At 49.2% G+C, this 71,224-nt stretch overlaps 2 protein-coding genes across 2 annotated transcripts; both read right to left on the minus strand.

Moving 5' to 3' along the window:
* Positions 1–34,695: 34,695 nt before the first annotated feature.
* LOC142363674 (olfactory receptor 14A16-like) lies at positions 34,696–36,988 on the minus strand. Its single transcript, XM_075439823.1, has 2 exons — positions 36,593–36,988; positions 34,696–34,728 (listed from the first exon to the last, which is right to left on the minus strand). Exons 1-2 carry the CDS (start codon positions 36,986–36,988, stop codon positions 34,696–34,698), a joined length of 429 nt encoding a protein of 142 aa, XP_075295938.1.
* A 32,709-nt stretch (positions 36,989–69,697) lies between these two features.
* LOC142363675 (olfactory receptor 14J1-like) lies at positions 69,698–70,884 on the minus strand. Its single transcript, XM_075439825.1, has 2 exons — positions 70,871–70,884; positions 69,698–70,517 (listed from the first exon to the last, which is right to left on the minus strand). Exons 1-2 carry the CDS (start codon positions 70,882–70,884, stop codon positions 69,698–69,700), a joined length of 834 nt encoding a protein of 277 aa, XP_075295940.1.
* Positions 70,885–71,224: the final 340 nt, after the last annotated feature.

Consider the following 71,224-nt stretch of genomic DNA (forward strand, 5'->3'; position numbering starts at 1 on the left):
ACCTGGTGTGAGAAAAGCCAATCAACATACAGAGTCAAGATATTTATTTACTTCACGTCTGCGCAGAGATGGGTGCTAGGTGGCAACTCCACAAAGCTACCACATTTTGCCTAACACATGGTTAACGTTTATAGATTTTGAGCGTCAGTTATCAGAACTTTTGTAATTGTGCTTAATCACCCTCTTTCCCATTGGTGCTTACATGTCTTGTGTTTGTTTAAAGTCACAGTATCCATTCTTTTTTGCTGTGCATGTTCCATGAGGAAGGGGCTTTTTTTTGGTAGAGAGCTTTTGCTACTTGAGGGTGAGTTTTCTAACATGCTAATTAGGATTGTTCAATCATACTTGAAGTAGTCTTCTCTTTATCGGCAGTTTTGTTGCACTTAGTACCTTGTTTTAATTACAGCTGTGACTCTTTAAGGCTGTCATGCTAGTCCTTATCAGTTTCTTGTATGCTTTTGCTATCCTCCTCTTAGTTTTTTGTCATCAATCCCTTAGCCTGGAAATTTGCAGGAACCTGGACTGAGGTTCCATAACTGCTGGGGAAGGAGGAAGGACTTGTGATACACACGGAAATGCAGGGAGACACTGGGGTGTGTGTAGAATTCATTCTGTTAAAGGCAGGAAGAAGACTTGAATTAGTGTGGAATAGGCTGAGTCTGGAATTTGAGGCAGCAGAAGGAGGACGAGCACTTCAGTGCCGGGATGCGGGGAGCAATAGCAGATCCAAGCAAGTCTGTGGCTGTGACAACTTGCGTGCTAGAGAAGCATTAACAGAACATTGGAAAAAAGCAGGTGTTGGGAAACTGAGAGACGTTGGCAAGCCCTCAGGTAAACACAGCTTTTTGTTTGAAGCAACAGTGAATGAGGACAGAGGGACATCAGGAAAGCTTGGGAGATCCGAGGGTCGGAGTGAGGTGGGGAAATGGGGCAGTAGCTAAAGTCTGCAAGGAAACAAGCACAGGCATAGGACAGTGTAGGACAGCCTGTGGTGGGGATGATCAAGGGTCTTGGGCCAGCCAGGACCACACCCTGACAACACAAATGAGGTCTTCTTCCTTTTGGCTATGGCTACTCTCCCTTCCACTGAGGCCCATGAGAAGAGACCAGTGCCTTGCAACCCCAGGGCATTGTTGGCTCCTCACTCACCCCTACAGAGCCTGGGAGGTTTCCCATTGCTCTCCTGCACTGAACATTCCACACCCCACATCACACTGCTCCACAGAAGAGCCACGAACAGGCTGTGAGGAAACAGACCCCCATTCCCAGGGCATGGGGGTCAGGGCTTGGCTGTCCTGCTTTGCAAAAGACATCAAGGCCTTCCACAGCCACACTCCACATCTGATTTTCCACCTGTAACCAGTGCCTCTGACTTCTTGCTTCACCCTGGGGGATGCATCAGGGATGGTCACCTCTTCTTGTAATTCCCTCCACGATCCCTTTGCAATGATGGTCCTCAGTGGGGCATGCCGACATCCTTAGAAGCTTGAACGTCTGCTGATGAATTTTACTTCTGTAGAGACTTGTTCTCTGGGAAGAACTTCGCTTAAAGTTCTCAATTTTTCTGTAGTTAACTAAAGAGCTTTCAGGAGCGAAAGTCAAAGTGAAAAAACAACAATAAGAAAAGATTTTTCCCCCTTTTTTTGGATTCTTTACACGTTACTTGGTGTCAGCAATCTCCATCTCATAATAATCCTGAGCTTCTCCTAAAGCAGTCTGAATATATATGAAAATAAAGGCCCTTTGTTTACGACAATCAAGTAGTGTCCCTTCCCCCAACCCCACCATTTCCCTCATCAAACACCTGGGACTTCAAGAAGCCTTGTTCCAATCTCAGCTTCCTCCCCTTAAGGCTGTAGATACACGTCTCAGCCTGTTGGCACAAACTTCCACCTGTTTTACTTGGAGAACGGGCTGCGTGTAGACACAGAAGGCTTTTTCTTAATGGTCAACAAATAAAAAGAAAAAGGCATGATTTAAAGAAAAAAAAAATCATTCCTCTGCTTTATATTAAATCCGCTTTACCCCTACTGAAGTGCACTTTCCACAACAGATAACCTTACCAACAGAAAACACCTTCTGTGTCAAGCACAGACCCCAAGATCCCCCCGAACACTGTCCCCTCTCCCAGACTCTGTCGATATTTCTTCTTTGCACACAACAAGCTGCCCACTAAAGTCACTAGCTCCCTCAATTCATAGGGCGAAGAAAGGAGAAGTGCTCTCTTTTGCACAGTCAAATCTGCACTAATCCCAATATTTTGAGGTTACAGGGACTTTACCAAGTGTACCCTGCAGCATCTACCACCACTCATTTCTTTATTTTCTGCAGGGTAAACTACATGTGTCTCCAAAGTAGGGGAAGGCAGAGAACAGAGTTATCTCATCTGGTGTTGGACACCTTGCACTCAATTGCCCAGGCTTCCCTTTCTAGTCAAGAGAAAAAAATCAGCTCTCTTAACGGAGATGCCTTGGGCTTCCCTGCCTGGCCACCAGCTCCTCCTCCATGTATGCTCCTATAGGACCTGGGTCACATTTCCCAGTCCCACGTGGGGCCTTCAGCTACCTCAGGGTGTCCTGGAGGCAGTGCCCACCTCTGTGTGGGCAACTGAATCAACCCCCAAATGAAGACGTTAGGTGCACAATGGCATATCACTATGGGCCTCCAAGTGCCAGACCCCAAGTGAGGCCCGGAGCACAGGGGTGTCAAGAGGCCCAAGTCACACCCAAGTAAAACAAAATGACTCCTATTTTCAAGAAGGAATTAAAGGAGGACTCAGGGAACAACACGTTGGTCAGCCTCACCTCAGCCTCCACTGAGGTGAAGGAGCAGCTAATCCTGTCAACCATTTCGAGGTACAGGAAGGACAAGAGAGTCATCAGGAGCAGTCAGCCTGGCTTCACGAAGGGGAAGTCCTTTTTAGCTGACCTTATAACCTTCTCCAATGACATGACTGGCTTGGTAGATGAAGAGAGAGGAGTGGTGATTTGCCTGTATTTCAGAAAGTCTTTCAGCACTGTCCCCCTATGATATCGTCATATAGAAGCTGTTAAAATCTGGACTGGATGAGAAGAAAGAGAGGTGGACTGAAAATTTGCAGGCCCAGAGAGTGGTGATCAGTGGCATGAAGTCTAACCATCCACTGCAGGTTTTTCTCCTCCAGGGTCCTGCCTCCAGTCACAAAGGCCTGGGAGAACACAGAGTCAAAGAAGCCATTGAGTACCTCAGCCCTACCTGCTCCTGTCTAATGAAGCTCAGCAGCAGGCTCACATTATATCTCTAAATTCTTTTAATGAAGCAGTATCAGCTCATCTTGCAGCCCTTACCATCCTCTGCAAGTATCAAGACTACGGGAGCTTTGGCTTTGTCATCATTCCCGCATCCACGGACGAGGTTTCTAAATTCCTCCTTTGCATCTTCCCCTGTTTCCAGCTCCTGTGTTCTGCCTTTCTGCCCTGGAACTCAAACAGCTCACATCCTCAGCCTCCTGAGAAGAATGCTTCTCTTCATGGGTGTTCAGATAGAGCATTCTTGTCCTCCGAGGAGGCTGTAAGCCTTATCAGATTTCCTGAGATCCTTCCCCCTGCAGAGCTGCTTCCCACGACACCACCGGTATCAGTCTCCCAGGTACGTCAAAGTCTTCTTCTCTGGACTTCACCCATCTGTACTCCACTGCTGGCCTTCCTCACTCCTGGCACCTGGGACCCCACCATTCTCTGGTCACTACAGCCAAGGCACACACTGATGATCACATCCCCAGTCAGCTCTTCCTTGTTGGCCGGGGCCAGGTCCTGGTGAGCATCTCCCTTCTCAGCCCACTTGGCAGCTGTGTTAACAAGTTGTCCCAAGATCCTCCAGACTGCTGGCACCCTGTTTCCTTGCCTGGCTGGGGAATGCCAGGGCAGTTACTGTCCCCCGTGGGAACCTGCTCATTGACCTGAGACTTCCTCGGGTTGCAGACAGAAGACTTCTTCTGCTTTCTCACCCTGATCAAGTAGTTTGTAACTTCCAACACAATGTCACTCTTGCTGACTTCTCCTCTCAACCTCACACACAAAAGCTAACCAAACGTGTTACTCAGTTTCTAGAGGAGCTCCATATATCCGAGCTGATCCCTCACACACAGAGCCTCCCCCTGGTAGTCATCCTCTCTGTTACTTCCTGCGGCTGAGCCTGTATCTTTCTGTTGCATCACCCGAGCTCAGATAATTGTCCCACCACATCTCAAGTAATCCAAAAACTTCGTAGTGCTGTGAAAAGTCATTGGGCTTCAGCTCCTCCTGCCCGTGCTCCAGCTCCTCCTGGCCACGCACATTCGGGTTGCAACATCTCAGCTGTCGCACCAAGGTAGAGCGCAGGCTGCTCACAGGGAAAGCTGAGCTCTGCTCCTGACCAGAAGACCACTGTAGATTGAGCAGTTCGTGCTGTGCTGCATAGATCGCTCAGCAGCAGGACAACCTCAGCAGCTCATTGTCACAGTGGAGCCTGCAGGCAGCTCCCACTCGGTACTGACCATTCCACCACCTGAGTGGCCTTGTCTCTATCTAACAGTGTAGCAAGAAGTTCTCATGAGAACATCCTTTCTGTTGGGTTTAGAGATGATGAATAGAGCTGTTACCTTGCAAAGAAATACAAGAAGAGGTTGAATGACTGAAATGAGACAATCTTTTCTATGGAGGGGGTCTGCAAGGCATGCTGCGTGTGGGTGGGATTACCTGTTGATGCCACACCACCCAGGCGTACAACCATCTAAAAGGAAGAAAGACTGCCTATACTATTCTCTCCTTACAATCTTCATCCTAACAGCATATTACCTCACAGAATCAGAGTACCTTTCTTAATTGGCATCCTAACTGACAAGCACCTCCCGGTAAAAAACTCTCGAGGCATACATAGATGCACTGCCTCTGCTCCCACGGACTGGTAAGGCTGTGGTCTGCAAAAGTAACCACTGGCCTGATCCCCATCCACCGCTGTCTGTTCTCCAGACTCCTGCCTCAAAGCTTAAAGTCCTGGGAGACCTTGCTGGCAGCAACTGAGGCAAAGAGATCATAGACTATGTGAGATCTATCTAGACCTCCTCTTATTAAATTCAGCAGTGGTCCCACCCTCTCTCTCTCTTTCTTCTTTAACTGTTCCTAATGTAGCACAGCTCATTTTGGTGCCCGTTGCATTACCTTTTCAGTTTCAATTCAGTTAAGGATTAATGCTTAAATAATAAGGATTTTAGCTGGGCCTGGAGGAGGTTGTCCTTGAGGACAAGCTGTATCCAGGCACACTGTGAAAAGGATTGTTCTGTTCCTTGACTGTGTCATCATGGCTGTGCGCAATGCCTGCAGCTACTGGATAGGGGAGGGACAGACCTTGCCTCTCTGATGACATCTGATGACCGATGCCTCTGACTGAAGGCATCAGTCAATGTCACTGAGGCACCAAATCACACTCCTTGCGATGGTATCTGGGGTGACCTTTCACACATACCCCGCCCAATATGAGAATTGGTTTTCAGCAGGTCCTCTGCTGTCCCTGCAAGCCCTGGCATCTCAGGTAGCTCTGTGGGCCTGGATTTGAACATGAAATTGAGGAGCTGCCCTGAATTCTCTAAAGCAACCAGGGGAAGAACATGAAACTGCCAATGTAGTCAATGGAGACCTGGTAAATAGAGACAAAGGTGAAGAGAGAGACTGAGCTCTTCCTATGGCCCACGACCTGAATCATTCAGGTGAATGCCTGTGTCGGTCACCCTGAACAGAATGAGTAGGGACAGGTTCGGTTGCCCTTATTTTGGGCATCAGCTGTCATTTCTGTTGGCCAAAGGAAATAGCCAGCAGCCTCTAAGAGGATGCCCCCAGATGTTGCCCTGTCTCGACAAACTGCTCCATTTGTACCTGCACATATCTTAGACCACCTCTGGTATCTCACATGCCACCAGACATTTGCACCTGAACCCCTCCGTCCTGACCTCCATCTCCATTAATTAGCATGGGAGTTGTGCATTTAATGCCCACCTGAAAAGAAGCAAGAGGAATCCCACCTCCTGTGGGGTTGTGGCAGGCACTGGGGGAGCTGAATCCCCTTTGAGTCCCAGGGCTACAGACCCAGGATGAGATGTCTCATTTGACTCATCTGATTCCCTTCCCTCAGCAGGGGTGAAGGACATCCCTGCCTGTCCTGCACTGGCTGTCCTGCCTAAAGATGGGACAAAGAAAGATGATCCTTGGAGCTAGCTCTTTTGGTGACAGGAGAAACGCCACTTTGGAAATTAAAAGATTTCCTCTCTCTCCGTAGTTGAGGGAGGAAACATCAGTAATTGCTTTGACTTGTTTCAAAGCAAGTTGTCCTGGAGACCAAAAGACATCTCAAGGGAGCCCAGAGTAGGGAGAAGTGGTGCCTTGGGCTGGTCCTGTGCTGCTGAGCTGGGCTGGGCTCCTGGGATGGAGGGAGATCACAGCAGGTGAGGAGGGTTGCAGACAGTGAGATCTTGCCCAGGAGCAGCTCCTCTATAAAGCACAGCAGGGCTGAGGGCACTGCCTGCAGGCAGCGAGGGGAGAGGAGCGAGGCAGAGAGAGGTTAAAAGCACTGTGAAGTGGAAGGATGCTGAGAGCTCACTGCAGGCAGGAATCTTTTCAGCCTTTCACACAGTAAGTCTCTGCATGCAGGACAATGTGTCTGCACTTTGTGGAAAGATCTCCTCAAGCTGGAACACCCCAAAGCGTACGGCATGATGTACCATGAGGAACATCACAGTTTGTGTCTTATTGAAGATGAGGACGTGCTGCAAAGGAGTGATTGCCTGCTGCACCCTCAGAGGGACAGGCCATGACAGCTGCCTTCTCCCGAGGACGGCTGCAGCGTTGTGAAGGTGGATGTGCAGCCTGGGCTTCCCCAAGCTGTCCTTCAGAGCAGGGTCTGTGCACCCCAGGGGCTGTGTGCTGGGGCAGGGACTCTGCTACCTGCCAGGGTCAGCACTAAGCCTGCCTGGGGAGCGCACGGCATCGCGAGGAGAAGCTGTGGGTGGAAGTAGTGACCCTTGGCAGGACAGGGCAGGGTCCTTCTGCTGTTGAGAAAGAACTGAAAGGTTCAGGGCTGCTCACAGATTCAGATCACCTCAGGATATTTTCCTAAGGGAGTATGTGAAGGGGAAGGTCAAAGGAGGGATGACTATCAAGCTCTCCAGCCACATGCCCATTTGCCTCTGAGAAGGACAGGGACAGAGAGCAACTGCCTGGCAATGCTGGAGTCTGGGATGTGTGCAGCTGGAGAAGTGTAGCAGTGTCCTGAGTGCCTGGCTGACTCTCCCTCTTTCACGTAGAACCTCACTGTGTTTCTCCTTATTGCTCCACTCGTCTGTGTTACTGAAGTAGTACCCATGTTCTCTCAGTCAGGCTTTCTGGGGAGAGAAGTTTCAGCTGCAGAGTCAGACACTGATCTTGTGGGTCCTCCCGTGCAGTGTGTCCATGGGAATGAGGTGTTCCAGTTTTGTCTAAGCTGTAGGGCTGTGGGCAGTGAAGACTGTGAGCCCAGAGAACAAGCTGGTTTTCCCTTAATCAGATGCCATCATTAGGACACTTGGATATCTTTATGAGGTGTCCTTCCAAGCTGTGAGCTGCCCTCAACAATGCAAACCTTTCGCATAACTGAATTATGTAATCTGCATGCCTCAAAGGAGAAGTGCAGAGATGCTGTGCCCGACCGAGGAAATGCTCTTGGGTCAGTGAAATGAACCACATGTGTCCTTGACTAGAAGTGGGATGCTGAGGCCTCAGCAAAGGGTGGGATATTTAGTGGACTCCTGTGGATCCCTCTCCTCTCAGCAGTGTCTGACGGCTTTTCAGAATAACATGGGAGTGCGATCAATCTCCATCTCAGAATGGTGCAAGCCCAGGGCAGCTGGGTAGCTCTGTTCTCCCTGAGCACAGCAGAAATGCTGAGGGTTTCTGACATCCCAGAACACTCCCCAGGTGAGATGAGGAGAGCTCAAAAAACACAAGACCTTTAAAACTGTCTGCTGCTCTCCCGGTTCCTTAGCGCTGGGAGTGCAGGTGCTGCCGAGTTCTTTTCAGTAAAGAGCAGTTTCAGCTGACAAAGTCGAACACCAGGACTGACCTCTGCCCACACCTTGCCTGTTAACCTGTAAACTCCTCAGCAGCCAGTGGGCAGAGGTCCTGCTCCTCACAGCATGTTCAGCCAGCACCAACAGGGAGTCCAGCCACAGAGATAAATGAAGGTATCCTAGAAAAAGAAAAACTGTGTGTCTCAGGGAGGGGGTATTGGGAATGGCTTTGACTGTTCCCAGAAACTTCTCCCCTTACTTGACACTGCTGTTTCCTCTTTGGACAATGCTCCATGCCCAGAGGCAGCAGATGTCCAACAGCAGCTCCATCACACAGTTCCTCCTCCTGGAATTTGCAGACACATGGGAGATGCAGCTCTTGCACTTCTGCCTCCTCCTGGCCATCTACCTGGCTGCCCTCCTCAGCAACGGGCTCATCATCACAGCCATAGCCTGCGACCACCACCTCCACACCCCCATGTACTTCTTCCTCCTCAACCTCTCCCTCATTGATGTGGGCTCCATCTCCACCACTCTCCCCAAAGCCATGGCCAACTTCCTATGGGACACCTGGACTATCTCTTACGCAGGATGTGCTGCCCAGGTCTTTCTGTTTGTATTTCTCATTTCAGCAGAATATTTTCTACTCATCGTGATGGCCTATGACCGCTATGTTGCCATCTGCAAACCCCTTCACTATGGGACCCTCCTGGGCAGCAGAGCTGGTGTCCACATGGCAGCAGCTGCCTGGGGCAGTGGTTTCCTCTACGCTGTCCTGCACACTGCCAATACATTTGCACTACCGCTCTGTCAAGGCAATGCTGTCGACCAGTTCTTCTGTGAAGTTCCCCAGATTCTCAGGCTCTCCTGCTCAGATGCCTACCTCAGGGAATTTCGGCTGCTTCTGATTAGTACATTTGTCTTTTTGGGGTGTTTTGTTTTCATTGTGCTGTCCTATGTGCAGATCTTCAGGGCCGTACTGCAGATCCCCTCTCAGCAGGGACGGCACAAAGCCTTTTCCACGTGCCTCCCTCACCTGGCAGTGGTCTCTCTGTTTTTGATCACCGCCATATTTGCTTGCCTGAAGCCCCCCTCCATCTCCTTGCCATCCCTGAATCTAGTGGTGGCTGGGCTGTACTCGGTGTTGCCTCCAGCAGTGAACCCCCTCATTTACAGCGTGAGGAACCAGGAGCTCAGGAATGCGGTGTGGAAACTGGTGACTGAATGCTTTCCAAAAGGTATAGAGTGCCTATCATCTTCAACGTATGACTCATAATGTAACTCGTTACAGGCCCAGTCTGTCTTTATTTGGCTGTTTTTGTTGTCCTTGCTGTTGTCTGGGATTTTTCTTCTTATTTCTTTTTCTTCTTGTAATATCATTGCCACAAAGAAATGTAGACACCTCAGTTCTATTTTATTTTCTGCCTCAGTAGTGTGACCTCACAAGTGACTGTGTGAACAAGGAGCTATATACCATCTTTAAAGGAAATAAATGTGCTTGCAGTGATTTGTCTGTCTGAACCCCAAGCAGCTAAAAATGAACCAGTGTTCTTACTCGTAAGTTCCCTGCCATGTTAGAGGAGAAAAGCAGACCGTAGAGCCTTCCATGGAGAAAAGGCAATGGTGTGGTCATGAAGTTCCCCCTACTAGGGACTCAGAATGTTAGACAAATCTCTCCCTCCTCTCTCTCATGACCTGAATGGTGTTTGCGCTTGGGAAAATCCTCAACATTGTGCAGGTGGTGGCAAACCAGCATTTGCACATCCCCACGGGCTTCTTTTAGGATATTTATTCTCCCTGGAGACCTGCACACCCATCACCCTGACCCAGTCTATGGCCAGCTTTGTGGTTGGGAACAGCACCATCTCTGCTCATCATGGTGTTACCACTGTTTCCTGCACCTATTGCTTGTACAGAACATTTATTACTGGTGACCAGTAGCACGCTGTGTGCCACACCCTGCCATCTGCGAGACTCATGAACTGGGGCATCTGTCTCCAGAGGGCAGCTGCACTCTATCTAGGGGGATTTCTGTCATCTACAGAAATGATTTTGGTGGTGACTCAGATACAGTGCCGTGGCCCCAGTGGAGAGGACCGCTTCTTCTATGATTTCACCTCATTGCTGGAGCTCTCGCGCCATGACACCATGACACTCATACTCTTTCCTTTCCTAACTTGCATTTTAGAACCCATCCTCTTTTTCCTGTTTGTGTGGTTATATTCTGTGGGCATTATATCTGTGTGGGCAGGGAGAAGGCCTTCTCCATCTCCTCTTCTCACCTCACTGGTGGCACTGCTTTCTATGTCACCCTCTTTTCTGTCTGTGTGATGCCTAGAACAGCCTTCCTGAAATAGTATGACAAAACTCTTTTTCTACTCCATCCTCACTCTCCTGCACCATCCCCTCATCCACAACCCGAGGACCAGAAAGGTTGCAGAGAGGCAGGTGCTGAAAAAATGCCCAGGAAAGCTGTGAGCTGCACAGAGATACCACTGGAGTCTTGGCCCTGATGGAAGAAATTACTTCTGTTGTTCTTCTGAAAAGGCCTTGAGGACTTGAAGAGGTGTTTGCTGTGTCCCAGGCACTCCCCTGGAAGTGTGTAGTATGGAGAAGGCTTTTGGTGTGGGAAGGGGCAGAGAAGTGATGTCGGAGTTAGCTGGTGTCATTGTGAGACCTCTCTTGAACACCTTGGAGAATCCAGAGAGATCAGGGAAGTTCCAAGGTCCTCAGAAAAGGCAAATAGAAAACCCAGCTTCAAGAAGGGCAAGAAGGAGGACTGGGAGAGTTAGAGGCTGGTCAGCTTCACCTTAGTCCCTGGGAAGGTGATGAGGCAAATGCTCTTGCAAGCATCCCCAGGCACTTGGAGGACAAGAAAGGGATTTCTGAACCCATGTGGGAGGGGAAAGAAGGGCGTGTTGTGTTCCTGGACTTTTGCAAGTTCTGGGACATAGTGTCCTTAGAGCAAATTATTTATATCTGGGCTGAAAAAGTGGATGATGCGTTTGGGTGGGAAGATGGCTGGGTGATCAGGAACAAATGCCATCTGTGGTACAAAGTTCTCTGAGGGACCAGATACTTTCAGCACCCCTCAGTGATCAGCAAAATTTCATTAAAAAACATTAATAACCTAGCAATGCTGGATATCAAGACTTTTTTCAGCTGCTCTCTGAAGTTCTTTTTCTGCATAGGTTTCAAATTTTTTTAAAATTTAGATTCTGGGCTTGATTCAGTTGTTCGCACAGAGGTCACCTCTGCTGAGGGAACTGCGGTTGTTTACTCTGGAGAAGAGGAGGCTGAGGGGAGACCTTATCACAACTACCTGAAAGGAGGTTGTAGTGAGGCAGGTTTTGGTCTCTTCTCCCAAGCAACTAGCGATAGGACAAGAGGAAATGGCCTCAATCATAGAGCCATTCAGGTTGGAAAAGACCTCTAAGATCATTGTCCAACTGTCAACCCAAAGCCACCAGGCCTACTGAACCATATCCCGAAGTGCCACATCTACAGGTTTTTTGAACACCTCCAGGGATGATGACTCCACCACTGCACCGGGCAGCCTGTTCCAATGCCTGACCACTCTTTCAGTAAAGAAATTTTTCCTAACATCCAATCTGAATCTCCCCTGAAGCAACTTGAGGCCATTGCCTCTTGTCCTGTCACTAGATCTGTGGGAAGGAAGGGAGGCTTGGCCAACAAACACTAAAGAAAATGTGAAAGGTGTTATGGTGATGTTGCTGTGAAAACCCAGACAGTGAAAACATTCATGTTTAGCCCTTACGCTATCAGTAACCAGTAACCTCAATCCTTAACCCTACCCTAAATGCTACTCCTCATCCTGGCAGTAATCCACAGTTACTAACCTAGCTGAGCTTAGGCTATCACTGACCTCAGACCTTACATCAAAGACATATCCCAAACCTTCAACTCCTTACCCTTACTCTTACCTTATTGCTGACCCTAGCCCCTAGCCTCTATCCTTAGCTTTAATTGCGAGCATTAATTGTTGCCCTCACCCCAGCCCTAAACCAAACCCTAAACCACCAAGATAGCCCACAGCCTTAACACTAAGCAGGCACCCTCAGAAGAACACCAAACCCTCCCCTGATGCCTTTGCCTAACCCCCAACGCTGAAAGGTGAGCTCTGATCCCTGAGACCTCAGCTGAACACCCAACCCTCCAAAGCCCTCATTCCTCAGCTCTAACTCCCTCCCCTTCAACCCAGTTACGGTCCGGGAAGACCCGAGACATAAAGCTTCTTTGTTATTCCCAGAGTGAGATTAAGACACAAACAAGGTCAAATGCCACCAGTTAAAGAGGTTTATAGATCAACTATTAAAATGAGGGCACGAGGAACCAGTGACAGGAAAGAGAGGAAAAGACAAGAAAGAAAGAAACCTAGCAAGCAGTCGGGATGACAGAATTGCAAGAGACAGACACCACCATGGATCCAGTGGCTTCCCGTTGATCCATAATTTCCTTTTGCATCAGTGGTGAGGGTCCCCCTGTTGTTTGGTCACACGACCTTTTCCAATGTGTTTGGGGAAATTGTTCCCTAGGCGATGGCGCATACCCTACCTTCCCCCAGTCCTGTGCATGTGCTTTTTTCTCAGTCCTGGCTCCAGCAGGTCGGGGAGGGGGTCGGTGCCTAGACACATTTTCCACAACGAGGTACCTGTCCTCCAACTCCCTTCAAAGCTGGTTTCGGGTGGCTGATTTCTATTTGGCTGGCCCACCAGGAGGTTCAGCTGGGCTGCAAACAAAGATTTACTGACCTGCCAGGAGGTCCTGCAGCAAGCTTTGCAACAAAGCTTTGAGGCAACTGTCTTAATATATGGTGTCAGATGCCTTCTTAATCCTAACTTATGCTCTTTGGCCTCTCGGGCTAGGGCAGGGATCATGAGGCCCCAGAAGAGTCACATGGCGTTGGAAGAGGACTGTGAGGTGACCTGTGTCTGATCAGCTCAGAGGTCACAAGAGGAGATGGATAGGAATGTTATGGTGAGGTCAGCTGTATCTCACGGTCTCACAGGCCAGCAGGAGGCACATGGCTGTGAAGGTGGCTGTGAGGTCACTTCTATCTTGAGAGTTGAAAAGGCAGCAGCAGGAGCATGGCTGGGAAAGGGCTGGTGAGGTCACCTCTCTCTGCAGTAGCTGGTCGGTCAGCCCTTGACTCATGGCTGGGTTATGAGCTTTTCGGCTCACATCTGCCAGCACCCCAAACAGGCCAGCAGAAGGCCTGGGGTTGTCAAGGGAATTGTGTGAATCCCTTTCCTTGGGTACCTGGTAGGGCCATCCAGGAAGAAGGCTTGGATATGGGTTGTCACAGCCCTTCCACCTGGGTACCTCATGGGACAGCAGCAGGCCCATGGCTTGGTTGTGTCTGCCTGAGAAGCTGGCTTGGAAGATTATGGTGTTTGCTTTTCTCTGGTCAGTTTATAGGCCGCAAGAAGGCTGACGGGTTGCAATATCATTATGACATCAACTGTGTCTGAGAAGCTCATAGATGAGTAGGAAACACATGATCATGAAGGTGAGTGAGAGGTCACTTCAGTCTCCAATCTTCTTAGGTGACTGGCCACCAGCAGACACATGGCTGGGGTGCTGACTATGACATCACTTCCGCCTGAGAACCTGACAGCCAGCAGCAGGCACGTTACTGGGTTGTAGTTTTGTACCTAGAGGTTCTGGATTGTTATGTGCCCATGAAGAAAGGTGCATAGACTCTGTGAAGTATCATTTCAAAGGCCATTTGACAGAGCAAACACTACCAACCAAGAGTGAAGACGCCAGCTACGTACAGGGCTGCAGTAGGAGGAGCGTGGCCACCCAAACAAGGGGGTTACCATCCCCCTTGACTCAGCACTGGTGTGGCTGCATCTGGACAACTGTGTCTGAGTGTGGGACTTTGCGGTCTGCAGGAGCGGAAAGAACTGGAGAGGGTGCAGAGGAAATCTGCCAGGGTGAAGTTTGGGGTCTCTGTGGAGAGGCTGGGGGACCTGGGCTGCTTTAGCGTGATGAAGTGGAAGCTCAGGCAACTATAGTAGTAGCATGCCCCTGCTTGAAGGGTAGTTTAACTGATGATGAAGCATTTCTTGGTAGTCAGAAGAGAAGGAAAGCTCAATAAAATGCTGTTTGGAAGGTTCCAATGGCATGTGCAGAAAAAGAGATGTCACTGAAAGAGTAGCATTGTGGTACAAGAGTGACCTTGCTACTCTTTCAGTGACATCTCAGAGGGAACCTGGATCAACCCACGGCTTTGTGTTTCAAGGAACAGCCAGTGAGTGTACAGAGACGTCAATGGAAGGCATAGAAATGCCAGGGTGAGAGTTAGGTAGGAAATAAAGATGCGTGTCTACAGGCTGAAGGTAAAGAGATGCAGGCATGGGATGGTGTAGGACAGCCTGCAGTGGAGATGACTAAGCACTGCGGCAGGGCAGAAAGGCTCAACATGACCGAGGGCTTTGTCGCCTTGGCTATGGCAGTTGCCTCTGCCATGAAGGCCTACCAGAAGAAACATTATTTGAGGCTGTGGACTTTGTTTCATCCTCATCCCTTCTTTTGGAGGCTGGGAGGTTTCGTGGAATTTTCCTACACTGGGCATTGCTCACCCTCTGTACAGCCCCAGGCCAAAGTTAGCAATTCTCACAAACATCCATCATGAGACACCGACACCAAGATGCACAAATTAAGCAAACTCCTAAATCAGGCATTGTGCTTTGGGAACTTCGTCAGCTTGATAAGTGAGTGTGGAATACAAGGGAAACCCTGTGGAGGCAGGGTGCTGGCTGTGGGAAACCATACAACTTGAGACAGAACAGCACTGTCTCATGACCCTGAAGGAGCAGCGCATCCTGTGCCTCCCTTTGCTGTTCTCAGGAGATCAGCTGTTTTCACACATCCAGCTGCAAAAGATCCTGGAAAATAGCAACCGTGAACTTCGCAAAGCCACAAATCCAAAGATGATTGGCTCTAGTAACTATTGTATTAGTATATATGGTATTCACTTGAGCAATAAAACGACTCTGATTGAGCACAAGATTGGGGTCCATGAAGTCATTCACCACAGCTGGCTTGTGAAACCCATCTCCCTCTGAGACGTCAGGTAGGCAAAGTGTTAAGCACTTGTGCATGGCAACAACCAGTCTTGCAGGGGGGGGGCTGTGAAAACGCCAAGGCACCCCTCCCCAAGCACACAGATTTATTTTCGAGAACTTTCAGGAAGCTGTGAAACAGGTCAATGAAGGCTATAAAAGCAGAGGAAGCCAGGTCCTTGTGACACACACCCACTACCGGAGGACACTGACCACCAGTAGAGACTGCCACTGGGTCCAAAGGTGAAGAGACCTTTTCATTTATTTCTTCCTTTTGTTTTCCTCTCTTTCTCTACCTCTGACATTCTAGGCACATAAAGGTAATGTTGTTGTAGGTTTGTCAGTCTGCTGTGTTCTGTGGTTTCATAAAATCAGACATAGTGTTGTGGTAAGCCTTGCCAAGTCAATATCTGTTCTAATCCCACAGTGCTCAAATGAATGTTATGAAGTTACTAAGTAATCATACTTTGTAATCTTACTGAATTTCAAGTAAAGCATCGGTTTTAGTCAAGCCTCTTGATCGTTGTTATGACTTCTGAGTATCGCAAAGAGAAATAAAAAAACCCCTGTCCTTAACCCACTGAGTGGGACAGAGCACCCTAACACCCCACTACTCCCAAGAAGAGCCCTGAGCCATGTGTGAGGGACAGAGTCTAGCTTCCCAGGGACTGGGGCTCAGCCCTTGGCCTTGCTGCTACATAAAGCAGGCCAAGGGTTTTCTCAGCATTGCAGCCACCTGCACAGTGCCTCTGCCTACCTGCAATCATGGCCTCCAGTTCTCTGCTCTAAGGAGTCCCTGGGGAGGCTTTGTCAGTAATGGCCCTCAGTGGGGCCAATCAATGCTTCCAGGTACTTTCAGTTTTCCTGCTGACTTCTTGAACAGTTTTTTCTATCCCCTCTCAGTACCTGAGCTTCAGGGACTCAACACCAAATACCCCATGGGGCTCATTAAAATGCAGGAAGCGCTAACAAGCTAATGTGTAATTTTCTTTGAGTTTGCAACTTATGCAGCTAATTGGAGTTTTTTCATAGTGTAGTTAAGGAGGAAGATGTCCTACTGCACCTAATAAATTTTTTTTTTTTTTTTTATTTTAAGGGATATTTTTAATTGCTTTTCAGCTTACAGAAGAAGTGGTAGAAGCATTCTCCAAGTGCTAGTAGTCCAGTGTGTCTCCTCAGGATGTCTGGACAGGTAGGAAAAACAGTCCCTTCAGGTCCGACAACTTTGCTCCTCACCTCCCCAACCCCAATGTTTCTCTCGTCGGCCACCTGGGGCTTGTGTCACTGTTCCTTGCATCAGACTTCTCCAGTGATCTCTGCAGCTGGATGTTACAGCTCCATTGCACCATCTCCCAGCTACTGTCCTTAGAGAACTGCCTGCTCACAGACACAAAATGAGTTTTCCTATTTGTAAGGAAGGAAAATTAAAGCATGACCAATTTTCATAAGGAACAAAATACACTCTGTAACCATATGCTAACTAGAAGCTGCCTCTAGTGAGGTAGCTTCTCTGTAAGGGATAAAATTCTCAGAAATGTCGGAGATAATAGGTAAAAGAAGATAGAAGTGAACATAATTAAAGAGGTGGGAAAAGAGACAATTAGACTACTGAAATATAGATGAGCTTTCAACTACCTGAAGCTCAAAACAGCGGTATAAGTGAGAGGTATCTGAACGAAAAAGAAGTAGGAAGATGAAATTGGAGAGCAATGGAAATGGCCTTTGTCTAGGCAGTCTGTGTTTGACAAGACATTAGAAAAGGTCATTGTTTCAGGACAGGTGAGAATATATGAAAGAGTAGAGAAACTAAATACACTGCAGAAGAGGCAGAATAGTGGTACTCATCTTATAGGGGAAGATCGACGTTTCTTTGCAATATCCCTTTTCAAAGGTCATGGGATTGCAGAGGGCTCTTGTGAGTGAGGACAGACCAATGTTGTGCCCATTGTTGAAAGAGGTTGAAACGGCAACCCAGGGAACCCCAGGCTGTACAAGGTCGCATTGGTGAGGAGCGAGCCCTCAAGTAGGGTCCTCTGGGGTGACATTTCTGGGCAGCTGAAATAGAAGACTGTGTCCAAGAATCATCAGCATGTACTTACCAAGGGTCAATCATGCCTCAATGACCTGATTGCCTTCATGATGGAATAACAGCATTTGTGAATGAGGGGAGAGCAGTGTCTGTTGTTTCTCTCTGCTTCAGCGAGATATTTGAAGTGGTCTCCCTCCATATCCTTGTACCCAGGATAGTCCATTACAGTCTGGATGGGGAGACAGACGGGCAAAACACGAGTCGGAAGATGAGGCTGAGAGGACAGTGGTGAAGGGGTCATACCCTACCTGGAGGTGACTGGGACATACTGGGGCATTGTGGGGCAGTACTGGGAACTCTTCTGGGCCCAAAGCAATGTAAGACCTGTATTCTTTGTACAGAGGAAGCAACTCTCACATGTATTAGTAGCAACCAATTGGGTTATATTCCTTCAGGAGTGGACTGCTCCAGCATGGGTCCACCCCCACAGGCCACAGGTCCTGCCAGAAAACCTGCTCCTGCGTCGGCTTCTCTCCATGGGCAGCAGTTCCTTCCAGGAGCCTGCTCCACAATGGTCTTCCATGGGCTGCGGGTCTCACTGTCCTAAGGGAGAAAGGCCAGCCCTGCAGGGCTTCTCTTCTGGACTAGACCACCAGACGTCCTGCAGGGTGGGTGTTTCCTGTGCCTGTGGGAGTCAAGAAAACTCAATGCTTGTAACACACCAGTGTCTTGGCTACTGCTCATCCATGTCTGACCAGCGTCAAGGCCTGCTCTGTTTCCACTTACTCCTTTCCAGTGAGTAAGTGGGCAGTGGGAAAGAAGTTGTGAGAGAACACAGCCAAGACAGCTGATCCAAACTGACCACAGGAATATTCCGTACCATATGAACTCATGCTAAGAAATAAAAGCTTGGGACAGAGGAAAAGGATGTGGAGGTTTTTATCATTTAAGGAATTTGAAGGCTGGAAAGTGGCAGAGCATCAGTCTGCTTGTGGGAGGTGGTCAAGGATGGTCTTTGTTTCACTTGGTGAGGTCTTTTTTTAATCTCTTTTCTTCATCTATTAAACTCTTATTATTATCTAGAGCAGAAACTTTTCACACTTCATTTCTTCTTGTTCTCTTCCCTGTCCCACTGGGGAAGGGGAGGAAAGAGTGAGTAGCAGGTGGGCTACTGGCCAGAGTCAACACACAACAGCAAGGAAGCTCTTGATAACTGGGAGTGAGTTCAGTGCAGGCCTGCCTGCTCAGAGGCTGAAGCACTTTTCTGGCAGGAGAAACTGAGGGCAAGGGCCTCGTTTAGCCAGGAGAGTGGAAGGTCTCAAGAACCTTGTCATTCCCTACGGAGAAGTTTTCATGAAGATGGAGCCAGTCTTGTCAGCGTGGTGCCTGGCAGGAGGACAATAGACAATAGTGAGATGTTGAAATAAGGAAGGATCAGGACAGAGATAAGGAAAAAAATATTTTTCTCCATGAGGACATTCAAGCATTGCAGCAGGTCTTCTAGAGATGTTGTGCCATCTCTGTTCTTGGCAGCTCTCCAGCCACCACTGGATTACACCTTGAGCAATGTGGTCTGGCTCCATAGCTGGTCCTAACATGAGCACGAGGTAAGAGCAGAGACCTCCTCAAGTGCCATTAAGGAGATGGGAAACTTAAATGATGCTGGGGTTCCTTTCCCCTCTTGGTCTTCCCTTGAGGACAGTAGGGAAAGTTCTCAGGTTCCCCACAAGCATGGAACTAAGTCGGATGTTAGTATAGTCAGACCAGCTGCAGCTTTCTTGTCCTGCTCCAGGCAGCATTGCTCAGATGCCAGGCTGCTTGACAGGTATCCTCAAAACACTCATCTCAAACATTTCCTTTGCTTCCCCTTCTATTTGTGTTTTCACTCTTCCCACCTCTCCAGTCCTGTTCTTTAACCGTCCTTATCCACTGCTATGCAAAAAAAAAAAAAAAAGCCAAGTCTTCTTTTCCATTTCCCCACTGGACCGGCGTTTGCTCACTTTGTACCCACATTTCTTAGATGATTGCCACGGTGCTTACTACCTCGCTTAGCAACTTGATGAATACTGGCACTCTTTGCTTATCTGTAACTACCTAATTCATGGTCATATTAGCACCATGGCACAGGATGACGATAAGTACACATACTTTCAAAGCTGGATGGTTGGAGGTTCTGACCATGGGGACCTTGAGACACCTGGGGATTTGGCCAACAGGAACCTGAATGTTGAGAAGGAAAAGCTGCAGAATAAGTCCAAACAGCAGCATGGGAAGGGATCTGACTAGCAAAGGAGCGCCTTGATAAGAAGGACCAGGGCATCATGAGGGCAGATGCCATAGGAGCCAGTGGGCCTCATATTTCAATCGGAAAGTGACAGTGTCCAGAGGAGGTCTTCCAAAATAGAGGGAGCGGCCTAAAGCATGAAATGTGAGGAGATTCCGAGGAAACTGGGTCTATCTGGCCTCCTGAAGGAGAGGCATGGATTGCCCTAGTAAAAGCCTACTGCTACCTGGAGATATGACAGAGCCAAGCTCTCCTCTGCAGTGGCTAGTGATATGATAGAGGTAACAGCCACAAAGTGCCTCTTAGGAGCTTGCAGCTGAGCCTTATGAAAAATCAAATGGACTAGGAGGTGACTGCTGTCATAGCTACCTCTGGAGCTCTTCACATTTCAGCTCCAAAACATCACAGCCATTCTGGAGGCTGGATGAGACACCCCCAACAGTCTCTTCCCCACCAACACTTCTATGAGGCTGTGCTTCCCTATGTGTTCTACAAGAAGAGATTAAGCTGGAGGTGAGGTCCTCTACATCATAGAACAACTCAGAGTGGAACGGAGCTCAGAAGGTCTCAAGTCCAATGCCCAGCTCAAAGCAAGGCCAGCCCTGAGGTCAAACCTTGTTGCGCAGCAAATGTCAGCATCCACAGAGAGAGTTTACACATAAACCAGACATCTAAGCCCCGATTACACAAATGGAGACAGTGCATTTGGCCAGCTGCCTGACGACAGCTATTGGTATGCCAGGCCTCCTGAGATTCCTAGGAACATTCACCTTCTACAAGCTTCCTGGGATGTCTTCCCACCATGGGGTGCTTTAGGCTGTAAACAGAACTGAAAGCAAGGCTCTGACTTGGGTACTCTCAAATTAATTGCTAAATGAGACCAAGGTGGAAGGGGCTCTTGTAGGAGATTTCAGGCCTTTGAGGAAGGAGCTGAAGATAACAGTTTGGAACTAGGACAGCCTTCAGATCACTCCACATGTGACGACTCTGCTCCTGACATCCAATCCTTGGCCCCCACAAACGTCACCTGTTCCTCTCCTCCCAAAACCTCAACAAGTGGTGGAAAGAAAGGAAGCAGAAAGGCCTGTGGCCTCTGTGAGTCAGCTGGAGTCTGGCACTTGGAGGTCCACAGTGTCATTTCCTTGTATATCTGACAAAGATGAAGATGAGAAGTGAGTCTGAATGCCCAAGTCATCAAAGTCCATGAACAGGCAAAGCTGTGTCCACAGCTGTGTTTGGAGACCAGTACATGTACAGCAAAGATGAAGCTGGGGCTGCAGCTCAGGCCTGGGCTAAAACGGTCTCCTGGGCCCAAGGAATAGAGGTGTGGGTGGAGGCCCCAGGCATGGCTGGTCAGGGCCATGAAGGCCTATTGATGCCCTCCGGGTCCTGACACTGCACAGAAAAAGGAATTAAAAAAAAAGGCAAAATTAGAGATATAAAATGCGGAAGCATAAATACAGAGTTCCTCCAAAGAACATATCTCCACTCAAACTTCTGTTCCTTGAAACACAAAGAGATGGGATGGTCTCGTCCTCCTTCTGGATGACTTCTTGCACCACAGCACTACCCTTTGCATGACATTTCTTCGGCCTAAAGTTCATTCTCCGCCTGCCAAGCTGTTCTCCGTGGCGGTGTTGCTATATCCTGCTGTTTCCTACCTCCAGGGAAATCTCCCACCCACCAGCCTTCTTGAAGCCTTTCACCAGACCACTGAGAAGCAGCCTCCCCATCATCTCGCAAGTCTGCTAGCCTTTCAGCTTCTTGGATAAACATGCCCAAGCTGTGTGCCTGCTGCTGTCCCAACATGTACTCAGACAGAAGGGACACGACCCTATCCGCACATTCCCTTCAGCAGGCCACGAAGGCCCAGTTCCCTCACACTCTCCTCACAGTTCACACTTTAGGCCCCCTCACTCCATCTTAGAATCATAGAAAGTTTTGGGTTGGAAGGGACCCCTAGATGTCATCTAGTCCAACCCCCCTGCAGCGAGCAGGGACACCACTAACTAGATCAGGTTGCTCAGAGCCCTGTCCAACCTGGTCTTGAATGTTTCCAGGGGTGGGGCCTCCACTACCTCTCTGGGCAACCCATTCCAGTGTTTCACCACACTCACTGTAAAGAATTTCTTCCTTATATCTACCCTACACCTACCCTGTTTTAGTTTAAAACCATTACCCCTCGTCCTGTCACTGCTGTCTCTACTAAAAAGATTGTCCCCATCTTTCCTATAGGCTCCCTTTAAGTACTGAAAGGCTGCAATCAGGTCTCCCCGCAGCCTTCTCTTCTCCAGGCTGAACAAGCCCAACTCTCTCAGCCTGTCCTCATAGGAGAGGTGCTTCAGCCCTCGCATCATTTTTGCAGCCCTCCTTTGGACCCGCTCCAACAGTTCCATGTCCTTCTTGTGCTGAAGGCACTAGAGCTGAACGCAGTACTCCAGGTGAGGTCTCACCAGAGCAGAGGAGAGGGGCAGAATCACCTCTCTCGACCTGCTGGCCACGCTTCTGTTGATGCAGCCCAGGACATGGTTGGCCCTCTGGGCTGCCAGCGCACATTGCCGGCTCATGTCCAGCCTTTCATCTGTCAGTACCCCCAAGTCCCTCTCAGCAGAGCTGCTCTCGATCCTTTCATCCCCCAACCTGTATTGATAGTGGGGATTACCCCGACCCAGGTGTAGGACCTTGCACTTGGCCTTGTTGAACCTCATGAGGTTCACACAGGCCCACCTCTCCAGCTTGTCCAGGTCCCTCTGGATGGCATCCTGTCCTTCTGGTGTCTCGACCGTACCACTCAGTTTGCTGTCATCTGCAAACTTGCTGAGGGTACACTCAATGTCGCTGTCCATGTCATTTATAAATATATTGAACAACACCGGTCCCAGTACAGACCCCTGAGGGACTCCACTTGCCACTGGTCTCCATCCGGACATTGAGTCGTTGACCACTACCCTTTGGCTGTGACCATCCAACCAATTCCTTATCCACCAAACGGTCTACCCATCAAATCCATGGCTCTCCAATTTAGAGAGAAGGATGTTGTGGGGGACCGTGTCAAAGGCTTTACAAAAATCCAGATGGATGACATCCATTGGTTTTCCCTTGTCCACCCTTGTTGTTACACCATCATAAAAAGCCACTAGGTTGGTGAGGCAGGACTTGCCCTTGGTGAAGCCATGCTGGCTGTCTCGAATCACCTCCCTGGCCTCCATGTGCCTTAGCATATCTTCTAGGAGGATCTGTTCCCTGATCTTCCCAGGCACAGAGGTGAGGCTGACAGGTCAGTAGTTCCCAGGGTCTTGCTTTCTACTCTTTCTGAAAAGGGACACAATGTTTCCCTTTTTCCAGTCACTGGGGACTTCCCCTGACTGCCATGACTTTTCAAATATCATGGAGAGTGGCTTGGCAACTACATCAGCCAGTTCCCTTAGGACTGTGGGATGCATCTCATCAGGTCCCATGGACTTCTGTACGTTTAGGTTCTTCAGGAGGTCCCGAACCTGGTCTTCACTTACAGCTGCAAGGATTTTACCCTCCTGGTCTCCTTCATGCCATTCATCGACTCAGAAGGGGTGAGGAGAGAGGTTGCCAGTGAAGACTGAGGCAAAAAAGTTGTTGAGTACCTCAGTTTTCTCCTCATCTGCTGTTGCCAGTTTGCCGGTCTCGCTCATGAGCAGGGGTACGCTTTCTTTGACCATCTTTTTCCGGCTGACATAGCTGTAGAAGCCCTTCTTGTTATTTTTTGCATCCCTTGCCAAGTTCAGCTCCAGTTGTGCCTTGGCCTTCCTGACCCCATCCCTACACAACCGGGCAGCTTCCCTATACTCTTCCCAGGAAGCCAGTCCCTGCTTCCACTGCCTGTGCAGTTCCCTCTTGTTCCTTAGTTTGACCAGCATCTCTTGCCTCAGCCATGCTGGTCTCTTCCCTTCTCTGCCCGACTTCTTACACTTGGGGATCGAGAGCTCTTGCGCTCTCTGGAATACATCCTTAAAGACCTGCCAGCGCTGTTCTGTTCCCCTGTCCCTGAGGACCGTTTCCCAGGCAGTCCTTCTGACTATCTCCTTGAAGAGCTGGAAATTTGCCCTCCTAAAATTTAGGGTCCTGACTATGCTCTTCATTATTCCCATTTCCCTCAGTAGCGTTAGTTCCACCAGCGCGTGGTCACTGCAGCCCAGGCTACCTCCGATCTTGACATCCCCAACTAGCTCACTCGCATTGGTGACCACCAGGTCTAGTATCGCATCCCCTCGGGTAGGGGTGCTTATTACCTGGCTTAAGAAGTTGTCCTCAACGCATTCTATGAACCTGCTGGATTGCCTACAGCTTGCCATGTTGCTTTTCCAGCAGATGTCAGGGTAGTTGAAGTCCCCGAGTAGGATGAGAGCCTGCGAGCGCGAAGCCTCCTGGAGTTGGAGGAAGAACACTTCGTCTATCAGCTCCTCTTGATCTGGCGGCCTGTAGTAGACACCAACCACTAGGTTCCCTTTGTTGCCTCTGTCTCTGATTCTTACCCATAAGCTTTCGACCTGCTCGTGGTTATTCTTAAGGGACAGCTCTTCACTCTGTAGTGTTTTCTTGATGTAAAGGGCAACGCCCCCGGCCCTCCTTCCTCGCCTGTCCCTTCTGAACAGCCTGTAGCCATCAAGAGCTACATTCCAGTCGTGGGATTCATCCCACCAAGTTTCCGTGATGGCAATCAGGTCGTAGCTTTCCAGCAGCACGATTGCTTCCAGCTCCTCCTGTTTGTTTCCCATGCTGCGTGCGTTTGTACAGAGGCATTTCATCTGAGCTGTCGGCCTTGTTACCTTCATAGCAGAGCACCCCTTTTTTCCCTTGAGGCGTTTCATGGGTATTTTCTTGTTGGCACCTGATACCTCAGGCGCCTCCAGCTCCCTTCCGCAAGACTTCCACATTGCTGCAGACTCTTGGCAGACCTCCTCTGGACCCTCTCCACTTTCTTCACTTTCCTTTTGAAATGGGAGGCCCACAGGCTCCTATGGCATCTGCCATTATGATGCCCAGGCCCATCTCCTCAGGGCACCCCTTCGCTGGTCAGATCTCTTCCCATGCTGCTGCATGGAGTTGTTCTGCAACTTTTCCTTTTATATCTTCAGGTTTCTGCTGGTCAAATCCACACGTATCTCAAGGTCCCCATGAACAAAAACTCCAGATGTCCAGCTTTTAAAGTACGTGTGCTCATGGTCATCCTGTGCCATGGTGCTTCTAATACAACCATCAATTAAGATAAGAAAAGATTACTCATGTTCATGGAGTTTCCAATCAAGGTAGAAAGCACCGTGGCAATCGTCTAATAAAGAAGGGTACAAAGAGAGCAAACGCAGGCCCAGTGGGGAAATGGTAAAGAAGACTTGGCTTTTTTTTAGCATAGGAGGTCACAAGGATTGTTAAAGCGTAGGACTGGAGAGGAGGGAAGAGTGAAAAGGGAATGAAAGGGGATGCAAAGAAAATGATGGGGACTGTTTGGGGATGCTTGTCAAGCAGCCTGCCATCTAAGTAACGCTGCCTGGAGCAGGACAGGAAATCTGCAGCTGGTCTGACTACCCTAACATCTGACTTAGTTCCATCTGACTTAGTCACGGGAACCTGAGAATTTTTCCTGCTGTGCTCAAGGGAAGACCAAGAGGGGAAGAAACCCCAGCAACACTTGAGTTTCCTGTATCTTTAATTGGACTTGAGGAGGTCTCTGCTCTGGCCTCACATTCACATCAGGAATATCTGTACAGCCTGACCACGTTGCTCAAGTCTTGCTCTAGTGGTGGCTGGAAAGCTTCCAGGGACAGAGATGGCACAACATCTCTGGAAGACCTGCTGCAATGCTTGGATGCCCTCATGGAGGGAAAGATTTTCCTTCTCTCTGTTCTGAATCATTCTTATTTCCACATCTTGCTACTGTTTATTACCCTCCTCCCAGGCACCACGGTGACAAGACTGGCTCCATCTTCATGAAAAATTCCCCATAGGGACAGACAGGCTGCTATGAGGTTCTTGAGATCTTCCACTCTCCAGGCTAAACAAGACCCTTGCCCTCAGTTTCAACTGCCAGGCAAGTGCTTCAGCCCCTGAGCATCTTGGCAGCCCTGCACTGAACTCACTCCCAGTTATCAAGAACTTCCCTGCTGTGTTGGGTTAAATCTGGCCACTAGTCCAGCAGCCAGGCACTCATTCCTCCCCTTCCCCAGTGGGACAGGGCAGAACACAGGGAGAAATAAAGTGTGAAAAGTTTCAGCTCAAGATAATAACAGATTAATAGGTGAAGAAAAGAGACTAATAAGGTCTCACCGAGTGAAACAAAGACCATCCTTCACCACCTCCCACAAGCAGTCTGATGCCCAGTCACTTTCCAAGCAGCAGATAAATTGGACAATAAATATGTCCACATCCTTCTTCCTCTGTCACATGCTTTTATTCCTGAGCATGAGGTCCTTTGGTATGGAATATCCCTCTGGGGAGTTTGGATCAGATGTCCTGGCGTTGTCCCCTCTCGGCTTCTTTCCCACCACCCACTTACTCACTGGGCAGGAGCAGAATGAGAAACAGAGCAGACCTTGACACTGGGCAAACATGGATAAACAATAGCCAAGACACTGGTGTGTACCAAGCATTGAATTTTCTACTTTTTGAATTTTCTATTTTTCTACTGCCCCACAATGCCCCAGTATGTCCCAGTGACCTCCAGGTAGGGCATGACTCCTTCACCACTGCTCTCTCAGCCTGATGGTCCAACTGTTTTTTTATCCATTTCTTTGTCAGCTCATACAGACAGTAATGGCCTAACCTGGGAAAAAGGACATTGAGGGGGACCATGTCAGAAGGGTCAAAAATGGCATCCACTGTTCTTTACTCATCCACAAATGCTGATACTTCATCGTGGCAGCAATCAGGTTTGAGAGGCATGAATGACCCATCATCAATCCATGCTGACCGCTATCAGACATGTTCTTCTTACGTAGGTGCACAGAAATGCCAAAGTGACCTTGTACAGCCTGGGGTTCCCTGGGTTGTCTTTCTGACCTTTTTCAACAACAGGCGCAACCTTGCCTTGTCCTCACTCACAAGAGCCCTCGACCAATGCCAGGAAGCTTTGAAAGGGATATTCCAAAGAAATATGGATCTCTCCCTATAACTTCAAAACTGAATCACAGAATGGTTGGGTTTGCAAGGCACCTCTGTGGGTCACCCAGTCCAACCTCCCTGCTGAAGCAGGGTCACCCAGAGCAGGCTGCACAGGACCTTGTCCAGGGGGGTCTTGAATATCTCCGGAGAAGGAGACTCCACAACCTCCCTGGGCAGCTTGTTCCAGTGCTATCCTGCCTGTTAAACAGTATATTGAATATCTCTAATTTTTCATATATTTTCACCTGTCTTGACTATTTCCAAAGTAATTTTTTAAAGATGCAGGCTGCCTAGACAAAGGCCCTTTGCATCATTGTCCAGTTTTCTCCTCCCTTTACTCTTTGTTCATTCACATTCCTGTCACCTACCGAGCTGCTGTTTTGACATCAGGGAGTTAAAGGTTTGCTTCCCTTTCAGTAGTCTAATCGTCTCCTTAGCCAACTCTTTAACTATGTTTGTAACTATTTTTTTTCCTCTACCTAGCTACAATATTTCTCATAATTTATGCCTTAAAAGAAGGCAGCCTCATTAGAGGTAGATTGTAATTACTGTATGTTTGCACAGTGTGTTTTATTTATGGAACTTGTTTGTGCTTTAATTACTCCTTTCTTACAAATAGGAAAACTCCTTCTGTGCCTGTGTGCAGGCAGCTCTCTGTGGAGAGGAGGTGGGAGATGGTGCAATGGGGCTGTAACATCCAGCTGCAGAGATCAGTGGAGAAGTCTGATGCAAAGAACAGTGACACAAGTCCCAGGTGGCCAATGAGAGAAATATTGAGGTTAGGTAGGTGATGAACAAAGATGTCCATAGAGTGTCAGACCAAGAGGGACTGCTTTTCCTACCTGTCCAGCCCTCCTGAGGAGACACCATGGATCAGGATCACTTTAAGAATGATTCTACCACTTCTTCTGTAAACTGAAAAGCATTTTAAAATATTCCTAAAAATAAAAAAAAATATTTTTATTAGGCACAGTATAATATCTTACTCCTTGTCTACACGATCAAAATTCTCCAATTAGCTGTACAAGTCTTGAAGAATTGAAGAAATTTACAGGAGCTTGTTAGCTTAGCACTTGCTGCATTTTAATGAGCCCCATGGGGTATTTGGTGCTGAGTCCATGAACCTCAGATACTGAGAGCAGATAGAAAAAAATGCTCAAGAAGGCAGAAGGAAAATTCAAAGTACCTGGAAGCATTGATTGGCCCCACTGCGGTCCATTACTGACAAAGCCTCCCCAGGGACTCCTTAGAGCAGAGAATTGGAGGCCATGATTGCAGGTAGGCAGAGGCACTGTGCAGGTGGCTGCAATGCTGAGAAAACCCTTGGCCTGCTTTATGAAGCAGAAAGGCCAAGGGCTGAGCCCCAGGCCCAGGGAAGGCAGATGCTGTCCCTCACGCGTGGCTCAGGGCTCTTCTTAGGGACAGCTGGATGTGAGGGTGAGCAATGACAAGTGTAAATTCTGTGATAACTCCCAGCCTCCCAAAGAAGATGCGAAGATGAAACAAAGTCCAGAGCCTCAAAAGTAAGTTTCTCCTGGTAGGAGTTGGTGTTAGAGGCAGCTGCCATAGCCAAGTGGACAAAGCCCTCAGTCCTGTTGAATCTGTCAACTCTGCCAGAGTCCTTTGCAATTTGTACTACAGGCTGTCCTACACATTCCCATGCCTGCGCTTCTTTCCCTTCAGCCTGTAGTCACACATCTTTACTTCCTACCCAGCGCTCACCCCAGCATTTCCGTACATTAATTGATGTCTCTCCACCCTCACTGACTTTTCCTTGACATTCAAATCTCTTGGCTGATCCAGAGTCCCTCTGGGTGACCTCTTACACAACAAGGATACCCTTTGAGTGAGACCTCTTTTTCTTCACCTCTAGTCTGCACCTTCCAAGCATCACTTTGTGAAGGTTTCCTTCCCTTCTCACTACCAGGAAAAGCTCCATCATCTCTGAAACAACCCTTCAGGCAGATGCAGGCTACTACTTCAGTGCCCTCAGCCTCCACATGATTAAAGAAGCCCAGGTCCCTCAGCCTCTCCACACACGCCGTATAACCCATCCTGGCAAATCTCCTCTAGAATCTTCCTGGTTCCTCCTTGTTCTTCCAGACTGGGGAGCCTCACATGCCTCACAGACCCACTGGTCCAGATGTGGCTACACCACTGCTGAGTCAAGGGGGTGATAACTCTCTGGTCTGGCTGGCCACACTCCTCCTAATGCAGACCTGTATGCTGTTGGCCTTATTATATGGCATCCTTTGGAACGCCCAGGCTCTTCTCCTCAGGGTCACTCCTGAGCTGTTCAGGTGCCAGCCTGCCCACAGTATTTTGAGTTATTCTCCCCTACCGAATGACTTGCAACTTCTTGTCAAGCTTCATCAGGCTTCCACTGCCAAATCTAAAAGTTTCTCAGAGTTCCCCCTGGAGTGAAGCTCTGTTTTGACAGCTTTTGATGTGTGCATACGAGATCTGTGGTGTCTCTGACAAGACAGCAACATGAGGAATTGCGGGACACTAATGATAGAAGAAGGAGGTACCTGTTCAATGGAATTGCTGACCAAGGGAGGAACTGCCATGGTGACAAGCTTGGAAATGCCGAATGAAGGTGCAAAGGAAGCCAAACTAGGAACAGGGAGGAAAAGTAAAGAGAGACGGGCTGTTTGCATGGGAGGGTACAAGGATGGTCAAGGGGAAGATATTGTGAGTGAGACACAGCTGAAACCAGGACAGTATCCAATTCTTCTTTTATACCATCTACATCACACTCAGATCCCACACTTCCCCATAAATTACCTCTTCTTTTCCTGTCTTCCTTACCATATGGGCCATCCCTCTAAAATGTGCATTGAGTTCACTTAGCCCATGACTTTGTTCTCCATCCGTCCATAACAATCTTTCAGGCAGGAGAGACGGTGTGTGCTGTTGGATTGTCACCTGCGGCATGTGGGATGACAATGGAAGATTGGCAAGGAGGATTGTCAACACACTCAAGTGACTTGCAGCTGGGGTGTCGGAAAACACATGTAGCATACTAAACAATGATTAGTCTTGTGTGCTGAAGAAGTACGACATCTGTGTTTAGATAACATAGGCCTGTGATTTACTCCAAGACAATCTGTCGAACATGTTTGAGATTCCTGCCCTGCTGCGGGAAGGATCCAGGCACAGTGGAAAGTTCTGTCTGAGTGAATCCCTGATATACCAATGTGAAAGAAACAAGTTCAGTAGCTGGCACTCTTTGTCTAGCAGGGACTGAGCTCTGTGGTGTCTGCACTCCTGCTTGGCGTCGGTGCCTCTGCCCAGGTGCTGTATCAGAGATCCCCTGCTTTGTGAGATAATGAAAATAAATCTACTCTTTACATTTCATGTGTGGTTTTGTTGTTGTTTCTGCATCATGCCTGTTTTGCCTTACACAGCCCCAAGGACAGAGACTGCCCAACCTCTCTGTGTGAGCTGTTCCAGCACTTGGCTGAGCTCCTCAGGGAAAAAGTTGTCTTTATTTTTTGGTTGAACCTCTTCCATTTCACCTTTCTCCCATTGTCTTTTGTCCTCCTGCCATGCATCGGGATGAAGAGACTGACTGCATTCTCCATGACGTCTTCATTGGTACTGGCAGGCTCGGATGAGGTCCCCTTCAGCCTTCCCCTCTCGAGTCTGGACAAGCCCAGCTGCCTCAGCCTCTCCTCACAGGCAAAGTGGTCCAGTGCCTGGCTGTCCTGAGGGCCCTTTGCTAAGACCACACCAGCTTGCCTATATTTTTAACGTGAGTATCTGAAATCTGGACAGAATGTTTCACAGAATCCTTTTTCTTGAATCACAGAGTATTTCACAGAATCCTTCCTTCTTCCTTGTTCAGCAGAGGCAATGTACATAAATTCCTTGTCTGTGCCTGTCCTTGCTGTCCCCCACTGGCAGCTGCTTCATATCTGTGCCCTCTCCTGCATTGTCACAACCCCGCTGCCTCAAGTATGTTCCCATGGCCCTGCTGTGAGGGCACAGCACAGGACAGGGTGTGTTCAGAGTGGGGAATGGTTACTCTGACATGGTGCCCACAGCATTTCTTAGTGCTTTGTGATCTCATGGCCTTCCTGTCAGGCAGCTGTTCCAAGGTCCTGGAGAGGCCATGTCACATATGGGGCTTCACAGACAGCCCTGCTCCAGGGTCTGCCAGGGTCTGGGCCAAAAGACCAGGGTCCGGAAAAGGCCGATGAGAAATGGCCAACGGCGGAGTGGTGACAAAGGCCCTGGGCCAGCTTCCTGGTCTATCCATGCCACCAAGGGCACAGACCAGACTCCTTCTCCTACACCTACATGTCATCAAGCCCTTCTGTCAGCCATGGCTCTGCACAACAAACCGCCTGGTGTGAGTCTTCACCCTTCACCCTTCATGAGTTATACACTGATGTTTTTCTCTCCCAGGTATCTCCCAGTCCAGTCCATCTCCCCTCCAAGCTCTCCCACCTCCCCTGCCCTCTTTCCACTGACAATGCCCTCTCCCCAGCACAGCCCAGTCTGGGCTGGCCTAACAGCTGTGCCCACCGCAGGGTGCTCTGGGCAGTCGCTCCACAGCCTCAGCCCCTCTCAAGGGCACAGCAGCTGCTGGGGGACAGAGAGGAGTCAGCCCCAGAGATGAGGGATCATGCATGGCAAAAAGCAAAGGAGGCACCCTGTGTCCCCTGCTCTCCTCCCCGGAGATCCTGAGAGCTTTGCAGCCCCTCCATGCCATCCTGTCTCACCAGACCAGCACAAAAGCCCTGGCTATTCTGGTTCTCAAGAGCTCTGACTGCTCCAGGCACAGACCAGCCTTCCAAGAGCTGGGGCAGCCAGCAAGGTGTTTCGTTTCCCATTCATTGCTTATACTCTGAGGGTGCATCTCAGACACAAATATTTCTCCAGTTTAATTGATTTCACATAGATACAATAAGACACCCCACATTTACACAAAGCCTCTCGGTCACTGCTGTCCCATCATGTGCTCGAGCGCAAGAGACACGGCACCCAAAATACCAGCCCCCTTCCTGCAGTGAGCCTGGGTCCTTCGGCAGAGGGGATCTCCCAGTGTCTGTGCCAGTCAGGTGCCTGCTGCTGGCCTGTCACAGACACTGGCAGAGGGGACCTGAAAAGCATATATCCCCACTATGAGTCAAAGGCTGCCCTGTCAGCGGCTTCAGAGAAAAGTGACATTATGGTCCCTTTCTCAGGTGCATAACTGCAGTTGACAAATGACCTCCAGATCCAGAAGTGATCTTACAGCCCCCTTCACAGCCTCTGACTTTGTACAGGATTGTAAGTTGCTGACATGCAACTGAGCACGTGGTACCATAACCAACAATTACCCTCTTTGGGGCCCAGCACCTGAGCAGATAAAATTAAGCCTGTTTCATTAAATTTATCTAATAGATTCCTTGCTAATGGTTTGAGTGGAGGAATGTTCCTTGGAGGAACTGCTGTATTTGTATTTGTGAATTTTATGTCTCTACTGCTTCCTTTGTGCTTTTTCTTGTTTCTCTTTCTGTTCTGGGAGGAGTGGTAGATACACCAGAAGGCTGTGCTGCCATTCAGCGTGACCTGGACAGGCTGGAAAGTTGGGCAGAGAGGAACCTGATGAGGTTCAACAAGGGCAAGTGCAGGGTCCTGCACCTGGGGAGGAACAACCCCATGCACCAGTACAGGCTTGGGGCGGACCTGCTGGAGAGCAGTTCTGCAGAGAGGGACGTGGGTGACCTGGTGGACCCATGAGCCAGCAGTGTGCCCTGGCTGCCAAGAAGGCCAATGGCATTCTGGGGTGCATTAGGAGGAGTGTGGCCAGCAGGACGAGGGAGGTTCTCCTTCCCCTCTACAGTGCCCTGGTGAGGCCTCATCTGGAGTACTGTGTGCAGTTCTGGGCTCCCCACTTCAAGAAAGATGAGGAGCTACTGGATAGAGTCCAGCGGAGGGCTACAAGGATGGTGAGGGGACTGGAGCATCTCTCCTATGAGGAGAGGCTGAGGGAGCTGGGCTTGTTCAGCCTGGAGAAGAGAAGGCTGCGAGGGGACCTAATAAATGCTTATAAATATCTGCAGGGTGGGTGTCAGGAGGATGGGGCCAAGCTCTTTTCAGTACTGCCCAGCAATGGGCACAAGGGGCAATGGGCACAAACTGAAGCAGAGGAAGTTCCAGCTGAACATGAGGAAGAACTTCTTCCCTCTGAGGGTGACGGAGCACTGGAACAGGCTGCCCAGGGAGGTTGTGGAGTCTCCTTCTCTGGAGATATTCAAGACCCGCCTGGACAAGGTCCTGTGCACCCTGCTCTGGGTGACCCTGCTTCGGCAAGAGGGTTGGACTGGGTGACCCACAGAGGTCCCTTCCAACCCCAAGCATTCTGTGATTCTGTGATTCTCTGATTCTGTCTTCCAAGAGCTCTCCAAGGAAAATATTCATTGAATCACAGAATAACACAGGCTGGAAAAGACCCCTGAGCACCACGGTACTGGGTCTGGCTGGTACTGGGTCACTTTTGCCAGAGCAGCCCACATGCTGCTGTGCTTCGGACTCATGGCTGGAACGGTGTTGATCACGCACCAGTGTTTTGGCTATTACTGAGCAGTGCTCAGACCACATGAAGGCTGTCTCTCCAACCACCCCAAAGCTGGCTGGCTCAGGGTGGTCCAGTGGTTGGGAGGTGACATAGACGTGACAGCTTACCTGAATTGAACAATGGGATATTCCGTACGTTATGACATCATGCTCAGCGTTGATACTGAGGTAAAGGAGGGATGCAAAGAGATGATATTTCTTAGTCAGACATTTGTCTTCCTAAGGAACCACTACGTGTCCTTAATCCTTGCTTCCCAGGATGTGGGTTGGTGTGACAGGACTTCCTAGTGTCTGCCCAGCAGCCACTGGAACAACATCAGCCCCCACAACTCTGGGAAACTCAATAGAATTTATGTATTTTGCATTATTGCTCTATTTTTGGTGTTATTAGTAAAGTTATTTTAATTTCCAGTTTGTAAGTCCCTCTCCCTTTTCCTCCTTTTTCCCTTCCCCTAGTAGGGGGTGGGGGGGGGGGTGTGATAATATCACGCATCTGCCACTCATTTATTGCTGCCCTGCTCTAAACAGTGACAAACAGACAGAAGAAACTGCCCCAGAAACATCATCCCAGACCCCATTACCCCATACCAGCCCCAGCCCTAAGTCAGGTAGGGCTCTCCCCTTGTCACTGCAATGGCTCCAGGGACTCAAGAGACACCTGGGAACACATCTATATTTTAGTTACAGCTGAGCAGTGTTTGTGCAGCATCAAGGACTTTTTGGCTCCTAATGCTGCCCTATGAGCAAGTAGGCTGGGGGTGCCCCAGAAGTTAGGAGGGAACAAATCTTGGACAGCTGAGTGCAGCTGACCAAAGGGACATTTCCATTTCTAAGAAAGGACTCCAGTGATTCAGCTGATGTAAATGTGCTTGTAGATTTTTCTAAAATATAGGAAATAATAAAATTGTATACTTTTTAAAACAGACATCAGGTATCTGACCATAAACAGGCAATGCCACTGTTAGGGTGCCGCAGTGTACCTGGATTGCTGTGCTGGGACTGGTTTCTATGTCAGAGGACCTGTGGGAGACCAGAGCTCCTTGGAAGCTGCAGGAGGAGGTTGGTGAGGGTTTGCTAGATCATCTCCACTGGCACCAGGTTTCTGTGTCCCTGTAGCTGAAGATACGTGTGTCCTACATCCATTCCCTATTCTGGACAACACTTCTCAAAAAAGGATATCCTTGAAAGTCTTAGAAAAACCTGAAAAGTCCATTGAGATGTTTCTTTGCTTTGGGTCTTTGTCTTCAGCTCTTCTTACTTCCATTTTCATTGCTATTTAAATGACATCTGACAGGCCTACAGGCATTAGAACAGGATCATTTGGTGTCTTGCACAGATTCTCACTCCCTAAAAGCTTCCCTGACCAGGGCTCTTTAGTCGATACCCAGAGCAAGTCACATTGAGGTGTCAACCTCTCTTCATGGTTTTAAATGTTTGTTTAAACAGTCCCTTACAGCACAGGAGGATTCAAGCCCCACAAACATCTGCTCTGCTCCAGTTACAAAAAGGGCGCAATAGGATCTTAAAGGAACAGTGCCTAGATGAGACATCCAGAAGTCTGCAGTGCAACCTGTCCAAAACAGGGTCAGACCAAATGGTTCAAGGCTTGATTCAGTTTGAGTTTGAGACTTCCCAAGGACAGAGACTACCCAGCCTCCATGGGTGACCTGTTCCAGCACTTGTTTGAGCTCCTGGGGAAAAATGTTGTCCTTCTCTCCTGGCTGAAACACTCTTCGTTCACTTTCCTCCCATGGTCTTTTGTCCTCCTGCCATGCAATAGGGTGAAGAGAAGTGCTCTCTGTTCTCCATAACCTTCTTGTGGGTGCTGGCAGGCTGGGGTGATGTCCTGCTCAGCCTTTCCTTCTCGAGACTGGACAAGCCCAGCTCCCTCAGCCTCTCCTCACAGGCCAAGTGCGCCAGTCCCTTGCTGTCGTGCAGCCCTTTGCTAAACCCACGACAGCTTGCCAATATCATTCCTAAACTGGGCATCTGAATTTTGGATCCCTTCTCTTTACTCTTAACTATTCTTGCAGCCACCAAATCCAGGTGGTCACCCCATGGCAGTTCCTTTGTGACCGCTGCCAGTGCCCCGGCCTGTGCCCAGCCCAGCCACACTGTCCCACAGATCATCCCATGGACCCACTGTTCCGGCTCAGCACTGGAAAGGGTGTGTATGTGGTGTGAGGAACAGTTTCTCGTAGGTGATCCCCAAGACATTCCTTTGTGCCCTGTCCCCCTTCAGTTTCTTGTACCTGAGACAGCCTCCCATAAGTCCTGATAACTACGCAGTCTTATCCACACCCCATGTGGGGTTTCGCAGATGTCCTCGCTCTGGGTTTTGCCAGGGTTTGGACAAGGAGAGAAGTGGAGCAGGGCTTGCCTTTCCACCTGTGCAGTCACTGAGCCCAGCAGGAAGAGGGAAGTGGCCATGCAACAAAGCTCACACATAAACCTGTGGTGAGAGGTCAGTGCTGGAAGAGGCCAAAAAGCGAGGCCACCAGTGAAAGTTCACTGGAGTCCCATTCCCTAATACATCACCCCATGTCTTCCTCCCCCCATTCCATGGAGAACCACAGCACAGCAAACTGTACTCACAGGGTCAGTTTCTTCAGCCTGCTGCTGACCTCAGCCATGCAAGGAAAGCCCAACCTCTAGCCAATGCCACTGAGGAAATCCACTTTTATTAGAAAGATTTTACAGTGGAGGCCAGCTGTAACCTTGTGACAGACACATGTGTAAAGACCTCAGGGTTAGACAGGCTCAATTTATGACTCTGGAGAAGTGGAGTTCATGCAGACATTCCTGGAGAAACAGAATTATCACAGATAAAATGACCAGAGCACAGGAGGTTCCCCATAAGCAGTAGAAATCACTTGTGAAAAGAAATGGGCACATTATAGCTGCTGAAAGACTAATAACAGAATGAGCTTCTTCAACGCATCTTTGAGCTCCTGGTTCCTCATGCTGTAAATGAGGGGGTTCACTGCTGGAGGAACCACCGAGTAGAGAAATGACAAAACCAGATCCAGGTATGGGGAGGAGATGGAGAGGGGCTTCATATAAGAAATCATGCCAGTGCTGATAAAAAGAGACAAAACAATCAGATGGGGGAGGCATGTGGAAAAGGCTTTGTGCTGTCCCTGCTCAGAGGGGATCCTCAGCACAGCCCTGAAGATCTGCACATAGGACACGACAATGAAACCAAAACACCCAAAAGCCAAAGAAACACTAACCCCAAGAAGCCCAACTTCCCTGAGGTAGGACTGTGAGCAGGAGAGCTTGAGGATCTGGGGTATTTCACAGAAGAAGTGGTCCAGGGCACTGCCTTGGCAGAGAGGAATTGAAAATGTATTGACAGTGTGCAAGAGAGCATGGAGGAAAGCACTGCCCCAAGCAGCTGCTGCCATGTGGACACAAGCTCTGCTGCCCATCACCAGTTCATAGTGCAGAGGTTTGCAGATGGCCGTGTAACGGTCATAGGCCATGACAGTGAGGAGACAACACTCCCCCACAATCAAGAAGAGAAAGAAAAAGAGCTGGACAGCACACCCTGCATAGGAGATGGCCCTAGTGTTCCAGAGGGAATTGGCCATGGCTTTGGGGAGAGTGGTGGAGACGGAGCCCAGCTCAAGAAAAGAGAGGTTGAGGAGGAAAAAGTACACGGGGGTGTGGAGGCGGTGGTCACAGGCTATGGCAGTGATGATGAGGCCGTTGCCCAGGATGGCAGCCAGGTAGATGGCCAGGAAGAGGCAGAAGTGCAAGAGCTGCAGCTCCCGTGTGTCTGCAAATGCCAGGAGGAGGAAGTGGGTGATGGAGCTGCTGTTGGTCATTTGTTTCATCTGGGCAAGGGATTCTGTTCTTAGAGGAAGAACCAATGAAGATTTAGGGCAGACTTCTCAGAGCAAAATCAAAGCCTTTCTCCAAGACCCTCACCCTGTTACACACATTCATCATTCGTTTTCCAGGAGCCCTTGCTTCAGCTCTGTGGCTGCAGCTCTGGTTGGTTGTTCCTGAGTGTACCGGGAGCAGCAGGACCTCTTCCTTCCGGCTGCTAAAAAGCCAGCTCTGCTCTGCGGACAGTGGGTGCATGGGCATGGTGGGGCAAGGTCCAGACCCGTTGTACAACTTTGTCAGACGAACCTCCTCCTGTCACAGTAGGAATTTTCAGCATCAAAACTGCAGAGGTCAGACTCAGAAATTTTGGGTTTTCACAGCTTCCCTGATTTCCCCTTGTGGTTGTTGTCATTAGATGATGGAAACTCTCCATGTTTCTGTTGACTGCAGGGTGAACAGGGCAAGTCCTGTGAGGCAAGAGGAATGACTGTGGTTTAATGCAGAGATATGGCAGCTGGTCTGTCCATCCTTCTATTTCTGAAATGCCCTGGGCTTACACCCTGATGGACTGATGGACTGATGAAGACATGGAGATACTACTGACAACAGAGACCACTAAATGTCTCACACATTCTGTGGGTCTCAGCACGCCACTTCTAGCCAAGAATACACATGGCTTATTTCACCACCCAAGAGCATGTCCTCAGTGGTAGCTTCTCTGCACTTCTCCATGCAGCTCTAAGATAAAACAGAGGTGCTATGGGTCACGTTTGCTTCCTGGAGGGCAGCTGACAGCTTAGAAGGACACCCCAAGGAGCTAACCAATTGTCCTAATGATGTCATCTCATTGAGTGAAAATTGACTCAGTCCCCAGCCCCACAGGCTGCATTGCCCACAGCCCCAAAGGTTAGAGGGAAGGTGGGACACTTGTTGCCGTGGTCACATCTGCATGAACGGACAAACAAGATCACAGTTTGAGTCTGCAGCTCAGACACCCATCCCCAGAGAGTGACAGCAACAAAAAGATAAATTCAAAGGAGAAAAGAGGAGAAACAAGGAAGAATATAGTGAGGATTTGGCTGAGAGAGGCAAGGGGAGAGGCAGAGAAGAGAGGAAGGGGGCTGCTCAGGGAAGGCATCTGCACTGCAGGCCATGGCCAGGAGGTGCCCATATCTCCCCTGCAACAGGGTTTCCATGAGCAGTTCCCTCCCTTCCTGCCCATCTCGACTGCCTGGAGCTGTCCCTGCCAGGAGCTCTTGCTCTGGACCCACATCTCCTCCCTGCCAGTGCTCACAGACCCCAGCCCAGCCCCTGTGTGCCCAGTTCTGCCCTGCAGCCTCTCCGTGAGTGCAGGGACTAAAGGGCAGCTCACACAAACCCTGATGAAACTGGCCAGGGGATGCTGGTGCTGCCTGTAGTCCCCAGAGCTGGAAAGGGAAAATGCAGACTCAGGAAAGCTTCTCCTCTCTACAGTCATCCCTCCTTCAACTTTCCAAATGAAAAGTTCCTTTGGAAATCTCCCACTGCACATGCAGCACACAAAGAGGAGAAACCTCAGCAGACAGTCAGCTTCCCTTTCATAAAGCTCCATCTTGAATAATTCCCTTGGAAATGCCATGGGGGTGATAGGGAGCTGTGAGCAGCCCTGACCCATGCAGCAGAAGCACCCTGTCCTGCCAAGGGTGGTTCCTTCCACCTACAGCTTCTCCCTCTAGCGTCATGGTGAGCTCCTTGGCCAGGCAGAGTGCTGACCCTGGCAGGCAGCAGAGTTCCTGCCCCAGCACACAGCCCCTGGGGTGCATAGACCCTGCTCTGAAGGACAGCTTGGGGCAGCCCAGGCTGCACATCCACCTTCCCAACCCTTCAGCCATCCCTGGGAGAAGGCAGCTGTCATGGCCTGTCCCTCTGAGGGTGCAGCAGGCAGTCCCTGCTTTGCAGCACGTCCTCACCTTCTACAAAAGAGAAACTGTGATACTGCTCATGGTCCATCCTTTAGGTTGTGCGGTGTGCCAGCTTTAGTAGATCTTTTCACAAAATTCAAAGACATTGTCCTTCATGCAGAGACTTACCGTGTCAATGGCTGAAAAGATTTCTCCCCCAGTGAGCTCTCAGCATCCTCCAACCCCAGACTGCCGTTAACCTCTCTCTGCCTCTCTCCTCTCCCCTCGCTGCCTGCAGGCAGTGCCCTCAGCCCTGCTGTGCTTTGCAGAGGAGCTGCTCCTGGGCACAGCTGCCTCTCTGCAGTGCTGCCCACTTGCCATGACGTCCATTTGTCCCAGAAGCTCAGCCTCAGCTCAGCAGCAGAGGACAAGCTCAATGTGTCTCTGATTCTTCTCCCTCTGGGCTCACTTAAGGTGTCTTTTTGTCTCCAGGGGAACCGGCTGTGAAACAGGATGAAGTCATCACTGATGATTCCTCCGCTGGGGAGAAACTCCTCTTTTCTTTAGTGTCATTTCTCTTCTCAGACAAAGAGTGAGAAAGAAAAAACCACTTTGCTTGTCCCATCATTAGACAGGAAAACCAGTAAGTGGCAGGGAGGCATCTCCTTTATCCCTAATGAAGGAAGGGATTCAGCCTAGTCATTCGAGACATCTCATCCTGGGTTTGAAGTCCTGGGGTTAGAAGAGGACTCAGCTCCCTCTCATGTACAACACAAACCCACAAGAGGTGGGATTCCTCCGTGACATCTGGCGCCCGAACAGGGACCCTTGTGTGCCCCGAAGACTTCAGACGATGGAATCCGTCTGGAGGTAGAAGGAGGCGACCAAAGGCGGAGAAGCCTGCAAAAGCAGCTGCTGCCCCGGCGGCTTCGGTTCGAAGTGCCCATCGGACTGGGAAGAAGACACGCGTGCTGATTGAGGTGGGACGGTTATCCCCGTGGGGATCTCACCAGGAACAGGTGAGCGGCTGGGGAGGAGATGGGGTCCACGCTGACAAAGGAAGAAAGTGCAGTGGTGAAGCTCCTCCATCATATGCTCTCTAAGAGAGCGGTCTCTTACGATGCAAAAGTACTGAAAGAGCTACTGATGTGGGCACGAGAGCGTAACTTAATCTCCAGGGCTGGAGCCACGTTTGAGTTACCCACCTGGGAAGCCATAGGACAAAGCCTATGGGACGAGTTCAGTAGCGAGGATAAGACCGCAGGCTGTTATTCTACGCTGTGGCGGTTAGTAAAAGAGACTTTGAGAGAGATGAAAAGCGAAAGAGCTGCCGCCACGTCTGCTTTTGTTGCCCTGACCCCTGCAACGCTGCCAGCGTCGGGAAATGCTATGATGCTTTCCAACGAAGCGCGGAATTTGTTTGAGAATAGCATACGGATGCCACCTCTATGGGCGGTCAAAGAAACAACGGTGGCAGAGACACGTGATGGGGACTTAGCTGAAAGGGCTAGGAAGGAAATTCCGCCTGAAAAAATATACCCACAACTATCGCCGACCCGACCAGGGTCCCCAGATGGGGAATAGGAGTCGGGGGCGGGGGAGGACGGTTTGCTTAAACAGGTATTGAAGGAGATCAGCCAGCAGTTAAAAGATTTGTCGTTGCGGTCACCTTCGCCGGGGACTGGTGAAGCGCTTGGACCATCGGTGCAGGCAGAGCCGACGAAGGGGAATCCATTCCGGTCGGACTGGAATCCTGAGCTGCCACCCCCCCCGGTTCCGTTGTTACCGCCAGCACCACCCTTACAGTTGCCGCCTGCTGCACCCTTACCCAGCCACTTACTTAATCCTGTGCTGCCACCTGCTGGAGAGATGCATCCTGGAGAGCGATGGAGTCTTTCGAGATGCGCTGGTGGAGGGACAAATCATCACGTTTGTTGCAGCGTACCCGGTGGTGACACAAGTGGGCGGGGGGTCGAAATGGGAGGCATTTGATTGGAAGTTATTGGAGAAAGTTAAGACTTCCGTAATGCAGAATGGGTTAAGGTCACCGGTAACCCAACAAATGCTAAAGTATATTTTTACTGCTGATCGGTTACTTCCTATGGATATTTTACAAATTGCTGAGATTGCGCTAACTGCCTCACAACAACTTTTATTCCACAGGGCGTGGTCGTGACTGTGTGATCAAGAGGCTGCACGGCCTCGGGATCAAAATGATCCTTTGTATGGCATCCAATCACAAACGCTTACTGGACAGGGTCCTTTTGCGGATGGAGATATGCAATTAGGTTTTATACCGCAGGTGATACAGTTGTCGCAGCATCTTGCATTACAAGCAATTTTTTCCGTGCAGGAGCCGGGTCAACCTCATGCTTTTGCACATATTAAGCAGGGACAAAATGAGCAGTTTAAGCAGTTTGTTGACCGACTTTACAAAGCTATCGAGACGCACCCGGACCTAACAGGGGATATGAAGACCGAAATGTTTCAGTTACTAGCTTTTGACAATGCCAATGAAAGGAATAAACAAATACTAGGCTCGTTGCCGCAATCTGCGCAAGTAGCGGACATGGTTGAGTTGATGGAATGAACCCAACAGACCAAGTACACTGCGTGTGTTGCTGCAGCGGTACAAGGGGCTATTGCACCATTGCTACACGAAAATCGGGAAAAGAGAAATTCGGAAAAGCGGTATTTTAAATGCGGGAAAATAGGGCATTCTAAGGCGCAATGTAAGATGCAGACAAGATCATCCCAAGGGTTGGGGGACTCAGGATCGTGCCCCCGAAACAAGTGGTGTGTCACTTGTTGTAGAGATAATCATAACACCTCTGAATGTTCTAAGTCAGAAAACCGGGGGGGGCGCGCGAGGGTCCCGCGCGCTACGACACAAGTGCAGGGGGCATGGACAGTGGCACCAGAGCCCTCGACTTCCTCTGGGCCGCCACTTGTGGGAGTGCCAGAGTGGACGTGGAAACAGCAGTAGATAAAACCCTGGTAACAACGGAAGAGGTGTGTATTGACACCAGTGTAAAAGGGCCTTTAGGCCACGGGCTGAGTGCCCTATTATTAGGACGATTGTCAACATCTAAACAAGGCATTTTTGTTTTACCAGGGGTCATCGACGCTGATTTCACTGGAGTGGTAAAGGTAATGGTGTATACCTTGGCTCCTCCGTTGTCCATTCCCGCCGGCAGCAGGATTGCCCAGCTGGTACCGTTTCGAGCTTGTGTACCACATGCCACACCAAACCACCGTGGAGATGAGGGCTTTGGGTCCTCAGGACAACCGTATGTATACCTAGCATTAGACATCATGAAAAACAAGCCAGAAATTGAAGTTATGGTGAAATCAAAAGACCAGGAGATGATAAAATTAAAAATGATGATTGATACTGGAGCAGATGTAACTATCATATCTGCTCGGCATTGGCCTTCACATTGGCCAACGGTTGAATCATTCACGGGAGTGTACGGTGTCGAAGGGGCACAATCCACACGCATTAGTCGGGATCTCGTGGCTTTTCATTTTTCAGACGGTGCGGTAGTGTAAACACGACCTTATATTATGCAAATTCCAATCATGTTAATAGGAAGAGATGTACTCGGTCAATTGCATACTACTATCGTTACCCAGCCTTTTCGGGGCGGCCATTGAACAGCAGCCGGTTTTGAAGATAAAATGGAAAACGAATAACCCAGTTTGGGTTGATCAATGGCCACTTACTGCCGAACGGCTGCAAAAAGTCAATGAGCTGGTAGAAGAACAGTTACAAGCTGGACATATTCAGCCATCTACTAGCCCTTGGAACACACTAATATTTACTATTCCGAAAAAGAGTGGGGAATGGCATCTACTACATGATTCGAGAGCAGTTAACAATGTCATGGAAGACATGGGGGCGCTACAGCCAGGTCTGCCATCACTGGTCTTGATCCCAGAGAAATGGACAGTCCTAGTTATAGATTTGAAGGATTGTTTTTTTACTATTCCTTTGCATCCCGAAGATGCTGAAAGGTTTGCTTTTTCTGTACCATCAATAAACAAGGCAGAACCTGCCTGTAGATTTCATTGCATAGTCCTACCTCAGGGTATGAAAAATTCACCAACCACGTGCCGAATTTTTGTAGCATGGGCTTTGCAACCAATTCGTAAAAAGATGCCGCAGTTGTTAATATATCGTTATATGGATGACATCTTAATTGCAGGAAAAGATATGAACAGGGAATTCGTGCTTCAAAAAATTGTTAGAGAGGTAGAGTTCAGAGGATTAAAAATAGCTCCAGAAAAAACACAGAAACAGGAGCCCTGGAATTATCTGGGGTGGATAATTTTACAAGGTACAATTAAAGCCCCAAAAATACAGTTAAATCCCGAAATTAAGACATTGAATGATGTGCAGAAATTGGTGGGTGACATTCAATGGGTCAGAGCATTATGTGGCATAACCAGCGATGATTTAGCACCCTTGGTTGAGCTTCTCGGCACTACATCGACAGCCGACGATAGAAGAACCATGGGACCCCGACAAAAGCAAGCCTTAGAGGTTATTCAGAACAAAATCATTAGTTCTCATGCATCCAGAATAAGGTCAGAACAGCCTTTAACGTTGATGTTAATCAACTCTGCTCATACGCATCAACATCCGTTTCCTATATTAATGCAGTGGGTGCCTGGAGAAAATCCATTAAGGATTCTTGAATGGATTTTTCTTTCTATCCGGCCGAAAAAGACGGTGACCACACGGATAGAACTGCTCAGTCAGCTGATAATCCAAGGGAGAAACCGATGTGTAGAAATTGCAGGATGTGAACCACAAACCATCCTGGTACCTCTGATGAAGGAATATATGGAGTGGCTGATAAGGACGTCCATAGAATTTCAGATTGCTATTAGTAATTTCCCAGGGACAGTTGACAATAATTACCCTTCTCACAAATTAATGCCATTGTTGTCAGGGATGATTTTCGAGGAATGGCCAATACAGTCCAATACCCCATTGGAAGGGATAACAGTATTTACTGATGCAGGGAAAAGCTCCAAGAAGGCGGCGTGTACCTGGGAGAGACCTCCAGGTATATGGCACCATCAGGTAATCGAAGGAGACTTGCAGGATTCGTTACAAACCTTAGAGCTCAAAGCGGTTGTTTGGGCTCTTGCACAGCGGAATATGGAGCCAGTCAATATTGTTTCTGATTCTTTGTATGTAGTAGGAGTAGGGACGCGTTTAGAGCGTGCTATGCTCAAAGAAGTATCCAATAGACATTTGTATAGAATGTTACAGCAGTTGTTATTTATGCTAAATAATAGAACAGTGCCGTATTTTATAACCCATATTCGTAGCCATTTGATGACAGGAGGCCTTGCAGAAGGAAACTGACGTGCAGATCAGCTTGTTATGCCGACATGGACGGGTCCACCCACAGATAGCTTTGCTCAGGTGCGCAACTCCCATGAATTTTTCCATCAGTCCGTGAAGGTATTAATGAGACAGTTTCACTTTCCCTTGCATGATGCTCAAGGAATTGTGAAGTCTTGTCCAGACTGCCAAAATATAAGTCCAGGTCTCGGAGTGGGTGTCAACCCCAAAGGACTACGATCCTTTCAGCTATGGCAAATGGATGTCACGCATGTACCAGAGTTTGGGTGTCAAAAGTACGTACTTGTAGTGATTGACACATTTTCCATTGCCTTTTGGGCAACTGCACAGTCAGGAGAGACCACACAGCATGTAACAAAGCATCTGTATGCTAGTTTTGCGGTGCTAGGGATTCCCACAGAGATAAAAGCAGACAGTGGTCCGGCATACACCTCAACAAAATTTGCTCAGTTTTGTGTACTCTGGGGCATCCACCATACCACACGTATCCCACATATGTCCCACAGGACAAGCCATGATAGAAAGAGCACACCACACATTGAAACAATTATTGCATAAACAAAAAAGGGGGGAAACTGGGAGTATGCCACAGGAACGACTGAACAAACTATTGTACGTCTTGAATTTTTTACGTTTGACAGGGGACAGAAAGGAACCTCCAGCATTAATACATCACAGAGCGTTGATGGAAGGGGAACATAAGCAGGAAAAGGTGTTGGTCCAGTTTAAGAATTTGCAAACAGGAAAATGAGAAGGACCAGCCGAAGTGAAATTAACTGGTAGAGGTTGTATGTGCTTGCTTACAGAAAACGGAGTAAGGTGGGCTCCTGCTCGGTGGGTCCGTCCGTGGAAAGGTCCCGATAGAGATAACAGCGGCGCAGATGTCCAGGATTCAGAAAAGGAAGATTAATGGACGCTGGTGTGGAAGCACATACTGGAACAATTAAGTGTAACTATTGCGAGGCGTGTAATCCATGGATTTTATGTAATTTGTTATGTCTGTGGGAAACAGTGGTGGTGTAGAGTAGCACGTGTACAACACTGGTGTGATCAGTGAAAGAGACGAGGATGCCAGCAGCCATGGCGCTAGGGATAATGATATGCCTTTGCCTATTTGTTGAGAATGCAGGAGCCATTCATCGCATTGATGTGAGACAGAATATGTGGGTAACCTGGGCCAATCAAACAGGTCAGATGGATTTTTGTCTTTCTTTAGCTACTCCAGGAGATCCTTTTCGCACATGCCTGATTGGCTATCCTATCATGAATGGGGACTTTGTGAATGAGAGTATAAATGATTTGAACGAGTTGTATAACAAATCCAGGCAAAGTGGGTCAGAGAAAGGTGAGTGTGCGTGAAGTAGTGATGTGCCAGTGATGCAGAGTGCCTTTTTACAGCAGTGGATTGTGACACATTTAAATCACTCTAGTTCACTTCCTCTGCAAGAGCTAGAGCTGCTAGGTTCCATGGCACCCGCTCAATGGGCAAATGTGTCTAAGCAGCCAAATTGCAGCGATTTGCATCAGCAGTCGCAGTGGTTGCCGTGGAATGGCACAGGAGTGATTGAGTTCGGAAATCCGTGGCATCTTTGGTTGCATAGCCAAGGTGAAAGGCAGTATACTACAGGTTATCAAAATGTAAGTGGGAATTCAAGGCATTGGAATTTTTCGCTAAACAACATGGGAAGGTTTTCGGTTAACACCTCAGGGGGATTCCTGTTACCATCAGGATATTTCCTCATCTGTGGAGATCGTGCGTGGGGAGGGATTCCCGTTCACCCGGTAGGAGGTCCGTGCTACATAGGAAAGCTAACATTGTTCACCCCACGTATCAGAGATTTCTTGAGTCTCAATAAAACTCGTAGTAAGCGAAGTCTTAGACATTTTAATCCAGGGTGTGATAATAATGTACAGCTAGGATCTGTAGCTGGAACAGTAGCGTTATCCTTTTTCCTCCCTGGAGGCGCTGCCGCCAGGAATTGGAATATTCTTAAAAAATTAGCTTGTTGGAGCTTGAAGCAGTCTAATACCACTTCAGAGATATTAACGCAGTTATTAATGGATGTAGATAGCGTTCGCCATGCAGTCTTACAAAATTGAGCGGCTATTGATTTCTTATTTCTTGCGCAAGGTCATGGGTGCCAAGAGTTTGAGGGGATGTGTTGCATGAATCTGTCTGATCATTCTCAGAGTATTCACCAACAGCTAGCTGTCTTGCCGGAAAGAACAGAGCATATTACGTACAATACATCACCGTTTGACAGTTGGCTGTCTTCTTGGGGTCTGTCAGGGTGGATAAAGGAATTAGTTAAACAAGGTATTGTTATTTTGGTAACAATTATTGTGTGTTTAGGAATTGTAGGTTGTGCTTTAAGCTGCATAAAGAAATTGATGCTTAAGGTCCTCAACCAGGCCTGGATTGCTCAAAACAAAGAAGGGGGATTCGCGGAGGATGAAGCGTTAAAGAACTGGGGACATGTGAGCAATCCAGCATTTCTCTATGAGGCCATGAAGCCTTAGCATAAGGCCGCAGAGCCTTAGCATAAGGCCGCAAGGGCATCTAGAGGAAAAACGGTGGAAACAAGGAAATAAAATGCAGAGAAAAACAACTCCCGGATTCTGAACAGGAACCTGCCACCTGCAAGAAGGCCACGAGCACAGTGCGTGAACAAGTAATGTACACCAATCATAATCAGGTTGCTGTGTGACTTAATTTGATTATTGCCAATGGGAGATCGCCGCGTATGTAATGGGGAATATAAATGTGAGCTATCTGGGACTAATAAACGGCTTGTACCTGATCATATTGATCATCGTGTCGCATCCGGTTCATCTTCCGCGACAGAGTTCCTGAACTGCAGACACTGAAAGATGAAACAAACCTCCAATGAAGTGAAAAGCAGAAGCAAACCCCAAGTTTCTGAGGATGTTTGAGACTCCACGAAGGGCCATCACTCACAAAGCTGTGAAGCAAACAACCCGTCGAGGTGCCTGTCCCTGGAGGCTGCTGAAGCAAAAACTTGGAGACACTGGCTGCAGGTGGCAAAGGCAACGTGGAGGTGACTCTGATGCCATGGAAGCCCTTGGTGTTTGTTTATCACCAGAATGGCCAAGCCCTGACCCTCCACTCCTGTACCAGAGCCTGGTAAAGGAGAACCTTTCTCTCAAATGTATCTCAGGGTTCTGGCTATGGTGTGTGTGAGTATGTTTGTGTTTCAGGGTGGGGATTTGGTACGAAGTGGTGTTGCTGTAACCACAAGGCTATGGTCTTCTGAGGATTTGGCATTGCCTGTGAGTTCCCCACAACCCATCCAGCTTCTTTCATAGCTTTGCTAATGGTCCTCAATCACCTAAGAGGTCCCAGTCCCAAACTTGCATTTATTCTCAATTTGGATCCACACCCAGAATCATAATCACAGAACAGTAAAGCCTGGAAGGGACCTCTGGGGATCATCTAGTCCAACCCCCCCTGCCGAAGCAGGGTCACCTACAGCAGGCTGCACAGGACCTCGTCTAGGCGGGTCTTGAATATCTCCAGACAAGGAGAATTCACAACCCCTCTGGCAAACTGTTCCAGGGCTCCGTCTGCCTCAGAGTGAAGAAGTTCTTCCTCATGTTCAGACGGAACTTCCTGTGCTTCAATTTGTTCCCGTTGCCCCTTGTCCTGTTGCTGGGCACCACTGAAAAGAGTTCGGCTCCACCCTGCTGACACACACCCTTAAGATATTTATAATGTCCCCTCGCAGCCTTCTCCAGGCTGAACAAGCCCAGCTCCTTCAGCCTCTCCTCATAGGACAGGTACTCTGGTCCCCTCGTCATCATCGTAGTCCTGTGCTGGACTCTCTCCAGTAGCTCCTCATCTTTCTTGAACTGGGGAACCTAGAACTTGACATAGTACTGCAAATGGGACATCACTTGGGCAGTGTAGAGGGGGAGGAGAACCTCCCTTGACCTGCTGGCCACAACTCTTCTTAAGGCACCCAAGGACACCATCAGCCTTCTTGGCAACCCGGGCACACTGCTGGCTCATGGTCAACTTGTCATCCACCAGGACATCCAGGTCCGTCTCCACAGAGCTGCTCTCCAGCAGGTCAGCCCTGAGCCTGTACTGGTGTATTGGGTTGTTCCGGCCCAGGTGCAGGACCCTGCACTTGCCCTTGTTGAATTTCATCAGGTTTCTCTACGCCCAACTCTCCAGCCTGTCCAGGTCTCGCTGAATGGCAGCACAGCCTGCTGGTGTACCCACCGCTCCTCCAAGTTCTATGTCATCAGCAAACTTGCTGAGGGTACGCTTTGTTCATTCATAGAGGTCATTGACGAATAAGCTGAAAAAACCTGCCCTGAGTACTGAGTACTGACCCCTGGGAAACACCACCAGTTGCCAGCCTCCAACAAGACTCAGTGCCGCTGACGACAACCCTCTGAGTTCTGCCATTCAACCAGTTCTCAATCCACCTCACCAACCACTCATCCAGCCCACAATTCCTGAGCTTCCCTAGGAGGGTGTTATGGGAGACGGTGTCAAAAGCCTTGCTGAAGTCGAGGTAGGCAACATCCACGGCTCCCCCCCTCATCTACCCAGCCAGTCATGCCAGCGTAGAAAGCTATCAGATTGGTCAGGCATGATTTCCCCTTGGTGAATCCATGCTGACTACTCCTGATAACCTTCTTTTCCTCCACTTGCTTGAAGATGACCTCTAGAATGAGCTGCTCCATCATCTTTCCAGGATGGAGGTGAGGCTGACCAGCCTGTAGTTCCCTGGGTCCTCCTTCTTGCCTTTTGGAAGATTGGAGTGACATTGGCCTTTCTCCAGTCCTCGGGCATCTCTCCTCTCCTCCAGGACCTCTCAAAGATGGTGGGGAGTGACTCAGCAATGACATCCGCCAGCTCCCTCAGCACTTGTGGGTGCTTTCCATCGGGGTCCATGGATTTTTGAGTGTCCAGATCACTTAAGCGATCCCTCACACAGTCCTCCTCGACCAAGGGAAAGTCATCCTCTCTGTAGGCTTCTTCTCTTACCTCCAGGGCCTGGGATTCTTGAGGGCCTGCCTTGGCACTGAAGACTGAAGCAAAGAAGGCATTCAGTCACCCTGCCTTCTCCGCATCGTCCGTCACCAGGGCACCCACCTCTTTCAGCAGCGGCCCCACATTGCCCCTAGTCTTCCATTTGCTGCTGACGTACTTCAAGAAGCCCCTCTTATTGTCTTTGACATCCCTTGTCAGATTCAATTCCAGACGAACCTTAGCCTTCCTCATTGCATCCCTGCATGCTCTGACAACATTCCTGTACTCCTCCCAAGTGGCCTGTCTCTCTTTCCACATTCCATAAACCTTTCTCTCGCACCTGAGCTCTGCTAGAAGCTCCTTGCTCATCCATGCGGGTCTCCTGCCTCCTTTGCTAGAACTCTTTCTCGAAGGGATGCACCGATTCTGAGCATGGAGGAAGCATGTCACATGGCCAGAGAAAGTCTGCCAAGACAGGGTTAGGGCTTGTGTGTAGAGGCTGACAGAACTGGGCTTTCTAGTGTGGTAAAGTGGAGGCTGAGGGAAAAATACTAGGAGTTCGAGAGAGATTGAAAATTTCTGCCCAAGATGATGGCACTTTTTGATGGGTAGTGGGAAACGGTGTGAGAATGGACAGCCATCAGAAAGTGCAGCTTTGGAGGTCCCGAGAGGACCTGAGGATAAAGAGATGTCATTCTGAGGGTACTGCTGTGGTGCAAAAGGTCACTTAGAGGCAGTTTGGATCAGCCCAAGATTTTCAAGTGTCAAGGACCTTCTGGCAAGGATGGAGAGACACCAGTACAGGTAGGGACACAGTGAGGTGAGAACAAGCTGGGGAAGCACATTTTATGTCTGCAGCCTTCAGGGAAACAGGTACAGGCATGGGACAGTGTATAACGGCCTGTGGTGGAGATGGCCAACGGCACTGGCAGGGCTGAAAGGCCATGAGAGAGCCGGGGTCTTTGTCTCCTTGACTCTGGCAGGTTTCTCTGAAGCCGAGGCCTAGAAGGAGAGAAATGGTCCTCATGGCAATGGGACCTCATTGCCTCCTTGCATCCACCCTGGGGAAAGCAGGAGGTGTCATAGCATTGTCCTTCACTTGTCATCACACTCCCCACAACTCCAAGAAAAGCCTGGAGCCACGAGTGAGGGACAGGATCTCCCTTCCTTTGAGCTCGGTGTCAGGGCTTGGCCATCTTCCTTCATTGAAAAGCCAAAGGGTTATCTCAGTGTACGGGTCGCCTGAAACTTGCCTTTCCCTCTGTGGAATCATGACTTCCAATTATCTGCTCTAACATGTCCAAGAAGAGCCTGTGTCAGTAATGGCCCTCAGTGGAACACACTGAAGCTTCAAGATACCTTGGGTTTTTCTTCTCATTTTGACTTCTGGAAAAGTTTGTGCAATAATCCTCTTCGAATTTCAGATTCATGGACTCAGCACAGAATGCACCTTGGGAGACCTTACAATGCAGAAAGCCCTCATGTGCCTTTCTCTTCCTACACTATTTTCAAGACTTCACGCCTTGTACAGCTAATTTAAGCTGCCTTTGAGGTAAGTAAAGAAAAAGAGTACTCTGAGTACTTAATAAAAAACTAGGTTTGCTTCTTAAGGGTATTTTTGCTGTTTTTTCAGTCTATTGAGAAAGGGTACCAGCACTCTCCAATGGACATATCCCTACCCATTACACTCAGGTTTCCTCCTGTGCTTGTTCTTTGGTCACTCAGATGCCTCTCCACTATCTGGTTTCTGCTTCAAGGTTCAGGCAGAGAGACAGTTGCCTCATCTTTCTTAAGGCTAATGAACAGTCAAGACCTTCATTGCCTTTGTATCTCTCCTTTCTTATGTCTCTGTCTAAAACTGTTCTTTCATGGAAATCCCTTGTGAAACATGGACCACATTAGATGCTGCTTGGACTTAGCATAGAGCTGAGGAGAGAGTTTTAAAGTTGATTAAATTGTATCCTGTTTCACTTTTGTTTGTTGGAAAGGAAGAGAAACCTTTCTGTGCCTGTGTGCAGCCCAGTTCTTGAAGGAAAGCGGGTGGCAGCTGATGCAAAGGAGCTGTACCATGCAGCTGCAGAGCTCAGTGGAGAAGTCTGATGTGAGGAGAAGTGATGCAAGTCCCAGGAGACTTATGAGGGGACTGGTGGGCTTGGGGAGGTGAGGAGCAAGGTTGTCCACATAGACCCCAAGGCACTACTTTTCCTTTCTTGCCACTTCACTCGATTAGATATTGGTTTAGATGGTCACTTACAGCACAGGAGGATTCATGCCCCACAAATATCCTCTATGCCCAGGGCTCAGCATCATAGGATCACAAGGGAACCGAGGTTGAAGGGCCCTCAGGAAGTCTGCAGTGCAACCTGTCAGAAACACAGTCAGACCAACTTATTCAAGGCTTGATTCAGCCTGGGTTTGAAAAGCGCCAAGGAGGGTGACTGCCCGACCTCTCTGGGTGACCTGTTCCAGCACTGGGCTGAGATCGTGGGGAAAAAAGTTCTCCTTCTGTCCTGGCTGTACCTCTCCTCTTTCACCTTCCACCCATTGTCTTTTGGACAAGCCCAGTTCCCTCAGCCTACCCTCCTCAAAGGCAAAGTTCTCCAGTCCCTAGCTCTCCTAAGGGCCCTCCACCTTGCAAAAATTGCTCCTGAATTGGAGATCTGAAATTTGGATGGAGCATTGCAGAGTATCCCTTCCCTGGATCTCCTGGCCACGCTCCTGGTTGTGCAACCCAGGATCTGGGTGGCCTCCCTTGCTGCCAGGCCACATGACTGCCTCCTGTCCAGCTCCCTGACCACCACAAAATTTCCCAGAGGGCTTCCCCCAGCCACGCAGCCCCCAGCCTATTGCATTGCTGAGGTGAATCCCCTGCAGGGGCAGAAACTGGCATTTATCCTGCTGGCATTTCCTGAGCTTCATGCCAATAGGTTCTCTCGTCCTTCAGCTCCTTCCGTGAGCATAGAGGCCTGGGAGACCTTTTCAGGAAAGACTCAGGCAAAGAAGGCATTGAGTCCATCAGCCCCATTGTTGTCTTCTGTTACTAACTACCCGTCCCCATCCAGCAGGAGCCCTGCATTTCCCTTATTCAACCTTGGTTTCTAACACGGCAATTTAAGCTCTTCTGTTTGCTCTTTACCTGTCTTGCAGCCAATAACTCCAGGTGACCACTCCATGGGAGCTTCTTTGTGATCCCTGTCACTGCTCTGGCCTGTTCCAGCCCAGCCCTCTGTACAACACACAGTTCCCCAGTCCCACTGTTCAGGCACAGTATGGGAAAATGTGCATTCAGTAAGCGGAACAGTTTCTCTTGCATGATCCCCAAGACAACCCTCTGTGCTTTGGGCCCTTGCTGTTCCTCCTACAGGAGACAGCCTCCACTTAGTCCTGCAACCTACCCAGCTCTATCGGCATCCCATGTGGTGTTTCTAACACATCCCTGTTTGGGGTCTACCAGCAACTGGACAAAGAGAGAGGTTGAGCATGGATGGCCATTCCCTTCCTGCAGGCATGAAGCACAGTAGCAGGAGGAGGGAAATGGCCACGCAGCAAAACTCACCCAAAAACCTGTGGTGGTGAGTGGCCAGTGCTGGAATTGGCCAAATAGGGAGGCCACCAGTGAAAGCTCACTCCGGTCCCATTCTTTACCATATTGTCCCATGCCCTCCTCATCCCATGGAGAACCCAAGTAAGGCTTCATGGGGTCAATTTCTTCAGCCTGTTCCTGACCTCATCTTCAGAATAGCCCAGCTTCTGGACATCAGCAATGAGGATGTGCCCTTTTATCAAAGAGATGTGACATGGAAGGCCAGCTGTACTGTGGTGCCAGACACATGGGCAAAGACCTTTGAGTCAAACAGACTGTGTTCATGCCTCTGGAAAAGCTGAGTGCATGCTGACATTCCTGAAATAAACAGAATTACCAAAGATTGAATACCAATCCACAGGTGTTTGTTTAGAATAGGAATTTGTTACACCGCTTTGATTTAGCAGCAATTTAGGATTTATTCATGTTTTTGAGGTAGATCACAAGATTACATTGTAGAATTATTAACAACACTTAATCATCAGCCAAATTAACAGAGTGATTCAATGAAAGCACAGCTGTAATAGTGATTTAGGGTTGTACACACAGATGAAAGTTAAATCACGCTTATGAGCAGACAAAGAATTCTGAACGATATTGCACACAGACAGGGAAATGGTTCTGAACCAAATCACGTACACAGTTCCACACGCAGAGCGAGAGGTTAACCTGTGGTTAAAACTGCCCTTCTTGTGACTTTCATGGATATACTCCAACTTATGTGCTGGCATTCATCACAGGACAGTCAGTGAAGTGTGCCAAATCAGGCCTTTGAGTCCTTGTGAAATCATTGACGGACAATCATTCAATCCTTGTTAAATCTACCCTGAGAGATGTCCCAGCTCATGGGGAGATACTGGGTCACACAGCCTGCTGTGGACCCAGAGAGCTCAAAGGGTCTCACCTTTGGATATTGGTTTATGGGATCTTGAGATGATTTTCTTCGGTCAATACTCGCCATTCTGGCCAGAATTCGTGCTGAGTCATTCTGGCAGAGAGATGAGGCAGCGGATGGCCAAAGTGTGACCAGGGGGTGTCTGGCCACCCCATCTCCAGGCTATTGCTCTAGTGACCAAGATAACAATACAGTGGCAGTTGTTCCCAGAGCACTCAGAACTTCTCCTGGTGTGTCATTCAAACAGCAGATGATCTAGGTGTGACCAAAGAGTGCCTGATACTCTCATCACAGCACTTGTATGCAATATAACTACACAATGGATCTTAATCTCCCATGTCCTAGTGATCTGGGTGGTGGCAGGACCACAGAGACTCCCAGATACAAAGAAAACCAGTTATAAATAGACATGGGCAGCTTATTGTTGCTGAAAGACTACTGACTGAATAAGTTTCTTCAGTGCATCTTTGAGCTCTTGATTCCTCATGCTATAGATGAGAGGGTTCAATATTGATGGAACCTCCGAGTACAGAACAGCCAACAACATCTCCAAGGATGGGGAAGAGAAGGATGAGGGCTTCAGATAGCAAATCATGACAGTGTTGAGAAACAGGGAGACCACGGCCAGGTGAGGGAGGCATGTGGAAAAGGCTTTGTGCTGTCCCTGCTCAGAGGGGATCCTCAGCACGGCCCTGCACATAGGACAGCACAATGAAAACAAAACACCCAAAAGCTAAAGAAACACTAACCCCAAGAAGCCCAACTTCCCTGAGGTAGGAGTGTGAGCAGGAGAGCTTGAGGATCTGTGGGATTTCACAGAAGAACTGGTCCACAGCATTGCCCTTGCAGAGGGGTATGGAAAATGTATTGACAGTGTGCAGGAGAGAATTGAGCAGAGCACTGCCCCAGGCAGCTGCTGCCATGTGGACACAAGCTCTGCTGCCCAGGAGGGTCCCGTAGTGCAAGGGTCTGCAGATGGCAAAGCAGCGGTCATAGGCCATGACAGTCAGAAGACAACACTCTGCTGTGAGCAAGAAGGAAAACAGAAAAAGCTGGACAGCACATCCCAAGTAGGAAATGGCCCTGTTGTCCCAGATGGAATTGGCCATGGATTTGGGCACAGTGATAGAGATGGAGGCCAGGTCAAGAACAGAGAGGTTGAGGAGGAAGTAGTACATGGGGGTGTGGAGGTGTTGGTCGCAGGCTATGACAGTAATGATGAGGCCATTGCTGAGGAGGGCAGCCAGGTAGATGGCCAGGAAGAGCCAGAAGGTCAAGAGCTGCATCTTCGACGTGTCTGCGAATGCCAGGAGGAGGAAGCAGATGATGGATCTGCCTTTGGACAGATGTTTCCTGTGGGCATGGGATCCTGTCCTTAGAGGAAGAATCAATAAAGTGTTAGGGGGGAATTCTCATTGGAAATGCAAAGCCATACTCTTAGAACTTTAACCCTGCTAAACTTCAGAGCATTTTCCATTCATTGTCAATGAGAACATTCTTCAGCTTCCTTGTTCAAGGTCTGGTTGGTGCTGGCTGAAGGTACTGTAAGGAGCGGAACCTTTGTCCTCTGCCTCTCGAGGAGTCTGCCCTGCTATGCAGCAAGGAGCTCATGGGAGCAGTGGTGTCCGGGGTCGGTCATGGTGTCCGACTTGGTCAGATGAAACCGTTCCTCACAGAAAATCACCTTGTCAGCCTCTGCACTCTCAGTGCTAAGGAACAGCAATAACAGAGAAAAGTTGGAGAGGTTTAGGGTTAATAAAGCTCCCCCAGCTTACCTGGGGAGTTTTCTTGGAGTTCAGACACCTTCAGCATTTCTGCTGCACTCAGGGAGAAGAGAGGGACACTGGTGAGGCATATGGCTTCTTCCACCCACAGATTCTCCCCACAGCACCATCAGGAGCTCCCCGGGCAGGCTGAGCACTGACCCCGGCACACAGACTCCTGCGGTAAAGGGACCTGCTCTGAAGGATATCTCTGGGCACCACTGACTGCACACCTGGCTTAAAGTCCTACCAGTAATTCCCAGAGAAAGCAGTCAGCATGCCCTTCTCCTCTGATGGTACGACAGGGAAAAAACTTCTCTGGAACCAGACTTCCTCCTCTAGGCTTGAGAAGCTGTGACAATCCTCTTTTGGAGATCCCTCCAGCAGCTGCCGATTTACTGCCCTGCCTACAGGGACTGACCATTTCATGGGTTGTGAGCATTTCTCCTGTAGTAAGCTCTCAGCATCCTCCCACCCCATGCTGCCTTTAACCTCTCTCTGCCTTGCTCCTCTCCCCTCGCTGCCTGCAGGCAGTGCCCTCAGCCCTGCTGGGCTTTGCAGAGGAGCTGCTCCTGGGCACTGCTGTCTCTGCAGCGCTGCCTGGTTGCTCTCAGCTCTCTCCCTCTGAGGAGCCCAGCCCAGCCCAGCTCAGCAGCAGAGGACCAGCACAAGGCAGCTCTTTGTCAGTCGCCTCTGGGCTCTCTTGAGGTGTCTTTTGCTCTCCAGGACAACTTGCTGTGAAACAGGCTGAAGCAATCACTCCTGTTGCCTCCCTCAGCTAGGGAGAGACACTCAGTTTCAACAGCGTCAATTCTCCTCTCAGAGAAAGAGTTAGAAACAAAAATCACCTTTCCTTGCCCCATCACAAGACAGGACAACCAGAAAGTGACAGGAAGGAATCTCCTTTGCCCCTGCTGAGGGAAGGTATTCAACCTAGTCATTCGAAGCATCTCATCCTGAGTTTGAAGTCCTGAGGACTCAGGCCTCTCTCATGCACACCATAAAACACACTGGAGGTGGGATTCCTCTTGCCGCAGTTCAGATGGGCACCAAAGAATTCTCCTGCATGGAAGCTGCTTGTCTCAGCTCCCTTGCTAATTATACGAGGTGGAGGGCAGGAAGATGTTCAGACACAGACACCTGGTGACAGGTTTGGTTCCAGAGGTGGCCAAGATGCTTGCTGGTCACTGCAAGCTCTAACGGAGCAGTTCATAGAGACAGGGCAGTGTCTGAGGGCACCTTCCTGCAGGCTGGTGGGAAATGCTTTTGACAGACTGAAATGACAGAAAATGCCCACATTTAAGACAACTGATCCTGTAACTATTCCTTATGTTCAGGGCTGCTGGTGGATGTAATCATCCTGACCAAATTGAGTCCTGTGGCACAGGAAGAGCTACGTCTCTCGCTTTCTGTTCTCCATCAGCTGTATTGTCCACATGGCCTTAACACTATGACAGCATTTGTCTCCTGCGCATCCCTTCATTGCCTAACCTCATTCAGGGCAGCTGAATCTTCATTTGTTTTACATTTACAGACATCTATGACTATAGGAAGGTGCCAGGGATCTCCAGGACAACTGCGTGCACCTGACATGGACAGCACAGGTCCTGTACAGGAACCCCATCCCCACTCAGACTCGTTGTGTGACAGGCACCACCCAGGGCATCTCACACAGCTTCGATGCCTTTGGGCAGTGACGAAATCCCATCACTGCAGGGACGCCAAGCTGTCCCTTCTCTACCCAGTGGACACAGGGCAGAGCGTGAATACCAAACATATCACAGCAGGGTCTCCTCTTGAGGGCATTCCCTCTTAAACTGTGCTGGTTCTTCTCCCCCTCATTATTTAACTATTTGCTTGATCATACAGTCATGGATCAGGTCAATGATTTTCACAGTGTACCTGGATCACAAGATGTCCACACCCAAGGACATTTTCAACATCACCTCTTCCTTCCTCAGATCAGCTTCCACTCCACCTCAGGCCTTCAGGGCTGCAGAGACAGAGCAGACAGAAAAACCCTCTCCTGGCCTTGACGAAAGTTGTCTTGCTGTCTTGGTGGGCACCTCATTTCTCCTTTACATTGCCACCTGCCACCCTCTCCAGCATGTCTCTGCTCTGAAGCAAAGCCTTTGCACACACAAGGCCTTGGGCACTTGGTAGCAGGGTTCTTTTTGCCAGTCTGCTCTCAGCCCAGACTGGCCACAGCTGAGGTGCTGCAGCCCAGCCATGCACCAATGGCCTCAGCCTGGGGCACAGAGAGGAGGAGCTGGAGTCCCCCAGGGCATCACTTCATGACACTTGGAGGGAAGAACAGCTGAGGCATGTAGGGACAGCTGACATGATTGGGGTGCTGTGATGGGTGGGTACAGAATGAGGAGACAGGCCAGAATGATCAGGAGGGAGCTGTCTTGAGTGTGAAGGAGCTGCTCAGATGTGTGGAGCTCCTCTATGGCATGAACAAGCCGTGTGAGCCCTTACGGGTCCGGGTCAGAGAAGACACTGGTAAGGGTGACATGTGGTGGGAGACAGAGAATGAATTATTGTCCCTTTGCTGACTTTAATCACCTTGGCATTCCCTGGAAGGGGACCACAACAGCGTGCAATCAGTCCAGGAGGTTTCTGGAGGCTCTTGCTCAAGACCCAGCTTGGGACACAGGTCTTTACAGGTCAACTTACAGATTGCTCAACAATGGTGCTGTTGACATGCATCTGCTGCACACAAAGAAGGGAGAGCTAATCATGGATGTTAAAACCAGTGTCAGTCTTGACTGTCGTGACCATGAAATAGTGGGGTCTGACCTCTCAAGGGGATCAACAATAAAAGAGTGTAAATGTTAGACCTCAGATTGTTCTCCCAAAAGTGTGGTCATTTACCCAGTGCACAGTACGCCAATATACACACAGAGCAGAGCTGTTGTCTTTCTTGCAGATTTGCGCAGATGTGGGTGCTAGGTGATAATTCCACAAAGCTAGCGTGCTGCTTAGCAGAGTCACGAGTTATGCACCATCAGTGCATAACTCGTGCTGCGTGACCATGCAGGGGGAAGACTGACACCAGGGGGGTTGAGGTGCAGAGGCAGGGCTTATGGCAGGGCTCAAAGCCATGCAGGTACAGGAGAGAGGAGACTGGTCTGTGCCCCTGGTGGCACAGACAGACTAGGAAGGTGGCCCAGGGGCCTTTGTCACCACTCAGCCACTGGCCATTTCTCACTGGCCATTTCAATCACTGGCCGCTCAGCACAGGTTTCTAGGTAAGTTTTGCTGTAGAGATGTCTCCACCCTCCTGCTGGGCCTCTCTTTTGGCATACATCCTGGCAGACCCTGGAGCAAGGCTGTGAAGCTCTACATAGAACACAGCCTCTCCAGGAGCTTGGAGCAGCTGCCTAACAGCAAGGCCATGGGACAACACACACCGAGGACTGCTGTGGGCTTCGTTTCAGGGGACTTGTTCCCCACTCTGGATGCACACTGTCCTGTGCGGTGCCTGCTCAGTGGGTCTGTGGAACCATATGTAGAGATCAGTCCTTGCTAGAGAAAAAGTGGGAGCTACTGAACCTGCTGCTTTTGCCCTAATATTTCAGGGATTCATCCAGACATAACTTTCCACTGTGCTTTGATCCTTCCTGCATCAGGGCAGGAATCTCAGGTGTGTTCGACAGATTGCCTTGGAGTCTATCACAGGCCTATGTTATCCAAACACAGACCTTCTACTTGCTGAGCACACAAGACTAAACAATGATTAGTATGCTATATGTGTTTTTCACACCCCAGATGCAAGTCATTTGAGTGTGTTTACAATCTTCCTTGCCAATCTTCTATTATCATCCCACATGCAGCATGTGACCATCCAACAGCACACACCATCTCTCCTGCCCTGAAAGATTGTTATTGACAGATGGAGACCAAAGTCCTGGGCTAAGTGAACTCAACTACCACTTTAGAGGCATGCCCCATCTGGTAAGGAACGCTATCTCTGTGTGTAAATCAGAAGACAGGAAAAGTGGTGGTAATTAATTGGAAAGTGTGGGATCTGAGTGTGATGTAGATTTTATACTATTTGTATTTTATACAAAAAGGGGTGGATACTGTCCTGGCTTCAGCTGTGTCTCACTCACACCTTCTTCTCCTTGACCATCCTTGTACGCTCCCACGCAAACAGCTCATCTCTATTTACCCCTTCCTCCCTGGCCTTAGTTTGGCTTCCTTTGCACCTTCATTTGGTGTTTCCAATCTTGTCAACATGGCAATTCCTCCCTTGGTCAACAATTCCATTGAAGAGCTATCTCCTTCTTTTATCAGTAGTGTCCCGCAATTCCTCATTCTGCTGTCTTCTCAGAGGCACCACAAATCTGGTACACACACGTTAAAAGTTTTTAAATTAGAGTTTCACTCCGAGGGCGATTTTGAGAATCTTTTAGATTTGGCAGTAGAAGCCTGATGAAGTTGTACAAGAACGTGCAAATCATTTGAAAGGGGAGAATAACTCAAAATACTGTGGGCAGGTGGGGACCTGAACAGCTCAGGAGTGACCCTGAGGAGAAGGGTCTGGGCATTCCAAGGGATGCCATATGAGCGAAGTGGTGTGTGCTCGGAGTGAATAAGGCCAACAGCGTACAGGGCTGCATTAGGAGGAGCGTCGCCAACAAGAGCGGGGACTTCTCACCGCTCTTGACTCAATACTGGTGTAGCCATATCTGGACCAGTATGTCTGCATGTGAGGCTCCCTATTCTCGAATAATGGGGAGGAACAACAAAGGTTCTAGAGGAGATCTGCCAGGATGGGTTTTACAGCCTCTGTGGAGAGGCTGAGAGACCTGGGCTTCTTTAGTCTTGTGGAGGCTGAGGGCACTAAAGTAGTAGCCTGCATTTGCCTGAAGGGTTGTTTCAGAGATAATGGATCTTTTCCTGGTAGTGAGAAGGCAAGGAAACCTTCACCAAATGCTGCTTGGAAGGTTCAGACTAGAGGTGAAGACTACAAAGTTTCCCTCTAAGGGTATCCTTGTTGTGGAGGGAGACTGAATCAGACCATGTATTCGAAATTCAGAGAAAAGCCAGTGAGTGTAGAGAGATATCAGTGAAGGCGTGGAAATGCTGGTGTGAGTGCTGTGTAGAAAGTAAAGATGTGTGACTACAGGCTGAATGGAAAGAAGTGCGGGCATGGGACAGTGTAGGACAGCCTGCAGTAAATATGGCTAAGGAGTCTGGCAGGGCTAACAGTTTCAACAGGACCAAGGGCTTTGTCCCCTTGGCTGCGATATGGCAGTTGCCTCTAACACTGATCACTACCAGAAGAAATTTTCTTTAAAGGCTCTGAACTGTGTTCCATCATCGCGTCTTCTTAGGGAGGCTAAGAAGTGTCGCAGAATTTTCCTGCAATTGTCATTGCTCACCCACACATTCAACTGTCCCCAAGAAGAGCCCTGAGCCACAGGTGAGGGACAGCATCTGCCTTCCCAGGGCCTGGGGCTCAGGCCTTGGCCTTTCTGCTTCATAAAGCAGACCAATTTTTTTCTCAGCATTGCAGCCACCTGCACAGTGCCCTTGCCTACCTGCAATCGTGGCCTCCAATTCTCTGCTCTAAGGAGTCCCTGGGGAGGCTTTGTCAGTAATGGCCCCCAGTGGGGCCAATCAATGCTTCCAGGTACATTCAGTCTTGCTTCTGTCTTCCTGATCATTTTTTTTGACCTCCTCTCAGTATCTGAGGTTCATGGATTCAACACCAAATACCCCATGGGAGTCATTAAAATACAGAAAGTGCTAAGCTAACAAGCTCCTGTAAATTTCTTCAATTCTTCAAGACTTGTACAACTAATTGGATTTTTTTTCATGTGTAGGTAAGGAGAAAGATGTCATACTGTGCCTAAAAATAATATTGTTTATATTTTAAGGGATATTTTTAACTGCTCTTCAGTCTACAGAATTAGTGGTAGAAAAATTTTCCAAGTGACACTAATCCATGGTGTCTCCTCAGGAGGGCTGGACAGGTAGGAGAAGCAGTCCCTTGAGGTCTGACACTGTGTGGACAAATTTGCTCCTCACCTCCCCAATCCTATTGTTTCTCTCATTGGCCACCTGGGACTTGTGTCACTGCTCTTTGCATCAGACTTCTCCACTGATCTCTGTAGCTGGATGTTACAGCTCCATTGCACCATCTCCCACCTCCTCTCCATAGAGAGCTGGCTGCACACAGGCACAGCAGGAGCTTTGCTATTTGCAAGAAAAGAAAAAATTAAAGCAAAATCAAGTTCAACAAACAAAACACACAGTGCAAACATGCGGTAATTACAAGCTACTTCTAATGAGGTTTCCTTCCTGTAAGGCATAATCTTATGAGAAATATTGTAGATAGGTAGAGGAAAAAAATAGTTACAAATATAATTAAAGTGTTGGCTAAGGAGACAATGAGACTGTTGAAAGGCAGGCAAACTTTTAACTCCCTGATGTCAAAAGAGCAGTTCGATAGGTGACAGGAATCTGAATGAACAAAGAGTAAAGGGAGGAGAAAACTGGACAATAATGGAAAGGGCCTTTGTCTAGGCAGCCTCCATCTTCAAAAAATTACTTTAGAAATAGTCAAGACAGATGAAATTATATGAAATTTAGAGAAATTCAATACACTATTTAGCAGGTAAAATAGCTGTAATGAAGATATAGGGAGAGATCGACATTTCTTTGGAATATCCCTTTCAAAGCTTCCTGGCATTGGTCGAGGGCTCTTGTGAGTGAGTACAAGGTAATGTTGCGCCTGTTGTTGAAAGAGCTCAGAAAGTCAACCCAGGGAACCCCAGGCTGTACAAGGTCACTTTGGCATTTCTGTGCACCTAAAAAACAAGAACGTGTCTGAAAGCAGTCAGCACGGATTGATGATGGGTCATTCATGCCTCTGAAACCTGATTACCATCATGATGAAGTATCGGCATTTGTGCATGAGTAAAGAACAGTAGAACAGCAGATGCCATTTTTGACCCTTCTGACATGGTCTCCCTCAATGTCCTTTTTCCCAGGTTAGGCTATTACAGTCTGGATGGGTTGACAAAGAAAGGGTTAAAAAACAGTTGGACCATCAGGCTGAGAGAGCAGTGGTGAAGGAATCATACCCTACCTGGAAGTCAGTGGGACATACTGGGGCGTTGTGGGGCAGCAGAGGGAATTATCCTTGACTCCTCACGTATTTCTTCCCAAGCTCAACTTCACTCTTAACTGCTAACACCAAAGTGTCATAGGGAGGATGTGGAATGGGAGGTGCAGTCCGTTCATAACTCTCTGTTTCTGAAATTCTCCATTGTGGGTCCTTCCCACCGGCTGAAGTTCTCCACAAACTGCTCCATAGTGGATCCTTTCCACAGGGTACACTCCTTCAGGAATGACTGCTCCAGCGTGGGTCCCCTGCCAGAAAACCTGGTCCTTCATGGGCTTTTTCCTGCCAGAAAACCTGCTCCTGCATGGGCTTTTCTCCATGGGCAGCAGTTCCTGCTAGGAGCCTGCTCCACTGTGGTCCTCCATGGGCTGCAGGTCTTACTATCCTAAGATATAAAGGCCAGCCCAGCATGGCTTCTCTTCTGGACCAGACAAGCAGATGTCCTGAAGGATGGCCATTTCCTACACCTGTTGGAGTCAAGAAAAGTCAGTGCTCGTACCACGTCAGTGTCTTGGCTATTGCTCTTCCATGTCTGTCCAGTGTCAAGGCCTGCTCGGTTTCTCATTCTGCTCCCTCCCAGTGAGTAAGTGGGCAGCTGGAAAGAAGTTGAGAGGGGACACAGCAAGGACCACTGATCAAAACTGACCATAAGGATATTCCATACTGTATGGCCTCATGCTGAGGAATAAAAACTTGGGACAGAGGAAGAAGGATGTGGAGGTTTTTAGTGTTCAAGGAATCTGCTGCTCGGAGAGTGGAAGAGCATCAGTCTGCTTGTGGGAGGTGGTGAAGGATGGTCTTTTTCTCACATGGCGAGGTCTTTTTAGGCTCTTTTCTTCCCCTATTAAAGTATTATTATCTTGACCTGAAACTTTTCACACTTTATTTCTTCCTCTTCTCTGGCCTGTCGCACTGGGGAAGGGAAGGAAAGAGTGAGCAACTGAGTGGCTGCTAGGCTATTGGCCAGAGTCAACACACCACAGCAGGGAAGTTCTTGATAGCTGGGAGTGAGTTCAGTGCACGGCCGCCAAGGTGCTCAGGGGCTGAAGCACTTTTCTGGGAGGAGAAACTGAGGGTGAGGGCCTTTTTTAGCCTGGAGAATGGAAGGTCTCAAGAATTTCAGAGCGACCTGTCTGTCACCATGGGGAAGATTTCAGGAAGATGGAGCCAGTCTTGTCATGGTGGTGCTTGGCAGGAGGATAACAGACAATAGTAACTTGTGGAACTAAGGCAGGTTCAGGATAAAGATAAGGATAATATTTATCTCCATGAGGGCATCCAAGCATTGCAGCAGGTCTTCCAGAGGCGTTGTGCCATCTCTGTCTATGGAAGCTATCCAGCTACCACTGAATCAAGCCTTGAGCAACATGGTCTGACTCCACAGCTGGTTCTGATGTGAGCATGAAGACAGAGCATGGAGCTCCTCAACTCCCATGAAGGAGATGGGAAACCTAAATGATGTTGGGGTTCCTTCCCCTATTGGTCTTCTCTTAAGAACAGTAGGGAAAGTTCTCAGGCTCCCCACGACCAAGTCAGAAGTTAGTATATCCAGACCAGCTGCAGCTTTCTTGTCCTGCTCCAGGCAGTGTTGCTCAGATGAAAGGCTGCTTGACAGGTAAGCTCAAAACAGTCCTGATGATTTCCTTTGCTTCCCCTTTCATTCCCTTTTCACTCTTCCCACCTCTCCAGTCCTACTCTTTAACCATCACTTAGCCTTCTATGCTAAAAGAAAAGAAAAAATTCAAGTCTCCTTTACAATTTCCCAACTGAGCTGATTGCATTTGCTGAGTTTGGACCCTTCTTTCTCCAATGATTACCATGGTGCTTTCTACCTTGATTAGAACTCCGTGAACACTGGCACTCTTTTCTTATCTGCAGCTGCTTAATTACGGTCATATTAGAAGCACCGTGACTCAGCATGACCGTCAGTACACGTACTTTCAAAGCTGGACTGTTGTAAATTCTGTCCTTGGGGACCCTGAGACACCTAGGGATATGGCCACATGGCTCCCTGGAGAGACGACAGAGCCAAGCTCTCTTCTGCAGCGGCCAATGATATGACAGAAGCAACAGCCACAAAGTGCCTCTTGGGAGATTTAGCTTGAGCCTTAGGAAAAAAAGAATAGACTAGGAGGAGCATTGCTGTGATCTCTACCTTTCGAGCTCTTCATGTTTCAGCTCTGCAAAGTCACAGCCAGACAGGAGGCTGCACTAGAGGCCCCCAACAGTCTCTTCCCCAAACACTTCCATGACTGTGCCTTTCTACATGCTCTAAAAGAAGGGATTAAGCTGGAGGTGAGGGCCTCTATGTCACAGGACTACTCAGAGTGGAACGGAGTTAAGGACATCTCAAATCCAGTGCTCAGCTCAAAGCAGGGCCAGCTCTGAGTTCAGAGCAGCTTGCGCAGCAACTATCAGCATCCATAGGGGGAGTTTATACATGAACCAGGCATCTAAAACCCCATTACAGAAATGGAGATGATGCATTTGAGCAGCTCCCTGAACACAGCTATTGGTATGGCAGGCCTCCTGGGATTCTGGGAACATTCACCTTCTACAAGCTTCCTGGGATCTCCTCACCATGGCATGCTTTAGGCTGATACCAGAAATGAAAACAAGGCTCTTCCTTGGGTGCTTGCAACTTAATTGCAAAAGGAGAACAAGGCGGAAGGGGCTTTTGTGGAAGATTTAAGGCATCAAAGAAAGGAGCTGAAGATGAGAGTTTGGAACTAGCACAGCCTTTAGGTCACTTCACGTGTGATGGTTGTGCCCTCAACTTTCAATCATTGGCACCCAGAAAGCTCACCTGTTCCTCTCCTCCCAAAAGCAGACCAAGCAATGGGAAGAAAGGAAGCAGAAAGGCCTGAGGCCTCTGTGAATCATCTGGAATCTGGCACTTGGAGGTCCACAGTGTCATTTCCCTGTATATCTGATCAAGAATGAAGCTGGGAAGTGAGTCTGCAAGCCCAAGTCAAGGAAGTCCATGGACAGGCAAAGCTGTGTCTATGGCTATGTTTGGAGGCCAGTACACATGTTGAGGCTGGTCAGGGCCATGAAGGCCTACGGATGTTCTCAGGGCCCTGACACTGCACGCATGGGATCCCACTTGCCAGTGCGCTCAGTAGGCCTACATCTCATTCCTTGATGTCCAGGGTCTGTGCTCTTCTGCTCTCTTCCACCTAGCTGGGGATCCGAGAGACCACAATTTCATGGTCGCTATGGCCAAGGCTGATGCTGGTCTTCACACCCCTGACCAGCTCATCCTCTTTTGGCAGTATCACGTGCAGGTGAGCATCAGACTTTATGGCCCATTTTGGAGCTGTGCTAAGAACTTTTCCACAAAGACCACAAGAAACCTCCTGGATTGTTTGCATCCTGCTGTCTCACTTGGCCAGTGAATACTGAGGAGACTGAGTCCCCCATCAGAGCTAGTAGCTGAGATTCACAGATTTCCTCAGGTTATTTAAATATGACATTGCTAACTCCTCACCCTGGATCCGACTGGGATGCAGTTAGTTCTCTTCACAGCAGACCATGTGGTGATCAGCTTTGGATTTGTAACTAAAGCAGCACTGGTAACACACCAGCTCTTCAGACACTGCTGAGCAGTCGCTGTAAAGCATGAAAGCTTCCTCTTCCTCACACTCTGCCCGCCCAGCAAGTAGGCTGGAGGTACACAAGAAGTTGGCAGGGGCACAGCTGGGACAGCTGACCCTAAATGACCAAAGGGATATTCCATTCCACATGATGTCTTGCTTAGCCAAAAAAACCTCATGGAAAGACGGAGGAAGGGGGAACATTTATGATCATGGTGTTTGTCGTCCCGAGTCCCTGACACACATGATGAAGCCCTGCTTTCCTGGCAATGGCTAAACCACTGCCTACCCATGGCAGTGAGGGAATGAATTACTCATTTTGCTTTGCTGGCTCGCTCAGCTTTTGCTTCTCCTTTTCAAATTTTTTTAATTTTGTGCTTCTGATTTTCTTCCCTGCCCTGCTGGGGATGTAGTGGGAGAGTGGGCAAGTGAATTTGTGAGTGCTCTGTTTCTGGGTTTGGTCAAAGCATACAGAACTCCTACCACAGTCTCCTTCTTTCTAGCCTCTCCTTCGACCCACACAGCAGCTCCCACTTAACCTGTTGCCTGTCCCATGGAGGAGCTGCATGTATCTGAACTGCCCTGAAATCACCCAGCGCATCCCTGATTCCTCATTTCCCCTGACAGTCTCTCCTAAGGATGTTGTATCTCCATCCACCACAAGAGCCATGGGAGCTGTCCTGCCCCACCTCAGCTCTTGTTCCACTGGTCACAGCTCTGTGATGGCTCTTCCTGCACCCCAGGCCATGGGCTTTGATGCACATCTGGGCTGCAGCTCTTTAGCTGTGGCACCAGCGCCAAGGGTAGAATTTACACATGGAAACCTTACCCAGAGATGTGACCCCTTGTGTGAAAGGCTTTGCTCCACAGCAGAGCATGCTGGAGTGGATGGCAGGTGGCAACACAATGAAGAATGAGGTTCCCACAACGAGAGCAAAAGCTGCAGACCTCAAGGCCAGAGAGAAACAGGTCTGGGCTGGGCAGCCCTGGCAGGAGCGGGCTTTGCTGTCCCAGGTGACTCTGCAGCACTGTGGGACTTGTGAGAGAGATGGAGCTGATCTCCATGGATCAGCTGCCACTGAGGGAGTCCCTGGGGGAGGACAGCATGTGACCCAGCCACACTGTCCACATCATGCTGGAGACTGAATGGCGAGATAGCACCTCGGAGAAGGACCTTTGGGTCCAGGAGAACAGCAACCTGAGCAGGCATTATCAATGCACCCTCCTGGAAGAGGTCAACATCCTCCTGGGCTGCATTAGGAAAAACATTGCAGGCAGATAGAGTGGGGTGACCCTTCCCCTCTAGTCAGCACTGGTGAGGACATCTCTGGAGTGATGTGTCCAGTGCTAGGCTTCTTAGTTAAATAAAGTTGTTGACCTAAAAAAAGCAAGTCCAGCAAAAAGCCATAAGGTGCGTTAAGGGACAGCAGCGTCTTTCATAGAGGGAAAGGCTGAGAGAACTGGGACTGCTGAGTCTGGAGCAAAAAATTGCTCTGAGGGACCTTACTAGTGTGTATAAACACCTGATGGGAAGGAATGAAGACAAGGGAGCCAAACTCTTCTCAGTAGTTCCCTCTGAGACGACAAGGGGTGATGGACACAGAAAAAAACACATGACATTCCATCTGAAGTCCAGAAAAAACTTTATCACTGTGAGGGTGATCAAACACTGGAACAGGTTACTCAGAGAGGTTGCGGAGCCTCCATCCATGGAGGTACACCAAACCCACCTAGACAAGGTGCTGAGAAACCTGCTTTAGCTTACCTTGCCTGAGCTGGGGAGTTGAACTCCAGAAGTCCCTTCCAACCGCAACGTGTCTGCAATTTTGTGAGTTTAAATGAGAAAAGTAAGATTGGAAGAAAAGCACAACACATAGCCGTGACCTGAAATCCAGTGGGATCCTGTGCAGAGGACCCGTGCTTCAGAATGGAAAAAATGTGAGGAAGAAAAAGTGGCAGAGATGCTCTGCACTGACAGTAACCCCCCATTCACCATCCTGCCTGCACCTCTCATAGTCACCGTGGGTTGAAGCATTGGGAACGGTGGAGTAAATTGAGCTGGCGAAAAAAGACTGGGGATGGGACATTGTTTGTAGTGTTGTTGGGGTTAAAACATGACACATAATTTGTCACCATCCAAATCTATTTTAACTGGCAATAAATGAAATTGCCTTTCCCCAGGTTAACTCTTCTTTGCCAGTGACAGTAAATGGTGACTGACCTCTCTGTCTCTGTCTTGATCCATGAGCTATTCCATGTTATTTTCTCCCTTTTATCCACAGATGGGAAGTGCTGGAGTGTGGGGGATGGTCAGGGAATAATGTGCTGGGACAGCTTCCATGGGGTGCCCAGGGAACATGGCACAGGTCGGGCCTCTCTCTTCTGCACATTTCAAGCTTTGCTTCCTTCACTGTGTCATCTGGCTCTGCACCACGCACACCCTCCTAGGTGTCCTCACTCTGCACACTGAAACAGCTGAGCTCTACATGGGTGTTTTCCTCTCCCAGACACTTTCCTGCCCAGCCCAAGCCAGCCCTTCCCCAGCTTTCTCCACCTCCCCTGCATTCTCACCATCCCAGTGTAGGAGAATAGTCCCCATAGAATTGCCCTCCATTGGCTGCTTTAGAACTCTGAACACTCATCCCACAGCCCCAGACCCTATGAAGGGCACAGGAGCTCCTGGGGAGCAGAGAGAGGTCTCAGCCTTCCCCATCAGCCCCAGGGCTGAGGGCCAGCCACAGCATGAGGAGACAGAGACCAGTGTCTCCCACGGTCCCCTCCTCTTGTCTCTAAGAGATGCTTATTGAAAACTATTGCATGTCCCTCTGAGCCAGCCCCTCTCCCCAGCACAAGACTCCTGGCCAAGGGGCTCCTCAGGCTGCTCCTGCTGCCCCAGCCATGCTGGCCTGTCTGGTCTCTCTTTCTCCCTCCCCATGCTCCCCACCAGACCATGAAGTGGCAATGCTACTCTGGAGGGCAAGTGTGTTGTGGCACCTGAAAGCCACGAGGAGACTGTCCAGGGATTTCCCTACTTGTCATTCACCATTTCCATTGGAACTGGGTACTCACCGTTGGAGACACAGGACAGGCCATTTCCACAAACATTGCCCCATGCCCACCTCCCCTCATCCCATGGAGAACCCTTGCACAGTAGCACGGCCTTGGGAAGAAAATTATGTAGCATCTCCCTGATCTCAGCTTTCGGAAAAGAGCCCAAACTCCAGACACTGGCATTGACAAAATACCTTTTTATTAGAGAGGTTTCAACAGGGAGGCCACCTGTACCTACATGCCACACCAATGTCTAAAGACCCTTGGGTCATCAGACTTCATTCATGCCTCAGGAGAAGTGGGGAGAATGCAGACATTCCTGGAGAAATAGAATTGTCACAGATAAAATGCCCAAAGAACAGGAGGTCTCCTAGATACATTGGAAATCACTTGTGAAGAGACATGGGGAGCTTATTGCTTCTGAAAGAATCCTGATTGAATGAGCTTCTTCAGGGCATCTTTGAGCTCCTGGTTCCTCATGCTGTAGATGAGGGGGTTCACTGCCGGAGGAACCACTGAGTAGAGGAATGACACTACCAGGTTCAGGGATGGCGAGGAGATGGAAGGAGGCTTCAGGTAGGCAAACACTGCAGTGCTGTTAAACAGAGAGACCATGACCAGGTGAGGGAGGCACGTGGAAAAGGCTTTGTGCCGTCCCTGCTCAGAGGGGATCCTCAGCACGGCCCTGAAGATCTGCACATAGGACAGCACAATGAAAACAAAACACCCAAAAGCTAAAGAAACACTAACCCCAAGAAGCCCAACTTCCCTGAGGTAGGAGTGTGAGCAGGAGAGCTTGAGGATCTGTGGGATTTCACAGAAGAACTGGTCCACAGCATTGCCCTTGCAGAGGGGTATGGAAAATGTATTGACAGTGTGCAGGAGAGAATTGAGCAAAGCACTGCCCCAGGCAGCTGCTGCCATGTGGACACAAGCTCTGCTGCCCAGGAGGGTCCCATAGTGCAGGGGTCTGCAGATGGCAACGTAGCGGTCATAGGCCATGACCGTCAGAAGACAACACTCTGCTGTGAGCAAGAAGGAAAACAGAAAAAGCTGGGCAGCACATCCCAAGTAGGAAATGGCCCTGTTGTCCCAGATGGAATTGGCCATGGATTTGGGCACAGTGGTAGAGATGGAGGCCAGGTCAAGAACAGAGAGGTTGAGGAGGAAGTAGTACATGGGGGTGTGGAGGTGTTGGTCGCAGGCTATGACAGTGATGATGAGGCCATTGCTGAGGAGGGCAGCCAGGTAGATGGCCAGGAAGAGCCAGAAGTGCAAGAACTGCATCTCCGACGTGTCTGCGAATGCCAGGAGCATGAGATCAGTGACAGTGCTGCCATTGGACATTTTGTCCCTCTGGAAATAGAAACACAGTCCAAGGAGTAAAAGGCAGTGACAGTTCAGGTGGTTCTTCTATGAGTCATTGCTATTAGACCCTCCCCCTGCTACACACACACCTTCTTTTCTCTTTCTGTGAGAATTTACTTCAGCTCTGTGACTGAATCTCTGGTTGCTGCTCCCTGACTGTGCTGTGAGGAGAAGGACCTCTTCCCACGGGCTGTTAAGGAGTCAGCCTTGCTCTACAGATGGGGTTTCATGGGCGTGGTGGAGGAAGGGACCTGTATGGGTGTTTGTCAGATGAAACTGCTCCTTACTCAAAAGGGCTGGCCAGCACCTGCACTCCCTGCCCTAAGGAACTGAGATAGTAGAAGGAAGTTTGAAAAGTTTGTGATTTTTTAACAGCTCCCCTCATCTCACCTTGGGAATGTTCTCGGATGTCAGAAACTCTCAGCATTTCAGCTGCGCTCAGGGAGAACAGGGCTGCCCAGCTGCCCTGGGCTTGCACTGTTCTGAGATGGAGAGCGATCGCACTCCCATGTTATCCTGAAAAGCCACCAGACAGCTGAGAGCAGAGGGATTCACAGCAGACCACCTAAC

Source organism: Opisthocomus hoazin, chromosome 19 (assembly GCF_030867145.1).
Source record: "Opisthocomus hoazin isolate bOpiHoa1 chromosome 19, bOpiHoa1.hap1, whole genome shotgun sequence".
NCBI lineage: Eukaryota > Metazoa > Chordata > Aves > Opisthocomiformes > Opisthocomidae > Opisthocomus > Opisthocomus hoazin.

Coding starts and splice junctions, on each gene's coding strand:
- LOC142363674 (XM_075439823.1), bottom strand. CDS start 36,988: ATGACCAACAGCAGCTCCATCACCCACTTCCTCCTCCTGGCATTTGCA. Junction 34,729..36,592: donor AACCTCTGCACTATGAACTG/GTGATGGGCAGC, acceptor TGTTTTGGACAG/GTTGCACTGCAGACTTCTGG.